The 72,089-nt window shown below is 39.6% G+C and overlaps 3 protein-coding genes across 3 annotated transcripts; 1 reads left to right on the top strand and 2 right to left on the bottom strand.

The window, feature by feature from the left end:
* Positions 1-22,866: 22,866 nt before the first annotated feature.
* On the bottom strand, positions 22,867-35,383 carry LOC138890141 (uncharacterized). The gene is made up of 4 exons (XM_070173503.1): positions 35,237-35,383; positions 34,850-35,116; positions 34,607-34,702; positions 22,867-23,307 (listed from the first exon to the last, which is right to left on the bottom strand). The coding sequence occupies exons 1-4, from the start codon at positions 35,381-35,383 to the stop codon at positions 22,867-22,869; spliced, it is 951 nt and encodes a 316-aa protein (XP_070029604.1).
* Positions 35,384-47,247: 11,864 nt separating this feature from the next.
* LOC138890142 (uncharacterized) lies at positions 47,248-48,090 on the top strand. The gene has a single exon (XM_070173504.1). It carries the CDS (start codon positions 47,248-47,250, stop codon positions 48,088-48,090), a length of 843 nt encoding a protein of 280 aa, XP_070029605.1.
* A 20,033-nt stretch (positions 48,091-68,123) lies between these two features.
* LOC138890143 (uncharacterized) lies at positions 68,124-68,585 on the bottom strand. Its single transcript, XM_070173505.1, has 2 exons — positions 68,520-68,585; positions 68,124-68,423 (listed from the first exon to the last, which is right to left on the bottom strand). Exons 1-2 carry the CDS (start codon positions 68,583-68,585, stop codon positions 68,124-68,126), a joined length of 366 nt encoding a protein of 121 aa, XP_070029606.1.
* Between the last annotated feature and the right edge of the window lie 3,504 nt (positions 68,586-72,089).

Raw genomic sequence — 72,089 nt, forward strand, 5'->3', positions numbered from 1 at the left:
GAGTCGTTCTTCCTTCGCCAACAGAGCTCTGGCCAGCATCATTCATCGGATAAGGGCTTGCGGCGGGACATGTTTTACAATATTGTTGCCCACGAAGGACTTGAGCAGTAATAATCCTTTTTTTCTTTTATTTATATGGATTTATTATATTTTATTGTGTCCATTTGCTGAGTTGACAAATAAAGGTATATATGGGACTATGGGCTAGTGCTGTAACGGCGAGGCATTATTGACCCCAACAATTAATGGAGGAAATATCTAGACAATTTTGCAAAGTATAAGGGCAAATTTGACCCCTTCCCTTTTTTGGTTTCAAAAAGAGGGATGCTAAATAGTAGAGATACTAAAAAAACATAAGAAAAGCACCAATGGGGATTGGGGGGGGGGGGGAGGGGGAGGAGTTAAGGGGAGAGGAGGCCAGATGTTTATTGCCATTCTGGGTGACATTGGGACAAATTGACCTGAATATTGGTAACGGTATGTGGATTTTTGCTAGTTAAGCTGTAACTTGTAAGTTCCCATGAATTGCTTTTACCTTGATGCTCAGCTGAGTTATTCTTCTCATTTCCAATATATTTCTTTTGTCATTTGAGCTTCTAACTGTGGTGATTCAATTTTCGTATTGGCAGTTGAAGTGGATAGAACCCATGAGGTCAAAAAGATAGTGTAGGAAGGCCGCAAGATGTCCCCTCCATCACCTCAAAGTGCTCAGGCTGTGCGGATATTATGGACGTACCAGTGAACTTGAACTCGTTAGGTACTTTTTGGAAAATGCTATTGCACTCGAGAAAATCATTGTTGATTTCCGCGCTCAACATGTCTCAAGTGTCCCTTTGACACTTGACGAAATTGAGGAGGAGCAAATGGCAAGAAAATCTGCTAAGCTCCAGCTTGAAGGTGAAGTACCTCAGCATCTTGAGTTGGTGATACTGTAAAACTAAGTTAATTACGGAAATAATGTGATGGTTTTCAGTTATTTTAAATTTTATGCTAGAGTAGAAATGTATGATTGTATTTCTAAGGGAGCTATAAGTTTGATCTAATTTATATATTGAAATTTCTCAACGAATCCAGTAGTATGCTGTGTTGTTGGTTGTAATATTTGTATCAAGTCAAATATACTACTACAACAGATACAACCAAATAATTATTACTCTAAAAAGGAACGGCCATTTCAAAAGATTGCCTTGTGTTTTTTTCTTGCCCGATGATTGATGCTTTCGATTTTAAGACTCTTATTATCAATAAGCCGAGTGGACCTTGTTGTAGTTAGTAAGCAGGTACTTTCTGAAGTCTATTCCTTTGGTGCTAAGCTTAGAAAGATTTTAATTTTGAAGTTCAACAGGTTCTTTTTCCATTTTAGCCTGGTAATAAGTTGGCCCTTACCAAGGGCTGTTGTCAGGTGGAATCTTCATTAAATATCTTTTTTTTTTCTTCTCCCGTTATATATTCACTTATCAAATGACTCATATTTATCCTTCCAAACTGAGACTGCACCAGGAATTAATTATGCTTATACTGGGCCTAGAAAATCCAGATATTGTGTTTTGCTTTCTGCCAAATGAGGTGAGTGCTCAAAGGCATGCTTTCTGTGTTATAACCACCCACGTGTTGTTTACGTTTCCTTGACCCCTATAACTATAATCTTGGACCTAAAACCAAGTTTTATAAGCAATTATTCGTTCCATTTATTTTGAGTTTAAAACTGGAATGGTAATCTGTTTGTTTTCATTTCAATAATGAGAAAACACACAGTCGTACCTTAAGTAGAAAAACAACAACATATTTGGTGTTCTCACAGGGTTTGGAGAAGGTAATATGTATGCAGCCCTTATCTTTACCTTGTGGAGATAGAGAAATTATTCCGGTTGACCCTCGGCTCAACAGGTTGAAAAAGAAAAACGATAGTGAAGAAGGCATGTTAAAATAATGAAGAGAAGAAAAATAACTACATCAAAATAACATAGCAATAATAAAATCGACACAGGGAAAACAACAGGTAGTAATAAAAATTGCAGGCTAAGATAATATATAGGAGAATGATAATAATAATAATACACATGATATGGAAAACATGGAACACATACGGTATCTCAAACTCGGTTGCTTATTAACCTTCTACCCTAATCCTTGACCTCCATATCATACTATCTAGGGTTATGTCCTCAGTAAACTGGAGATGTGCCATATACTGTCTAATCTCTTCTCCCCAATACCTCTTCGTATTTCTACCTCTCCTTAGACCCACAATAGTTAATGTCTCACACCTCCTCACTGGGGCATCTGTGCAGCTCCTCTTCACATGTCCGAACTATCTCAGTCTCGCTTCTTTCGTCTTGTCAACCACGGAAGTCACTCTCACCTTGTTCCGAATATCTTTGTTCCTAATCTTTATCTCTCCTAGTATGTCCACACATCCATCTCACCATTCTCACTTTCACTACTTTTATTTTCTGGGCATGAGAGTTCTTGATAGGCCGACACTTCACCCTATACAACATTGCTGGTCTAATAACCACTCTAAAGAACTTACCTTTAAGTTTTGGTGCAACCTTCTTATCACACAAAATACGAGATGTGAGTTTCCATTTCACCCACCCTGCTCTAATATGATGTGGTACATCATTGCCAATCTCCGTTTACTTGGATTATTGACCCCAGATATTTGAAACTTCCTTTTTTGGGATGACTTGTTTACCAATCCTCCCCCCCCCCATGAGGTATGTCACTGAACTAGCACTCTAAGTACTCCGTCTTGCTCATGCTCAACCTGAAACCATTAGACTCTATAGTCTGTCTCCAAACCTCTAGCATAGCGTCTAACTCCGCCGCGTGCTTCGTCGGTCAATACACTTTAATTAGAAAAAATATCGTCAAATTCAACTATGATCTAATTTATATATCGAAATTTGCTTATTTTGACCTAATTTTCTTAATGGATCCACCCCTTCTCTATTTGGTTGTAAAATATTCGTATCAAATCAAATATACAAATCAGATACGACCAGATAATTAATTAGTAGTATCTATATCTAAAAGGAATAGTTATTTGCGCCTTTTGGTCTTCGATGATAATGTTCAAACTAGTAAAACGTCGTTAAATTTAGAAATAATCTTTTCCTAACTCTTGAATATTAAAAAAAAAACTAAAAATACCTATAATTTTTCTTTCAAAGGCTAATATATTTATATAAAAGTTCATAACTTCAATCCAAAGGTACTTTGCAAAACTTGATCTTCAAAAACTAGTAAAAGTCAAATCAAAACATCAATTCATGTCTTTTAACTAAGGTATATAAATGGATGTCAAAGTATCTCAGAAATAAAACAGAACTTTAGGGGAAGCAAATTCATTTACTAGGAATTTGGGTGATCACGTCCTTCATGTGGTATTTATTAGGATTAGGACTGAATATTTTTATTTCAGGCAGCCCGAATCATCGCTTTTATCATCAACAAAGAGAATCGCTCGATAAAGGAAGTCAGCTTTGAGAATAAATCATCCCTTTGTTGGGCGCTAGTTGAAACCAAAAATTACAAAAAATCTAAGATTCACGACGAGAAGAGGAAACAACAATAACAATATACCCAGTATTATCCCACACTGTAGTGTCTGAGGAGGGTAGTGTATACACAGACCCTATCCCTACTTTGTGAGGATAGAGAGGTTGTTTTCAATAGACCCTCGGCTCAGGAAAGCATAGGCACCACATTAATGAAAATATAGACAAGAGGGGACAACACCAAAAGCCATATAAAAGCAGAATAAAGACAACAAGATAGTACGGTGATCAATAATTAAAAAAAAGTAACGATTAGTCATAAAAACTACTACCAACAGGAAGCGAGACTGTGTGCATTACTTGTAGGCATATAAAATTTGTATGAATTAAATTCATAAATTAATTTGGACTACATTTTAAAATTCAAGATATATATTAGTCCAAATAAATTTATTGGGCTAATATAATTGGATTAATTATATAAGTCCAATATTATAGGGCTAGCCCATTTAATTGGGCTACAAAATGATGAGCCACTTTATTAGACCCAATATATCATCTTTTTAGAGGCCCAATTTGGCGCCACGTGTCAAATGACGTGGCACGCCACGTCAAATGGAATAGCCAATAGGACCATGCCATGTGTCAAAATGACAAGGCATGCCAGCCACATTAAAATGCTAATGAAATCGCGCCACGTGTGCAAGTGACATGTTCTGGCCAATCAAATGCGGTCATGTCACACTTCAATTTGATTGGTCGGAAAGAGTTTGTTCTTATCACAACTCTCCCTTCCACAACTATAAATAGGGGTATTCATAACTCAGAAAAGACACTGGAAGTTATAACAAGAAGCAAGAAAGAGCTCGTGGATCAAACGCTACAAATTCCTCCACAAGATTCAACCTTCAAGCAATCAAGTTCAAGTTCAAGAAATCAAGTTCAAGCTCAAGAACGAAGAACAAATCAAGTTCAAGCTCAAGAACGAAGAACAAATCAAGGTTCAAGGAGTACGAGTTCGAATCAAAGTTCGTGCTAGTTGAATTCAAGATCATCGTTTCTGGCAACAAATATAGATTCAAGATCAAGCTCGAAAGCCCTTGAATTTGTTTACTATTGGAAAGAAGAATCAGAGGATTCATAGAAATTGTAACACTCAAATATTTGAAATAAAATACTACGATTGTTGCGATATTTTTCGGTCTTGATTTTATTTTCTCGACGCAATTTATTGTCTACACTACTGTTATGATCACTCTAGACTACCTAATCTACTACCCTAATCCTCGACCTCCATACATTCCTAGCAAGGGTCATGTCCCCGGTCAGCTGAATCTGCGTCATGTCTTGCCTAATCACCTTTCCACACCTCTTATTTGGCCTACCTTTACCTCTCCGTAGGCCCTCCAATGTCAACCTCTCACACTTTCTCATCGAGGCGTCTGTTTTCCTCCTTCTCACATGACCAAACCACCTAAGCCGCGCTTCCCGCATCTTGTCCTCAATAAGGTCCACACCCACGTTGTCGCGGATAACCTCATTTCTAATCCTATCTAACTTGGTGCACCCGCACATCCATCCCAACATCCTCATCTTAACATGCAACTTGCTTCTTGTTTGACATATAAAAATTGAAAATTTGGAACCACAATTTCAAGAAGAGGTCTTAACATGCAACTTGCTTCTTGTTTTCACCACCTAGAGCCACCCGATCATTTCTCGAAGAGCATTGGGCCCAGGGTGAAGCTATATTTACTTAAAGGCAGTCAATTGACCACCATTCGTCGAAAAATTACACTATATATATATTGTTAAAATATTAAGTTTTAGAGATAAATAATATATATTGAACACACTTCGCCGTAGAAGAGAGTGGCAAGAAGTCAGGGGGAAGCTGCTGAGGGGCTAGTTCATCTAAGCACACAAAGAGATGAACCTGGTTCATCTACTGAAGAAACCCTAGCAGACCTGCTAAAAAAGGTTGGGGCAAGCTATGATCCAAAGAAACGAAGAACTCCCAAACCAAAAGCCCCCAGTGTTCCTAAACCCTCCAAGAAAAGAAAGGCCTCATCCCCAACAACTACTGAAATTTTATTGCCAAAGAGAAGAGCTACAAGAAGCAGGGTGAAGTAGAGTGAGAGTGATCTTCAAAAGGCTCTAGCTGAGAGTAAAAATAAAAAGCTGGCTAAAGGAAAATGGAAGGTTGCAGAACCCTCAGAGACTGTGGAGGTTGAGGATATGGAACAGGTCCATCAGGAGGAAGTTCAAACAGTGGAGGTTCAGACCCCCAAGCCCAAAAAGCCCAAGACTTCTTCCAAGAAGTCTTCCTCTGTGTCTGAGGCTGCTGAACCTTCATTAGCCAAGAGGACAAAGTCTGTTGTGAAAGGAAAAAAAATGAAAATTTCTGAAGATGAGGAGTGGAGTGGAGAAGAAGTTGAAAATGATTTTGAAAAGGACAAGCTTGTCATGTTTGGCAAAAGAAAGATTTTGAAGGGTAGACTGTTGAATGACCTGGTGGAGCCAAGAATGATGAGACTGGTGGATGCCTTAGCTGCTCAGGGGTGGAAGGACATGGTCCTTCAGATGGATGATAGGCTAGCCGGGAATGAGATAATTGAGTTCATGGAAAATGCAGAGGTTCAGGATGGCAAGGTTAGCAGCCTGGTGAAAGGGGTTCAAGTGTCCTTTGATGCAGAAAAACTTGGAGAAGTCCTTAATATACCCTCTGAAGGGTTTGATGATTACACAAGGCAAATGTGGCCTTGTCTGGACTCCCTTCCTATTGCCCTTGAGATTACCATGAGGTTTTGTGATGCAGAGAATGTGAATGAAGCCAGGGATGTTCAGAAAAGTGAAATGAGGCCTCAGCACAAGGTCTTGTTTGAATTTGTCAACAAGTGCTTATTGCCCAGACAGGAAAAAAGGCACATTGCCAATTACATGGACCTATTTCTTATGGAGTGCCTGGAAAGTGGAAGGCAAATCAATTAGCCTGCCTTCATTATCAAGATGCTAGACAGGGTCATCAATGGCTGAAAGGCTCATGCTACCCCCTATGGCTTTATTCTGACCACAATTCTGGATAGGTTCAATGTGCCTCGGAAGAAATGGGAAATGACCTCAAGCAAGGAACATTTCGGCATTAACACTCTGATTGCTTGTGACTATTTAGTTAGTGCCATCCCAAATGAACCCGGTTCATCTAAGAAAACTCCTATCAACAACAAAGTCAGGGCTCTGGTCTAGGAATGTGAAGCCAAGGATACTGAGTATCTAGGCTCAAAGCTCGTGTGGCAGAGGTGGAATATGAGAGGGATGCTCTCAAAACTGAGCTTACCAAAGAAAAGGAGAAGAATGATAGAGTTCTTCATAATATGTTGAATCTTCTCCAAGCCAAAAACCAACCCTCTAGCTCCTCCAAGCCTTAGGAATCCTAGCTTGTCTCTTCTGAACCTGTCTAGTACCTTCAGTGACCCAGATTAGGGATTTTTCTATCTTTTTGCTCATGTTTTAAATGTTTTTGCTTTCTGGTTGTGGATTGTGGTAGCAACATATCTCTACCAATGATATCTACTATTTTTTGCTCTTGTTTATTGTTAATCTTTCCTTGATAGTTTAAATATGTTGGCTTGATTACTGATGATTAAACCATGATTGCACTTGCAGTTGCCCCAGTGGCCATGCGTACTAATTAAAATCTGGGACTCACACTTTGTATACAACTTTTCGATGATGCCAAAAGGGGGAAGAGATATTGTGCTTTACACATTTTGAAAAAGTAATATTTATAACCTAATTAACCTGGTCTTTGATGATAAGTGAATTTTCTAAACTTTGTATTGATTGTTAAGCTGAGTTCTTACAGGATCCATATAAGTAAAAAGCACAGAGTTTGTCATCATCAAAAAGGGGAAATTTTTTGGCCCAAGAACAGGTGAAGTTTTGAAGATTGACAAAAGAACTCATACATGGACCAGGTCCATCTTGTGAAGCACAGTCATGATCAACCTGTACATGTGAGATGCATGTGAAGGAGATAAGTCTAACTGATCAAGCAACAATATCTCCTGATCTGATCGAAAAGGTTGCATATTGGATAAGGAGAAAAAGATTCCTTACATGAAGAGAGCACAATTTAGGATTAAGATAGTGTTAGAGTTTGAGATCATCATGAACTCTTCTACAATAGAAGAGTAGCAATTGAATCCCACTCAAACTCTGATTACTAACCTATTAAATGTTAATGTTGTTCTCTTTTACAGGTAATGCACATAAGCAGAAGTTAAACTTAAATTGAGAGCAAAAGAGCAAGGCGATTAAGCTAGCAATTTACGTGTGATTTGAGTGTGCAATCTTGAAGATACTTAAACGAGATAGAAGAACCAGTTCCATGTGTCTATCTTTTATTCTAGTTCAATTATAGTAGGTGATTTTACATTGTACCTTTCAGCTTTCATAGAAGCAATTGTATTAGGTACCTAGAGTGTTCAAGTTAGAGTTAACTTGAAGTTGTCGCAACAGTTGAGGCTGTGTGCCACAACGGGATTAGAGTTAATCCTTAGGTTTACAAAGAGTTTTTGTAAATGCTATTTTGGCTCAGTGATTTTAGTGGAAGTTTGGGAAAATCCTACTGAGTAGTAGGTCGTGGTTTTTTCACCTTTTGAGCCAGGTGTTTTCCACGTAAAAATCTCTGTGTTCTTTATTTTCTTTACTTATTATTCCACAAACAGTAGTAGTTGGAACGCATAGAAGAACCAGGTCCTTATATAGTTCAGTTAAGCGAAAATTGTGTACCACACAAATCACCCCCTCTTGTGTGGTATTGACTTTTAAAACATCAAGGTTAAACATGCTAAATATTTTATTTTATATGAGTTTCTTTAATTCTTTTTAGTTTTCTTGAACTTTTAATGCATCTTTTATATATTATTGTGTTATAATGCTATATTATTAATTCATAAATTTAAACAATTAAGGATCTGTGGGGCTTACGTCCCATGTCTCGAGGCTTTCGTCTCGCTCTGTATTAAATAAAATGGCCCGCCTCACGCCCTCGTCTTTTAAAATACTGATCACAAATACGGAAGTAAAAAAGTAAAGATAGAGATTTAGAAGAGAGAACACTTAAAAACAAACATCCACTCAGTTAGCTATTAGATGAACCAAATCTATTGTAATCAACAATGGATTCTATTCACACACTTGCAAAGGAGTTCATCAATGTCTTTATCAAAACAATCTAAAAGGAGATATTTATATTAGGGCTAAAGGATAACTAATATTATCCTAAAATTATACAATTAGGCTAGAAAAGGAAAAATAGCTCCACAAATGGGAAACGTGGAGACGCTTCCTGGAGCCGTTTTAAAAACATGCCCATGGTTACAAATTGTGGAGCCGTTGCTCCTGCAGCTGTCTCTCCTTTTGTGTGCTTCCTTGGATAAGTTTGACTTGGGATTTGGTTTCCGTGACCTCTTGAAGCACTTCAAACTTTGCATGTCCATCAGAAATCCTTAATGATTAAATGTGATTATCCTTACTCCTTTGAAAAGAATTCGACCTCGAATTCAAGCCTTGAAACATGAGCAAAGGATCATGAATTAGTACATTATCATATCATGAGCATAACCTAGCCTTTACAAATTCCAAGCGAACCGCATTAATTTGCCCATCTCTACCAGCAAAACTAACTCTCAGATTGCTAACTAAACGCAGACCAGTGTCAATCTCCTGGCCTCCCTGGAAACATTTTAATTAGGAATTCAGCAATAGAAAACTATTACAGCATATAAAGGGCTTGTTTACTTTAATAAGCAGTCAATTACTCTCTCAACTGAACAATGGTTCCATCTCCCGGCCGATTTGGGCTCAATGACTTTATACAACTTTCAAAATGTATGATAAATCGGCTTCCAAGGAAGGTAATAACCACAAAATTTTTATTTACTTCCACTTTTTTAATCCTTCATCCTTCCACTTCAGTTTAAAATATTGTTAAAGTATTCAGCCAATTTCATAGAAGGGATAAGGCACTTTGTTGCTCCCAAACTCACACGCAAATATACGTGGTCGACAAGTAATATAGGATTGTAAGTCCAGATATCGTACCCACAGGGACTTGTAATTAACTATCACCTAAATTAAACCAAACAATTAATCTATTCAAGCGAATCCTAACGCCTATATTCCTATGGAATTAGAATTAACAAGAACGCATTAATAATTCCTGTATAGTAACTAAGCAAGGCGATTACGTATTTCCTATTCTAACCGCAAATCCTCTCCCCCGCAGAGTTAAGATCTTGCTCTACTCAATTTTATATGCAATCTAGAATTCCTTCTCCCGAGTTCAGCCCTAGATTCGTAGATAGTATTCAATTGGTGATCAAACAATCAAATAATTAAGTGCAAGATTGAATAAATAAACCAATATGATAAAATAATAAGAACAATTCAAGCTTCAAACTACAACGTTCATGTAGCACCCAAGACTGTAGAACTAATAAACTATGAAATTAAAGGAAAATAAGAGAAGAAAAACTAGTTAGAAGCCTCCTCCACGCGTGGTGTGTGTTGCCCCACGTGAATTCTCTTTCAAAGTATGTTAGATCCCTCTAAAGTGGCGTCCTCCCCTTCAAAAATAGGTTTAGTCTTGCTTTTATACATTTTTGGGTAGGTCTAGAGCCGAAATAACCTTGTCCCGTGTAAAATAGGACGAAATCCGCGTCAGCGGCGCCCAGCTCGACGCTAGGTGCCCACCAAGGCGCTCCATTATTTTACATTCTGTTTCGGGCGCCACAGGTAGGACTGTGGCGCCCAAATTCGCAAGTTTCCCGGTTTCGTTCGTTTTGGCTCAAATCTTGCGCGTTTCGCCCCCAATTGCTCCCGAATCATTCTTACACATAAAAACACTTCAAATTAACATAAATCAACACATTTAACATCCCAAATTCACGACATAAAAGTAAAATATGAGGCGATATACATAGAAATATATATGCTTTAAGCTAAACATCAACACCCCACATTTAGACTCTTGCTCGTCCCCGAGCAATTGGACTATCTAATAAACCCCCCAACTACGTACACGTATCAATTATAGAGGAGCACTTTAACTTTTAACCACACACTATACCCTTGACTATTATCAATACCGACACACAAGTATGAACACATACAATTTCACATTCTTTCCGTTTAAGCATACCCAAGTATAATATTTCAATTCAATAAATTCCAACAACCTATTTGTCACCACCTAACCTCAAGAGCCGACTTGCAACCACTAAGCACCCTCAACTCATGCACTTACCCAACAAGAAAGTTTACAACATCACCAATCATTCATGAGATCATGTGCCCTTACCAACAAACAAAAGAGTGAATATAGGTAGTCCACACATTCAAATATACTTTTGAATATAGATTAAGGACATCACACAATTGAGCAAAATTCGCTCACTCTCACAAATAATTCATATGCATCCCGTGGTCATACCATAAGCTTGCCCGTAGTGTATGTCTCTTCTAATTTAAGCTAGCCAAATCTAGGATCAATTAGGACTTTTAAGGTTGCAATGTAAGCCAAGGGACGGGTATGATATATTTAGAAATAGTGACTAACCCTCCTAAGCACTTTAATACACTACATTCACAATTTAAGAATATATTCTTCTCAACCAATTTACTTGTCCCAAACCATATGCAACATAGCCCTCTTTTCAATCAAGCAATTCTATAATTCCACTAGCACAAATCAATAAGAATTGGAGGTGCGTGTTTTTCTACATTATTTGAACTATCATAAATTTTTTTCTTTTCTTGCAATTTTTCTTTTCTTTTCTCTTTTTTTTTCTTTTCTTCACACACTCCATACATTAAAGTTCATCGGCTAGTGACTTTTGATTTCAACTTTAGTGCACCAACGGGCCCTTCCATGGTTCCACTCAAAAGCTACTCCCCAATCTCTAATCCTTACTTCTTTTAGCGACTAAGTGCCTTAGGAGGTAAAGGTTCAATCAATATCAAAGTAAGAACAAAATAGGGGTATGGCTTGTAATGTGGTTGCCAAAGAAAAGGTCTATAGGCTCAAAGAGGCTAGCAACGGATTTTTTTTTATTTTCTTATGTGACAAGCACATCTATGATCAAGCAAGAAAATGCCTACGTCATCTCCTAGATTAGCACAACTTACAATTTCGCTTCAATTAACACACGGGGCAAGTTCTAGACTACACAGGATAGCACAGAAAATCACAAATCCTCACACACACGTTGCACATGACTCAATCAAGACGGTTCTGTTCAACTCTCAAGTTAAGCAAGCACAATTAAATGAGAAATTTAAGCAACATTGCACTATGTGGTATACAAGCCAAGCAACTGAGAAAAGGCTTCACAAAATATACTATTTACTTTACTTAGGCTTCACAATTCAAACCAAATACACGGAAAAATAGAATGTATGTCATAGCCTAATGTGCCAGCATCAACCATGTCAATGAGTATCTTAGAGCGACTCAGTTTCTTCCTAAACTACTCCTAAAAATAAATAAAGTACCCGGTTCAAGCTACACCCTTGGAAAAGAACCGGCGCCCAAAGAAAAACCAAGTAATACTACCTAACTATCTTTAAAAAAAAAATCTTTTTGGTGTCCAAAAAGATCCATCGTCAGGAAAAGTCTGAACTTTTTCTAATTTTTTTTTTTCAATTTTCGTTACTTTTTTTACCTAGACTATGTCTATAACGAGTTCTAAAAGAAAAACTAAATAAAAAAATAGTTTTATACAATTACACTTCTGAAAATAGTTTTCCCACACCATACTTATTTTATACATAGTCCTCGATGCATGATCATAGAGAAAAATATTAAAACAAGGGTGAGAAATACTCCCTGAGACCCTCTCGGGCCTAGCTCGGACATGTTCCTCAATTTGAAGGGTCGGGACGACCCCACACTTAAGCTCAAATATGCTCCTCAACTGCAACTTCGGGTACTCAGACTTCCCCTACTCTGCAAAACAAAAACAACACGAAACTTGACACTATATAAAAAAATAAAAAATAAAATATTAAAATACAGACTGGGTTGCCTCCCAACAAACGTTTGATTTAACGTCGTGGCACGATGCCATCACTTTCACCACTTTTTCTTCCACTTTGAAGATACGAATTGCGCTTCCAATTTTGCATCAATTTTTCTGTCACGCTCTTGGGGTGGTGGTGCGAATACAAAAGAACCAAATAAATAATATCGCATCTTGCACTTCTTGGCTTTTAAGTGAGGGATGTCGTTTTGTCTCCTTGGCATTGCAAATTTCAGAATATAAACACTTTGTTCCTCATCTATTGGCTACTCCATATGCTCGAATGGATCAATTCCCATGTCACCAACCAAACACAATGCTGAAAAGTGTTTAGAATGAGGTCTAATACGCTCCAACTCCAAAATTGCATTATGTTTGACATCCTCAATTTTGCACTCTTCGTCAACCTTGGCATCATTCATAATAATTTGGTCGAATTGTTGAAATTCCTCTTTCCGCTCCACAAGCTAGCCAATATCCACGACAATTGGTTATAAGGCATCAGACGCCTCAACCTTCTTATTCAATTGAGCCTGCATGTCATGGATATCTTAGCCAAATTGGTCTATCTCTTGCCTGAGCTTAGTTTTTCCTTCTATCAGTTGTTCTGTCATATTTGAAAGACCATCACAAAGAAACTCCTGAGATTTTATCAGTTGAGCTTGTTCCTCTAGCCAAGATTGGCTCACTATATCTGCTTCTTCAAAATAATCTTCTTGTGGGAACTCGCTCTCTTCATCGAATTGAGGTTCTTCTTGGAAATTGGCCATTAATTCGTCCATTCTAGCCTGGAGTCTTTTGATCGTTAAGGCATCAAGACTTTGTTGCTCGACTATTTGCCTCATCATGTTTTGTTGCTCGGCTATTTGTCTTATCATGTCCATAATACGAGCCACGCTTTCCATATCCTCCACTTCATTGCTCCTATCAAACTCATAAAATTATTAGAAACATTATAATAAGAACTCTGAGAAGCATAGTAAGAATTAGGACAACCATCCCAATGGCTACCTTGACAACCACACACATTACAAAAATTCCACACATCAGATTGAGATGCACAATTTTGCCCTAAGTGTAGTCCTCCACAAGATGGACAAGGATCACCATAATAAGAATAACCAATATTCGACCAATTATCATTCCAAGATGCCATGACAACAAAGATAATAAAATATAACTAAGTTAAAAAAAAAAAAAAAAAAAACTTGAATAGGCAAAAAGTAAAATTCCAATCTAGTAGAATAGTTAATTTCTAAGTCCCCGGCAACGGCGCCAAAAACTTATTGCTCCCAAACGCACACGCAAGTATACGTGGTTGACAAGTAATATAGGACTGTAAGTCCAGATATCGTACCCACAGGGACTTGTAATTAACTATCAACTAAATTAAACCAAACAATTAATCTATTCAAGCGAATCCTAACGCCTATATTCCTATAGAATTAGAATTAACAAGAATGAATTAATAATTCCTATATAGTAACCAAGCAAGGCGATTAGGTATATTCCTATCCTAACCGCAAATCCGCTCCCCCTTAGAGTTAAGATCTTGCTCTACTCAATCTTATATGCAATCTAGAATTCCCTCTCCCGAGTTCAACCCTAGATTCGTAGATAGTATTCAATTGATGATCAAGCAATCAAATAATTAAGTGCAAGATTGAATAAATAAACCAATATGATAAAATAATAAGAACAATTCAAGCTTCAAACTACAACGTTCATGTAGCACCCAAGACTCTAGAACTAATAAACTATGAAATTAAAGGAAGAGAAGAGAAGAAAAGCTAGTTAGAAGCCTCCTCCACGCGTGGTGTGTGTTGCCCCACGTGAATTCTCTTTCAAAGTATGTTAGATCCCTCTAAAGTGGCGTCTTCCCCTTCAAAAATAGGTTTAGTCTTGCTTTTATACGTTTTTGGGTAGGTCTAGGGCCGAAATAACCTTGTCCCAGGCAAAATAAGACGAAATCCGCATCAACGGTGCCCAGCTCGGCGCCAGGCGCCCACCAGGGCGCTCCATTATTTTACATTCTGTTTCTGGCACCACAGGTAGTGCTGGTGGCGCCCAAATTCGCAAGTTTCCCGATTTTATTCGTTTTGGCTCAAATCTTGCGCGTTTCGCCCCCAATTGCTCTCGAATTATTCCTACACATAAAAACACTTCAAATTAACATAAATCAACACATTTAGCATCCCAAATTCACGAAACAAAAGTAAAATATGAGGCGATATACATAGAAATATATATGCTTTAAGCTAAACATCACACTTTAAGCTAAACAGAGCAAAATCAGTATCAATAAGTGCTCACTAGAAACTAAAAATGAAAAATTAAAGCCTGAATGCACATCTCACATCTCAAAAATGAAATATTTGAATTTGGACGTACTAGAGAAGCTTATCACACAAAAAGTAAAAGGGAGAGGCCACCTGATACTAAAAGTCAGAGGTAAATGTCCTGTAACAACAGTTTATTGAGAAAAGGGTATTAAACGAGGCCAGCATCATTTCACAAAGAATATTTTAAGAAAAATGTATAAAATAAGTCGTTAGATAGATGATATGTTTGTGGACCATTGTTGCAGATATTGTAATAACATAGACCATAATCGCATCAATCAAAAAGGATATGGACCATAATCTCCATAAAAACCTAAATTTACCTCCATTCATGTCAAATCAAGAAGAATATCGAGCAAATCAAGTATAACCAGTGTTTGGAGCTGTTGTAGTTTCACCAGTTGGCTTAAAAGATTTGGCAACAACCTGTTCAATCCCAAAAATGGAAATGACTCTCCGGCCAAGACCTGCAATACGTGGTGGGATCCTTTGCCAAGGAACACATAGCAAGTACACACTGAGAATATATTGCATTGTTTAGAGGCCTCGGTCTTGTATGATTTATAAAACCATTCGTAACAGCATCACTCAAGATTCAGGAATCAGAATGTTGAGTGGAATCATTAGATAAGGTAGATCCATGCATGATGCCAGGTGTTGCAAGGGGGCTACTTGTCGAGGCTCTCCCATTGCGAGATATGCACTGACTGTTAGCCCCACTCCAAAAAAAGGGACAACAGAGACGGAACTCCACTTCCATGTGGAATACAATGACTCGGGATTGTATACACACTACCTGAAATCTTGACTGTGAAAGAAGGCAAGCAATTAGCCTGAGGCTTCCAATATGCAGCAGCAACCGACTTCAGGTGATTGTTACACCCAAAGCAAAACGTGCCAAAGCTGCTAAAGGTGGCAAGAACATGAAACCAAGGATCCTACTGATGTGATTACACTAAAGAGCCACAATATTATTGGATGTACAGTCACAAGATCGAGAAAGACTAATGAGGAGAAATCAGAGAACTGGACATGACTGTAAGGCAGCAGATACTTGCATCCAAGAATCAGAACTCACACAAGCATGGATTTTGCAACTTTCATGCTGAACCACTAAGAATACAATAGAGCACCAACAGAAAAATTTCGCCATTCCAGCATGTATATCACTGTTTTTCTTATCCTTTCTCCTATTTTGAAGCAAATCATAGATTTTGAACAAAGAAGTGACATGACAGTAAAGAATGATATCTTTGGCGTAGTGAGAGAAAAGTAGACATGATTATTATGTAACTTGGAAAGCTTTAATGTAGTTACGACATACGGTGCACGGCTGAGTAGGTGGTAGCATTCAATATGAAATTGGTGAACAATTATTAAAGGGCATGATTCTTTCAGCAAGTAAAAAGTTTCTGAACAATCTCTGAAACATATTTAGCAGATTTGAAACTTATACTTCAGAAAGAGATTAATTTACATAAATCGTGAGAAGTGCAACAATCTAAGCTCTAAATCGTGGCATAAAATAACATTAACATGCATTTTGGTAGGTACTAGCATACAGAAAGGCAATGAAAATGGAAATTCATCAATTTGCAAAAATGGTGAGATCAATCTAACTGTTACTATGTGGTACAGAAAAAACAAATTGTGAATCAGTTACTTAGAGACTGAAAACTAACTTTTTCGAATCATTGCCTAGTTTTCCTACTTTCCTATATAAAGAGGAACAGAATTCAAAAAACAAACGAAAAAGACTATTATTTCTTGGTAACTTTGATTCCATATGCTTCCAAAGCCTCCTTCATCTCCTTCTTAGTCTTGGAATCCTTGCAAAAAACCCTTACGTTGCCTTTAAATCCCCCAATATTTCGGGAGATTTGGCAAAAAGTACGAGCATGAATAGGGTTCTTAATTATCACCTTCCTCATTATTTTGAAGCAAGCTTCAACCTTCTCTAGATGCATGGACGGAGTAAGTTGATCGGAAGCTCGGTGGACTGCTTTTTCATACGGACCGAGGTGTTCATCATCGAGAGTGACCTCTTCAGAGGATGACTTGGGAGTGGCTGACTTGGGACTACCTTCGGAAGGGGACTTGGGACTGACTTCTTCCTTTGGGGCTTCACTGGTTTCTCCTTCGGCCATTTTACCCAAAATTGGGGCTTCACTGGTTTCTCCTTCCACTTTCTCCAAATTTTCAATATACCTTTCAAATAGCACAAACTCAGTTTCACCAATACCCCTAACCTTAGGCTTGTTAGGATGACGATTTCTCCTATCCATTTTCATTTTGTGATTGATTGAACTGATGAGTGGGAAATTCAAATGATATATATATATACTAGTTTCTAAATAATGACATGCAGATGTTTAAGTCAATTTTATATACACGAGAAAAAATTATTTTAAAGCAACTGACATGGAAAAATGCAACAATCATTTAGATGCGAAAAATTAATATTATTACATTATCACAGTACTAGAAAAAAATAATTGGACGCCCTCTCTGAACCTGAAAAACATCATCTGAAACTGGAAAAAAAAAATCATTAATTTAGTTAAGTTAGTTCGATATATAATATGTGTACCTGTAGTTTTTAGAAATTTGTAATGTGAATGTATCTTACCTACGACTTTAACATGTTTCTATTTGACCTGCATAATATACATAGTATATTAGCAAACCTTGATAATTGCCCAGTTGCCTCATCAATTTTTCTGTAAGACGCAAGCACAACTTTTATCATAATGATTTATCTTTATATATATGTGAACATAACTCTCGTGCAAAGTTGATTTTGAAATCAAAAATAGATAAAGTGCTAATTAATGTTTGCATATTTTGACCGTAGATCGAAATTAGATAGCTAAAGTCCCATCATTTAGCATAAATACCCCTAGAATGAAATACCATTATAATATTATGCACATACCGCTACATACCATAAAGTACCTTAAACATTTCTCAGCACCCTTAAAGTCATCTCTAAAAGTAATAGTATTAGTAACGTTTAAATTTGTTGCGTCTTTGGAGCTTCAATAATAGGTAAGATATAACAACACCAACATCGACAACAGATTTCCAAAAATATAAACCCAAAACCAAAACCAAAACCAATAGAGTTGGATTGAAATCATGATTTTCCCGAATATATATATATAATATATATATATATATATATATATATATATATATATATATATATATATATATATATATATGTATTTTGGTCTAAAGTCTCACTTATCCTTTTGCTTGGTTCGTGCGGTGCTTAAAATAAATCTTGACCAAGAATATGTAAGATGTGCCTTAATTATGGTAGAAGCAACTTTTCCATCATCACCAATATTGATTACTGCGATCTTCATTAAAACAAAAATTAGATTAGATTGTCAAGTCGCGGCATAATAGCCAAGATCTCTTCTCTAATATATTATAAATATACACGTCCAAAGGAAACTTGACGAAAAGAGTCTGCAAGCACCATAGAAACAAATATATCATTAAACTGATATCATAGTTGTTCTTTGATGAGATGGTCAATAATATCTATTTTAAAAGGCTAACTATAATCAATATTACAGACTTACACACAAATTCTGTCCATCGTGAACAGCTATAGATCCTAAATACATCCTTCGTGAATTGTCCTAGTTGCTTTTGAAAGATGCCGAAGAGGTAGAATGTAGCCAAGAAGATCCATTGGCCTCGAGATAATAACTTGAATATTCTGCTGAAACCAAAAAAGAAAAAAATCGATGAATAGATTGAACTGTAGTGTTCTTAAGTTTAAGGTAAGAATCAAACTCGCACTAAATATAACATGAAGAAATTAGAACACCATTATACTATAACAATAATTCTAGATGATATTTTTGTGACTTGCACCACATTAACTAAATTCTCATCGATCCATCAACAATGTCGTTAGTTTTGAAATTAATCTCGTTGCCTTGTAAATATATTGATGGCAAATTCTTATACCTTATCAAAAAGCAATTCTTATTCCATTCATAACTATACTTCTTCCACGCCTTCTTTTATTACAACTCTTCTTCCTAACATATAATATTTCCAGTTGTGTCCTTCCCTTGTGAGATCTTGTCAAAATAAATATAAATAGTTAAGAGTATAAAAGTCGATTAATATTTCGGGGATATTTTTATCGTTAAACATTTAGTAATTTAACATTCAGGCTTTTATAATAACTAGTCTTAGAGTATGCGCGTTGCACGTGTATTTGATATCACTGAATATAAATTTAGTAAACTTACATAGAGGTTATTTACAAAATTGTCTAACTTATTAAATAAAAACTAAAAAAAAACTGAAAAAATGATGAATGTAATCATATTTACCTACCTCAATAAAAGAAGGTCTCTGCTCTACAAATACTTTATTATTATGAAAGAGATTATATATACTAATAAATGTTATTATTTCCTTTAGCTCAATATTGATGAGTAATATCAGTTAGTCACATATTCCTAATAGATTTATCAACACTATAAGAAACTATAAAATACCATGGCAACAATTTTGGAATATGTTTTTTGACATTGTCTTAAATAAGAATAGCTTGAAATAGCCACTGGGCATAGTCTCTTGTACAATTCTGGTATATGCACGTGTCCAATCTAGGATGAAAAAATAGCTAACATTACAACTTAAATCTTTAAAGTTTTGGATGATCTGAAAATAATTATGAGCTCCTGAGTACAATTTTTGTATAATTTGCTTTAAGTCTTCTTCTATTGGTATTTTGAAGGGGAAGACTTCTAATGTTACCTGGATTATTGTTGTTCCATATGAAATAACAATTCTTAAAATTATAAATTCTTGTGAAATTAACTTACTCGACTTAAAGTTTTATTGGGTTATATTCCTAAATATTAGGAGTTTTTATTTAGTTCAAATAAGAAAAGATTTAATAGTCAAAATTTTAATTAATTTTGACGTCTTAAGTAATAATAAAAATACTAAGTAAACGGTAATCTGACCCAATATGAATTTATTTTAAATGATAAGAATATCAATCAATTTTGCGTTGAAGTTTCGTGCTTTTATAATAGTCTAGATAGATTGACTGAAGAGGACAAAATTAATAGAAAAGTAAAACATTATTTTTCTATATATTTAGTAGTTTTTAATTTTACTCTCACATTATTTACCATATAATAAGAACAAGTTAATATAATTTATTAAAAATTTAAGTGAAGTAAAAATTGTTTTTCAAAAAAAAAAATAATAATAATTATCCATTGATGTTAAATAATTATTTTATTCATCATGAATAAAATCGGAGTACCATTGTTATGTCACTTTCCATAAAGAAACTACTTGTACTAATATTGTTCTACTGTAATATCATCAAATAGTCAAAAGAGCGTCTCCAAAATATTTATGTAAGGTACAAAATCTAATTGAATTTAAAGTCTTATAATTTAGGTATCTATCTTAAATAGGGAAAGATTTAATACTCAAATTTTGACAAAATTTTAGGTCCTAAATATTAGGAAAATAACAAAATGACTATTTTATCTAGTGTGAATTCTATTTTTAAAGGATAAAAAAGACGAACGATATTTTGCTAAGAGCCTTCGTGCTTTTTACCCCATCTCGATGAGTAATTTTGTAAAAATAAAATCACATAATATTATATATGTTAAAAACATGTTTGTATTTGAGTTATAGAGTAAAATTTTAAGCTTACCATATTTATTAATATTGATTCTATATATAGCTAACTCAATAAAACAATAAACTTTGTCACATAAAAGTCCTCATTCATCTTTCAAATATATTTAACTTAAATTTAGTTATTTCCTATGAGCAAAATATAATATTGTTCTATTTCTCTAATCAATACGTAGCATTATATGAATTGTTTCTACTCTTGTTTTCGTCTTGAAGAGCTTTCTTTCTCTATCCATGCACACGCACATACATGTATTATATGCCTAGTATATAGATATCAAGTGCAACAAGTTCTGTATAATAATAACGACATGAAAAATCTCATTTATTAGGTATCTTAACTAAGAGTATACTTCATTATTTTTTTTATAGTACCTATTGTCAATCTAACTCCCTTATGATATCAGTAGGACACAATATATAGTATAAAGACAATTAAACTACATGAAGTTTAACTTCTATCAATTTCACATGATCGATGATTATTTGACTTTATCACAATCCTCATACATAAATTATATTATACCATTAATTATTTGAATTCACGAAATTGAGTTAGCTATTTTCCTATGGTATTCAACTTATTCAAACAGATTTATTTCTCATGTAAATATCTCTTATATTACCTTTCATTCACGAAAGTTCATAAGAAGTGCCTACTTATTTTTATTAAACTATTTAACATTGAAAACTCATGATGAATCCTTGTTTTTGATACTTGGATACGATATTATAGAAGAAAAGGGTAAACCTACTATTAATATAAATTCTTTATGCTCTAAGACAGAGAATCTAAATACCAAAAAAAATAAAGTTGGAAAGCAAATTTAAGTTACGAATGCAATGACCCAAACAACCTAAGCAAAATTTGTAAATAAGTCAAGTTTAGAGCTGGTAAATGGTAATCGTATATAAAACATTGTAACGTACCTTTCAATTTTCAATTATATATCAACAATATATCCTAGTGCATGTGCAGCATTAATTTAACATGCGGCAGTATGGGCAATAAAAGAATCCTAATTACAAGGAAAGAATGAAGAAACAAAGAAAAATCTAAAGAAGCCTAAACCTAAAAGAAACCCACACACGGCAGTAAAGAAACTGAATCCTAGTCAAAGAAAAGCCTAAAGAATCCTAAAGAATTCATAAGGTATTTTCCTAATATTTAGGTTTTAAGTCAACTAAAATTTTGATAATTAAATTTTTTTTCTTATTTGAATTTTAATATTTTCTAATATTTAAGATTGTAAAGTCAACTAAATTTTACTTAATAATTCCTTCCTTACTTGAAATCACACACAAATCCTAGAACGTCCAACAAACTACTTGTTGATACTTTAGGATTCATAAGGTATCAGAAGTGATTTAACTACTTCCTTATTTGTCCGTATTGACAATAATAACTGAATTTCTATAAACAGTTATAATAATGCAAAGATAACTCCTATCAACTCATCGAAGTCATTAAGTAGAGTTCCTCTTCTTTTTTCTATATATTTTTTTTTAGGAATATTAGTTCTAACTTTTTAATAGCCGCCAATGAAGGTTCACCTTTAGCTACTGCTGATATTTGAAAGTCAGGTATAATTTGCAATTGTTAAGAGAGCTCTAGCTATAGCGGTATACATAGGAGTTAGGAAAAAGATAGAGGTGGAGCAGAAGAACATTACTTCATTTCTGAATATTGAAAATGTACGGTCTACCTATTTACAAAACACTACTACTATTAGTACGATTTAACCGCTAACTACTTGTATTAGTCCACTAATTAGTTATAACTAATCACTAACTAACTCTACACTTAAATATGTGGAACTCACATTCCTCAACACTCCCCCTCAAGCTGATGGATGTTATACATTCTTCATTCCCAGCTTGCTCCGTAAGTACTCACGTTATTTCTTTGCACAATGCCTTAGTTAGTAAATCTGCAATTTGTTCTGTTGTCCCAACATGCTACGTTTGAATTAGTCCTTGCACCAATTTCTCCCTTACAAAATGACAATCAATATCTATATGCTTAGTCCTCTCGTGAAAGATAGGATGTGCAGCAATTTGAATAACTGCTTTGCTATCACAGTGCAAAGACACAGGTAATTTGATATCCTCGCTTAGTTCTCTGAATAGTCCAACTAGCCATACAATCTCAGCAACTGTGGTTGCCATACTTTGAAATTCTGCTTTCGCTGAGCTTCTAGACACTATTCCTTGTTTTTTTTAATTTTCAGGAAATTAGTGCACCACCAACTTTACCACATATCCAGAAACTGATCTTCTAGACTCCACACGTGCTCCCCAATCAGAATCATAATATGCTACAAGTTGATTGCAGCTACCAGTAGGCATAAAAAGTCCAAGTCCTGGTGTAGACTTAACGTACCTTACCACTCTCTTTGCAGCTTCCATATGAGAGAGTTTGGGTGCATGCATATATTGACTGAGTAAATGTACTACAAAGGCTATGTCTGGCCTTGCCATAGTTAGGTACAGTAATCTACCTATCAATCTCTGATAGATGCCTTTATCTTCAAGTAATATATCTTCAGATGCATTCTTACTTACTTCCTGATCAAACTCAACAGAACTGAGTTTATGATTGAACTCAAGGGGTGTACAGACTGGTTTTCCACCTGCTAGACCAAGTTCATAAACCAGTTCCAAGGCATACTTTCTCTAACACATCAAGATACCCTTTTGAGACCTTGAGAATTCAATTCCAAGAAAATATTTCAATTCTCCCAAATCCTTCATCTTGAATATTCCCTGTAACTCTTTTCTGACTTGTCTAATAAAGTGTAGACTGTTGCCTGTGATCAACAAGTCATCCACATATACTAGTACTATCACCAGTTCTGTTCCTGTCTTTTTAGTAAAGAGAGAGTAATCATAACGGCTTTGCACAAACTTTATATCTAGGAGTGCTTCAGTCAGTTTGAGATTTCATTGTGTGAGTGCTTGCTTCAGCCCATACAAGGACTTATGTAATTTATACATTTTCTGATAAGTAAGTCATCCACATATACTAGTACAATCACCAATTTGTTCCTGGATTTTTAGTAAAGAGAGAGTAATCGTAATGGGTTTGCACAAACTTCATATCTAGGAGTGCTTCGGTCAGTTTAAGATTCCATTGTTTGGGTGCTTGCTTCAGCCCTGTGACGACCCGGCCAGCCGTCTCATGAGTTACCACTCCATTTTCTCCATTTCTATTTTTTTATGCTTTGTTATCCGTGTTATGAGGTATCGGGTTGGTCGGATCAAATCCGGAATGATTTTGGCGAGGTTTGAGACACTTAGTCTCTTTTAAAGAAGTTTAAGTTGGAAAAGTCAACTGGATATTGACTTATGTGTTAGAGGGCTCGGATGTGAGTTCCGATGGTTCGGTTAGCTTCAGGAGGTGATTTGGGACTTAGTAGTGCGATCGAAATGGGTTTTGGAGGTCCGGAGTAGATTTAGGCTTGAATTAGCGAAGTTGCTATTTTGGCGATTTCTGGTTGGTAGGCGAGATTTTGATATAGGGGTCAGAATGGAATTCCAAGAGTTGTAGTAGTTCCGTTGTGTCATTTGGGATGCGTGTGCAAAATATTAGGTTATTCGGACATGGTTTGGTTGGGTTTTTAATCAAAAGCAGAATTCGAAAGATTTTGGAAAGTTTGGCTTGAATCCGATGTGTTTTGGTTGATTTGATGGTGTTTGAGGTATTTTGATGACTGGAACAAGTTTGAATAATGTATTAGGATATGTTTGTGGTTTTGGTTGAGGTCCCGGGGGCCTCGGGGTGATTTCGGAAGGTTAACGGGAAGTTTGGATTGTTGTTACAGCTGTTGAATTTGCTGCTTCTGGTATTTTCGCACCTGCGGATTGGGGACCGCAAGTGCGGCACCGCATATGCAAGAGAGGAGCTGCAGAAGAGGGTTATGGAAGAATGTCAGGAACCGCAGAAGCGGTTAGGATGGACGCATCCGCGGAGTCGCGATACGGACGGTTTATCGCAGATGCGATTTTGGGCTGGTAAGTAATTTCCGGAGAAGCGGAGGAATGACCGCAAATGCGGTACCGCAGAAGCGGGTATGGGATCACATATGTGAAAAGGTATGGGCAGAAGGTATAAATTACCTTCTTCGCGAAATTTTGATAAGTTTATCATTTTTGAAGCCGGGAAAGAGGCTAAGGCATAGGATTTCAAGAGGAATCAAAAGATATCAGTTGGGTAAGTTCCCTAAGCTTAATTACTTGAGTTTAAAATTGTTTTTCCATTGCTTAATCATGGTTTTTGTGGAGATTAAGGTAGAAAAAATTGGGGATTAGGGCTTGAGTTTAAGAGGCCTTTAATTAGGGATTTGAAGGACCATTTGGGGTCGGATTTGAGAACTTTTGATATGTACGAACTCGTGGGGAGATAAGAAATCTATTGATGTAAAAATTATCTAATTCTGAGATGTGGGACCAGAGGTCGGGTTTTGGTAATTTCGGGATTGTACCCTTTATTGATTGTTTTCGCTTGGGCTTCGTTCCCTTAGCATATTTTGACGTCCTCGTTCTGTTTTTGGATAGATTCGACGTGAGTGGAGGCCGATTCGAGGGGAAAGGCGTCGCGAGCTAGAGACTTAGTCGGTTCGAGGCGAGTAATGATTGTAAATGATGTTCTGAGGGTTTGAACCCCGGATTGCACATCGTAGTGCTATATTGAGGTGAGACACACGCTTGATGACGAGCGTGGGGTCGTGCACTATTGGGGATTGTGACTTGGTCCGTCCCGATTGATGATTTTACCGCATATTTGACTGAAATATATTTTTTATCATCATTATTTGGGTTGAATGCCATATTTGGGGCCTTGTGCCAACTATTTGAACCTTTCGGAGATTTTTACTGGTATTTCCTCACTGTTTTGACTTTATACTTGAACTCAGTCATGTTATATTTCACTGTTTTTCATACTCAGCCATGTTTACTCTGTTTTAACACTTACATGATCTTTTAAATGATATTTTGGGCTGAGAAACATGTTTTACTACTGCCCTAGTGGCTTGTTAGGATTTTTGACTGAATAAGGCCGAGGGCCTATGTTGTGAGGAAACATTTGATACTGATTATGAGGCTGAGTGCCTGAGATATGTACGCCACGAGGTGGCTTGATTGATATGAGGCCGAGGGCCTAGTGATGATGCCACGAGGTGGCTTGATATTGCGCTTGGGCCGTAAAGGGCCCCTCCAGGAGTCTGTACACCCCCAGTGAGCGCGGGTACCCATTATGATGTGAGATTGAGCCCGAGGGGCTGGTATTATGATCTAAGATTTGAGCCCGAGGGGTTGGTACTGTTCTGAAGTGTTTCCCGAGGGACGGATTTATTGATATTGTGCCCGATGGGCGAGCCTTTATGCGTTTGCTTTTCATAATTGACTGTCATTTACCTGCTTAATCATTTGGAAAAAAAGCTTTTCATGAAACTACATTTGAGATAAAGAATTTTACCTATCTTTCACTAATTTACTAGTTTTACTTGGTTTTACTGCTTCATTATAGAATGCTTTGTGCCTTACGTGATTTCTTGCTTTCAGTCTTTATTTACATTTGTTACTCACTGAGTTGGAGTACTCACTTTAATCCCTGCATCCTGTGTGTAGATTCAGGTGTTGCTGATCCTGCCAGTGTGAGTTGAGAGCTCCCAGCGGACATTCGGAGTTCACGAGGTAGCTGCTTGACGTCCGCAGTCCCATATTTCTCCCTCTTTGTCATTTCTATCTCTATATCAGATAGTTTGTAATAGTTTATAGACTTCTCAGACTGGTATTAGAACTTGTAGATGCTCATGACTAGTGACACCCCGGTTTCGGGTTGTGTTGGGTTGTTCTTCCGTGTATTTATGATATAATCTGCTACATTGGATTATTTATCATGTTTCGACTGTTTCTAAATGCTTAATTGTTAATAAAATTAGAAAATGGGAAGTGTCGGCTGGCCTTGTCTTCACAAGAGGCTCCATCATGACTGGGTCTGGGTTTAGGGTCATGACAAGTTGGTATCAGAGCCTAGGTTACATACGTCTCACGAATCATGAGCAGGTTTAGTAGAGTCTCGCGGATCTGTACAGAGATGTCTATATTTATCCTCGAGAGGCTGCAGAACCTTTAGGAAAAATTTCATATTCTTCAAATTCTTTTCGTGCGAACTTGTTTATCCAAGTACTAAACTTCTGTTATTCTATTCTCTCACAGATGGTGAGAACACGTGCTACCGGACAGGATGGACGACCACTAGTGCCACCAGCTGTGGCTACCATAGGCCGAGGATGCAGTCGTGGTCGTGGTAGAGGCAGGGCAGCGAGGGCAGCACCTGTAGATCCACCAGCTGCCCAGTGCAGGACCAGGTCCTAGCTATGGACGCTCCAGCAGCACCAGCTCCGGCACCAGTTGTGCCCATTGTGATTTCGGGTCTTTAGGAGGCCTTGGCTCAGATCTTATCAGTTTGTACTGGCCTAGCTCAGGCAGTTTCAGCCACTACAGCCGCAGCTACTTCGTAGGCCGGGGGAGGTAATCAGACTCCCACTGCTCGCACACCTGAGCAGGTCATGCAGGGACTCCAAACGCCGGGGGAACATCCAGAGGATGCTTTGTACTGCATCAGAGGATGCTTTGTACTGCAGGTATTTTGGAGACCAGCAGGGTCTCTTTTACTATCTATTAGTTTTCAGGAGTTGCTATCACTTGGTGGGAGGATTTTGAGAGGCGTAGGCCTGTTGGTGCAGCACCCCTTTCCTGGCAGTAGTTCTCCATTCTTTTTATGGAGAAGTATGTGCCGCAGTATCGCAGAGAGGAGCTGCATAGCGAGTTTGAGTGGTTGCGTCAGGGGGAGATGATCGTGTCACAGTATGAGTTGAGGTTCTCTATGTTGGCTCACCATGCCATCTGGTTGGTTCCGACAGATTGGGAGAGGATTAAGAGGTTTGTTGATGGTCTCACTTATCAGCTCCGTATTCTCATAACCAAGGAGAGGGTATCTGGTGCTACGTTCGAGAAGTTTGTAGATATCTCCCGTGATATTGAGTCTGTTCGTCGCCAGGAGCGAGAGGAGAGGGAGGCCAAGAGGCCTCAAGGATCTGGTAGACTATAGTGGTGCTCCTTCGAGAGGTCAGTTTCAGCATGGCAGAGCCCGTCCATTCAGGTCTGCTCATCCATCTCGCCTAGGGTATCGTGGGGCGTCTTCAGGTCATGGTTATCATAGTTCTCAGTAGGGCCAGTCATCACTTAGTGCCCTTCCAGCTCAGAGTTCATCCCGTGCTCCATCAGCTCAGGGCTCTTCTATGCTGAGTGCATCTGCTAGTCACTCCGGTGTGAGGGGTTCCCTTCAGTCCCCTTCTCTAGCAACTGGGAGTTGTTATGAGTGTGGTGAGATAGGTCATATGTGGAGGCAGTGCCCTCGTCGTCTTGCGAGCTCATCTCAGTAGAGGGTTCAGTCATCGGATTCAGCGCCAGTTACTTCACCACCACCCGCCCAGCCAGCTAGGGATGGAGGTCAGTTAGTTAGGGGTCACCCCAGAGGGGAAGGTCGATTAGGTGGCGGTCAGGCTCGTTTCTATGCACTTCCAGGCAGACCCGATGCTATTGCTTCTGATGTCGTTATTATAGGTATTGTTTCAGTCTGCCACAGATATGCCTCTGTATTATTTGATCCAGTTTCCACCTTTTCTTATGTGTCATCATACTTTACTCATTATTTGGGTACGCCCCGTGAGCTTCTTGCTTCACCTGTTCATGTATCTACCTTGGTGGGCGATACTGTTGTTGTAGACCGTGTACCGATCATGTGTGGTGACTATTGGGGGTCTGGAGACCCGTGTGGATCTTTTATTATTGTGTATGGTGGATTTCTATATCATTTTGGGCATGTATTGGCTATCTCCATGTCGTGCTATTCTGGACTGTTATGCTAAGACAATCACATTGGCTATACCGGGTATGCCACGGATTGAGTGGCGAGGTGTGACTGATTATGTCCCCAGTAGAGTGATCTCATTATTGAAAGCCCAGTGTATGGTTGGGAAGGGTTGTCTTTTGTATCTAGCTTTTTTGAGGGATGTCGGAGCTGAGACTCCTAGTATTGATTCTGTCCCAGTTGTGAGGGATTTTCTTGATGTGTTTCCTACAGACCTATCGATCATGCCACCGGACAGGGATATTGATTTTGGTATTGACCTGGTGCCGGACACTCAGCCCATTTCTATTCCGCCGTATCGTATGGCACCAGCAGAGTTGAAGGAATTAAAAGAACAGCTTTAGGAACTCCTTGATAAAGGGTTCATTCGGCCTAGTATGTCACCTTGGGGTGCGCCTGTTCTATTTGTGAAGAAGAAGGATGGCACTATGAGAATATGCATTGATTATAGGCAATTGAACAAAGTAACAATTAAAAACAAGTATCCTTTGCCTCACATTGATGATTTATTCGACTAGCTTCAGGGAGCGAAATTGTACTCCAAGATTGATCTCCGTTCAGGTTATCACCAGTTGAAGATCGGGGACTCAGATATTCTTAAGACAGCTTTCAAGACCCGATATGGTCATTATGAGTTCTTGGTGATGTCTTTTGGGCTGACCAATGCCCCAACAACGTTCATGCATTTGATGAATAGTGTGTTCCGGCCTTATCTTGACTCATTTGTCATAGTCTTCATTGATGAAATTCTGGTATATTCGCGTAGTCAGGAGGAGCACGCGGAGCATTTGAGAGTTGTGTTACAGAGATTGAGGGAGGAGAATCTTATGCAAAATTCTCCAAGTGTGAGTTTTGGCTCAGTTCAATGGCTTTCTTGGGGAACGTGGTGTCCAGCGAGGGTATTCAGGTTGATCCGAAGAAGATAGAGGTGGTTCAGAGTTGGCCTAGACCATCCTCAGCCACAGAGATTCACAACTTTCTTGGTTTGGCGGGTTATTATCGCCATTTTATTCAGGGTTCTCATCTATCGCATCGCCCTTGACCAAGTTGACTCAGAAGGGTGTTTCATTTGTATGGCCGGACGAGTGTGAGGAGAGCTTTCAGAAGCTCAAGACAGCTTTGACCACAACTCCAGTGTTAGTTTTGCCATCAACTTCAGGTTCATATACCGTGTATTGTGATGCTTCAAGAGTTGGTATTGGTTGTGTGTTGATGCAGGAGGGTAGAGTTATTGCTTATGCTTCTCGTTAGTTGAAGCCCCATGAGATGAACTACCCCGTTCATGATTTGGAGTTGGCTGCCATAGTGCACGCGTTGAAAATTTGGAGGCATTACTTTTATGGTGTGTCTTGTGAGGTGTTTACTGATCATCATAGCCTCCAGCACATGTTCAAGTAGAAGGATCTCAATTTGAGGCAGCGAAGGTGGTTGGAGTTGTTTAAGGATTATGATATCACTATATTGTACCATCCGGGAAAGGCCAATGTGGTGGCCGATGCTTTGAGCCGAAAGGCAATGAGTATGGGGAGTTTTGCATATGTCCCAGTTAGGGAGAAACCTCTTGCAGTTGACATTCAGGCTTTGGCCAATCGGTTCGTGAGGTTAGATATTTCGGAGCCTAGTCGGGTATTGGCTTGTGTGGTTTCTTGGTCTTCCTTATATGATCGCATCAGGGAGCGCCAATATGATGATCCGCATTTGCTTGTCCTTAGGGATAGAGTTTAGCATGATGATGCTAGAGATGTGATCATTGGTGATGATGGGATGTTGAGGATGCATGGCCGGATTTGTGTGCCCAATGTGGATGGGCTTCGGGAGTTGATTCTGGAGGAGGCCCATAACTTGCGGTATTCTATTTATCCAGGTGCCGTGAAGATGTATCAAGATTTGAGGCAGCATTATTGGTGGCAGAGAATGAAGAAAGACATTATGGGATTTGTAGCTCCGTGTCTCAATTGTCAGCAGGTGAAATATGAGCATCAAAGACCGGGTGGCTTGCTTCAGCAGATGGATATTCCCTAGTGGAAGTGGGAGAGGATCACTATGGACTTTGTTGTTGGACTTCCACGGGCTTTGAGGAAGTTCGATGCTATTTGGGTGATTGTGGATCGGCTGACCAAGTCCGCGCACTTCATCCCTATGTGTACTACCTATTCTTCAGAGCGGTTGGCAAAGATATATATCTGGGAGATTGTTCGTTTGCATGGTGTCCCAGTTTCCATCATTTCAGATAGGGGCACTTAGTTTACTTCGCAATTTTGGAGGTCTGTACAGTGAGAGTTAGGTACTCAGGTTGAGTTGAGCACAACTTTTCACCCTCAGACGGACGGGCAGTCCGAGCGCACTATTCAGATATTGGAGGACATGTTGCGTGCTTGCGTCATTGAGTTCGAAGGGTCATGGGATTAGTTTCTACCACTCGCAGAGTTTGCTTATAACAACAACTACCAATCGAGTATTTAGATGGCTCGATATGAGGCTTTGTATGGGAGGCGGTATAGATCTCCAGTTGGTTGGTTCGAGCCCAGTGAGGCTAGGCTATTGGGGACAGACTTGGTGCAGGATGCCTTAGAAAAGGTGAAGGTGATTCAGTAGAGGCTTCGTATAGCGCAACCGAGACAAAAGAGTTATGTTGACAGGAAGGTTCGAGATGTGTCTTACATGGTTGGTAAGAAGGTTCTGTTGTAGGTTTCACTTATGAAGGGTGTTATGAGATTTGGGAAGCAAGGGAAATTGAGTCCGCGGTTCATTGGGCCTTTTGAGGTGCTTCGGAGGATTGGGGAGGTGGCTTATGAGCTTGCTTTGCCACCCAGCTTGTCGAATGTGCATCCAATATTTCATGTTTCTATGCTCCGGAAGTACATTGGGGATCCTTCTCATGTTCTGGATTTCAGCACGGTTCGGTTGGATGATGATTTGACATATAATGTGGAGCCAGTAGCTATTTTGGGTCGCCAGGTTCGAAAGTTGAGGTCAAAGGATATATCTTTAGTGAAAGTGCAGTGGAGAGGTCGGCCCATGGAGGAGGCTACCTGGGAGACCGAGCGGGAGATGTAGAGCAGATATCCTCACCTATTTGAGTCTTTAGGTATGTTTCTTGATTCGTTCACGAACAAACGTTTGTTTGAGTTGGGGAGGATGTGACGACCCGGACAGTCGTCTCATTAGTCACCGCTCCATTTTACCCATTTCTATTTCTTTATGCTTTGTTATCCGTGTTATGTGGTATCGTGTTGGTCGGATCGAATCCGGAATGATTTTGGCAAGGTTTGAGACACTTAGTCTCTTTTAAGGAAGTTTAAGTTGGAAAAGACAACCGGATATTGATTTATGTGTTAGAGGGCTCGGATGTGTGTTCTGATGGTTCGGTTAGCTTTGGGAGGTGATTTGGGAGTTAGGAATGCTATCGGAATGGGTTTTGGAGGTCCAGAGTAGATTTTGGCTTGAATTGACGAAGTTGCTATTTTGGCGATTTCTAGTTGGTAGGCGAGATTTTGATATAGGGGTCGGAATGGAATTCTGAGAGTTTCTATAGTTCCGTTGTGTCATTTGGGATGTGTGCGCAAAATTTCAGGTCATTCGGACGTGGTTTGGTTGGGTTTTTGATCAAAAGAGGAATTCTGAAGATTTTGGAAAGTTTGGCTTAAATACGATGTGTTTTGGGTGATTTGATGTTGTTTGAGGTGTTTTGATAATTGGAACAAGTTTAAATAAGGTATTAGGATATGTTTGTGCTTTTGGTTGAGGTCCCGGGGGGCCTCGAGGTGATTTCGGAAGGTTAACGAGAAGTTTGGATTGTTGTTGCAGCTGTTGAATTTGCTGCTTATTTTCCCACCTGCGGATTGGGGACCGCAAGTGCGGCGCCGCATATGCGAGAGAGGAGCCGCATAAGTGGGTTATGGAAGAATGTCAGGAATGGAAGAAACGGTTGGGATGGATGCATCTGCGGAGTCGCAAATAAGGATGGCTTATCGCATATGCGATTTTGGGCTGGTAAGTAATTTCCGCAGAAGCGGAGGAATGACCGCAAATGCGGTACCGCAGAAGCGAGTATGGGACCGCAGATGCGAAAAGGTCTGGGCAGAAGGTATAAATTGTCTTCTTCGCGAAAGTTTGCTAAGTTTATCATTTTTGAAGACAGGAAAGAGGCTAAGGCATAGGATTTCAAGAGGAATCATAGGATATCAGTTGCGTAAGTTCCTTAAGCTTAATTACTTGGGTTTAAGATCGTTTTTCCATTGTTTAATCAAGGTTTTAGTGGAGATTAGGGAAGAAAAATTTGGGGATTAGGGCTTGAGTTTAAGAGGCCTTTAATTGGGGATTTGAAGGACCATTTGGGGTCGGATTTGAGAACTTTTGATATGTATGAACTGGTGGGGAGATAAGGAATCTATTGATATAAAAATTATCAAATTCCAAGACGTGGGCCCGGGGCTCGGGTTTTGGTAATTTCGGGATTTGTACCCTTTATTGATTGTTTTCGCTTGGGCTTCGTTCCCTTAGCATATTTTGACGTCCTCGTTCTGTTTTTGGATAGATTCGACGCGAGTGGAGGCTGATTCGAGGGGCAAAGGTGTCGCGAGCTAGAGACTTAGCTGGTTTGAGGTGAGTAATGATTGTAAATGATGTTCTAAGGGTTTGAAACCCCAGATTGCACATCGTAGTGCTATATTGAGGTGAGGCACACGCTTGATGACGAGCATGGGGTCGTGCACTGTTGGGGATTGTGACTTGGTCCGTCCCGATTGATGATTTTACTGCGTATTTGACTGAAATCTATTTTTTATCATCATTATTTGGGTTGAATGCTATATTTGGGGTCTTTTGCCAACTATTTGAACCCTTCGGGGATTTTTACTGGTATTTCCTCACGGTTTTGACTTTATACTTGAACTCAATCATGTTATATTTCACTGTTTTTCATACTCAGCCATGTTTACTCTGTTTTAACACTTAAATGATCTTTTAAATGATATTTTGGGCTGAGAAACATGTTTTACTACTGCCCGAGTGGCCTGTTAGGATTTTTGACTGAGTAAGGCTGAAGGCCTATGTTGTGAGGAAATATTTGATACTGAGTATGAGACCGAGGGCCTGAGATATGTACGTCACGAGGTGGATTGATTGATACGAGGCCGAGGGCCTAGTGATGATGCCACGAGGTGGCTTGCTATTGCGCTTGGGCCGTAAGGGGCCCCTCTAGGAGTCTGTACACCCCCAGTGAGTGCGGATACCCATTGTGATGTGAGATTGAGCCTGAGGGGCTGGTATTATGATCTAAGATTTGAGCCCGAGGGGCTGGTACTGTTCTGAAGTGTTTCCCGAGGGACGGATTTATTGATATTGTGCCCGATGGGCGAGCCTTTATGTGTTTGCTTTTCATAATTGACTGTCATTTACCTACTTAATCATTTGGAAAAAAAGCTTTTCATGAAACTACATTTGAGATAAAGAATTTTACCTATCTTTCACTAATTTACTAGTTTTACTTGGTTTTACTGCTTCATTATAGAATGCTTTGTGCCTTACGTGATTTCTTGCTTTCAGTCTTTATTTACATTTGTTACTCACTGAGTTGGAGTACTCACTTTACTCTCTGCACCCTGTGTGCAGATTCAGGCATTGCTGATCCTGCCAGTGTGAGTTGAGAGCTCCCGACGGACATTCGGAGTTCACGAGGTAGCTGCTTGACGTCTGCGGTCTTGTGTTTCTCCCTCTTTGTCATTTCTATCTCTATATCATACAGTTTGTAATAGTTTATAGACTTCTCAGACTGGTATTAGAACTTATAGATGCTCATGACTAGTGACACCCCGATTTCGGACTGTGTTGGGTTGTTCTTCCACATATTTATGATATTATCTGCTATTTTGGATTATGTTATCATGTTTTGACTGTTTCTAAATGCTTAATTGTTAATAAAATTGGAAAATGGGAAGTGTCGGCTGGCCTTGTCTTCACGAGAGACGCCATCACAACCGGGTCCGGGTTTAGGGTCGTGACAAGCCCATACAAGAACTTGTGTAATTTGCACACTTTCTGATACTCCCCTGGCTTGAAAAGCCATATGGAATGTGGCATGTAAACTTCCTCTACCATTTCACCCTGCAAGAATGCATTATGCACATCTATCTGTAATACATACCAACTAGCAGTAGATAAGGCAACTACAGCTCTCACAATAACCATTTTGGCTACTAGTGAGAATGTTTCTGTGTAGTCTAGGTCTTATTGTTGGCTGTAGCCTTTGGCTACTAATCTGGCCTTGTATCTTTACACCTTACCATTGGATTTATACTTGACTTTGAAAATCCCTTTACACCCAATAAGAACTTTGTCTGGTAGCAAGTCTATTATAGACCATATGTTGATTTCTTCCAAAGCTGAGATCTCAGCTTGCGTAGCTTCCACCCACTTAGGATCAGCACTAGCTTTGCTGAAGGAATTAGGTTCAATAATGGCATAATAAGTAGCTAAAGAGGCTAGATAAGCAGGAGAGAATTGATCGTAAGCCACATATTGTGAGATTGGATTTGAACACGTTGCCTTCTAAGGTTGAACCACATAATTAGTTAGCCACACATGAGGTTTAGAAGGTCTTGAGGATCTCCTAAGAGTTTCAAGAGGAGTTGAATGATCAGTGGGAATCTCTGCAGGCTCAGATACTGAGGGATCATCACTAACAGGTGTAAGAGGAGGTGACTGAGTGATATGAGAAATGGTATTAGAAGATAATTGTTGAGAACTATTATAGGTGGGAGAGGAGTCTGTGAACTCAAGAACAGGAAATAGATAAGGAACACCAGACCTCATATTTTTAAAAGGAAAGATATCTTCCTTGAACACAATATCTCTGCTCACAAATAAACTTTTGGAGTGAAGGTCATATAACACATAGCCCTTTGAAAACTTCTGGGACTGCTCTAGGACTAAACTTGTCTACCTTCTATACTTTAGTGACATAACATAAGCTCCCAAATACTCTAAGGTGTTTAATAGATGGAACCTTATGATATAATGCCTCAAAGTGTGTCTTTCCTTGAAGAAGAGCAGTAGGTAGCCTGCTCATTAGGTATACTTCAGTGGACATACATTCTCCCAAAAAATGCAAAGGTATATAGGCTTGAAATCTCAGTGCTCTAGCCATATCCAGAATTAATCTGTGCCTTATCTTAATAGCTCCATTCTGTTGAGAAGTGTACACACATGAACTTTGATGAAGAATTCCAAGATTTGGCAATAAGGAGGTCACTTGCTCATTCATAAACTCAGTTCAATTTGCTGTTCTAAGACATTTAACAGAGGTCCTGAACTGATTTGTAACCATTGCAAGGAAATTTTTCAATGCCACAATAGTATCAGCTTTAGTGGTTAGAAGAAAGATCCAAATGTACTTTGAGTAATCATCAACAAGGGTCAAGAAATATCTTTTGTTGTCATGGGTAGGGATCCTATAAGGACCCCAAACATCTGCATGCACAAGATCAAAGACAGAAGTAGAGGATGAAGAGCTAAGATGAAAAGGAAGTCTGGAATGCTTTGCAATTGGACATACAGTACAATGATCACTAGTAAGATGCACATCACTTAAGCTATGTATTTTCTGTACTACCTTTAGAGGAGCATGTCCTAATCTTTTATCCCACAGATCAAACTTATTGTAAGATTGTGTGCTGCTTTCAATAGTCTTACTGACACACTTATTTGTACTACTAACAGTGGTATTTACAGTTGGTAGTAAATGTTGCTCAGAAAATTGCTTGTCTTCAGCCTTGAGATTGTAGAGGCCAAGTTCTTCTTTATCAATCCCCAGGACCTTCCCACTGAAGAGTTCCTAAAAGACACAGAAACCATGGAAGAATTCCACCATACACTTTAGTTCTTTTGTGATCTTAGAGACTAAGAGTAGATTATACTTGAATTCTGGAATATGCAATATGTTCTGAACCTTCTTATCTTTAAAAAGGGAACAAATCCCAGTGTGTGTAATAACAACCTTCTCACCAGTAGGGAGATATACTTTGTTTTTATCTATTTCTGATAATTCTTTATAGGAATCCAATAGATTTAAACTTTTCACCATGTGGTTAGAAGCTCTTGTATCTTTTCAATATGGCCAAGCTCTTGTTATTCCTGTAGTTGCTGAATTAGCTACAGGTTCAATATCTTTGCCTTTGTTCAACATCTGCTGGTACTTTTCTGGAGTAAAGAACTGAGCTGGAGAACTGAGAGTAGAGCTTCCCAAGGCATTGTTTTGAGCTTTTAAAGGTTGATTGCCTTAATTGCTTACATTGTTGGACTAAGCAATGAAGTTACCTCCTCTATTCTTGGTTTTGAAGTCAGTTGGATATCCATGTAGTTTTGTCAAGACCCAAACCGAGGGGCCGCAACGGGTACCCGGCACCTTACTCAAGCAAGTACCTGTCGTGCCCCCTTTTCCCTCCGCAAAAATCGGGTTTATGACATTTTGGTATGGGACAACTCTTTCCTTCTAGGAAAGGGATTTTCAATTTTGAAGAGTCGCCACTTAATGATTTTAAGGTGCGTTAGGGCACCTACAAGGTTCATTTCTAACTATGTTTGATTACCAGAGATATGGTAAAGGCTTGAAATTATCCCAAGGGGAAGGTTTTAGGCACCCCTCAGGATCCACTAGTGTGGTTTCTGGCCAGATAATTTTTTGTGCATTTGTATAATTAGCAAATAAACAAGTATGGCTCAAATAATAGGGTATTTAAGTTTAAATACACAAACGTAAGAAAACAATTAGTGAAAAGCGAAATTTTGAAAAGAGTTACAATCTAAAGCATACTTATGAATGTAAAGGGGTGTCCTAGGTTTGTTTGTAATATGGATTACATCAATGAAATACCCGGTATGACACTCCTCAAAAAAGGGGATACACGTGGTATTAGCGCACCGGTCATCATATCCATATCTACCCTTTCCCGCCCGTGAAGCTAATTAAAACGAGGGTTGTTCTCGACCCATATTGCATGCTGTTACCCGTCCCTTCCTATTAGTCCTAGAGGAATTTAGGACTCCTATCCTATAAGAAGGAGGTTCTAGGCAGACCCTCAGGATTAAAGGGACAAAATAATAAGGCGACATACAAAACAAGTAGGACTGCATTTAAAGGGAAAAACACAAAAACAGGTAGAAGGCTCAGATATACCTCCACAAATAATGCACATAGACAGCATGACCCATATACAATTAAGGTCAATATTTGAATTCTAAAGCATGGTATCTAAGTGATAACAACAGAACCAGATTTATTACATGACTCAGAAAATAAGTCTGAATCAGGCTTGCCTACTGATTTTAACAGTTGATAATTAAATAAAGGCGGTTCTAATTTTATTTAATTTATTACCTAAGGTTTGCCTAGGCGTAAAGAAATATGCAGTAGTTATTCAGAATTATTGAGAGACGGTTTGGAAATTATTTTACGCTAAGAGCATGCTATTCTAGTCAAATGCAGAGATTATTACCAGTTATTTTAAACGGGATAATCAAGTGTGAAGCTGTTTTTACCTCTTTTATAATCAGCAATTCACACTAATGTGAATGCAAGTGCAAATAAGATCCTAAAACATGGTACCTAAGGTGCATGTATAAAACTCATGACGCAGAATTCCTAGAGCAGGATTTCTAAATGCATATGGCAGGATTGCAGAATTTCCTAAGAGCAGGATTTCTAAGTGCATATGGCAGGATTGTAGATAATAGTTAAGTGCTAATTATTAGCAGATTTTAACACATGATTTTGAAAGGGTGCACATGCTGAAACAATAATATGATACCTAAAGGCATGATTTCTAATGCATGCATGAGCCCTAAGCATAGTTTCTATTACGCGATTAGGAACATAAACCTAATAACATGTTTTCTGTCCTTAACAACTATAGCATGCATATTTACCCCATTCCTTTTCACTAGCCAACCCTAATGCTTGTTTGCAATAAGTTATTACAGACCAACATTGAAATGAATTATATAATAAAAATAAGAAGTTACACTATAGGAAGCCTAATTAGGACTTCCTCTCTGAGTTATGTAATAAACCACCTCAAGTGCCAATGTCATTCCATAGCCCTTCTCATATCTAGGTATGTCAGAGTTCCCTAAGGACCTCAAGGGATCCCGAGTAGTGCTCACACCCAGATTTCATAACCAAAACAGAGTGAGTGTAATGTGGAAGGGTCAGCTTTTATGTGTCCAGGTTCAGAGGGAGCTTAAGGGTCCAAAAGCAAGACTCACACAAAAGGGGCAAAACCTAGTGGTCTAAGAGTGTATGTGAGAGTGCTTGACATAGATTTAAAGGAGTTGAGTTGGAAAACAGTTTTGAAAATAGTCATGTTTGAAGTGAGTTTGCAAAAGACAACAAAATAGTTTTTGAAAAGGAGGAGGGAATAGGAGCAATAATAACTTGGAATAAGATAACACACAGAACAAATCTAAAGAACAATATCATTCCAGTATTCACAGGCAAGGATGTAAGGGGTTGGGGACATAGAGAAACCTAATAAAAAAATACAAACATGGTTGAGAAGAGATGCATATAGACCAACAAGTGCAAGGAACAAATATGGACTAATTGGCCTTTAGAACACAAGCAATTACTTCAAAGAGTTAACAAGAGAATCATGCTTGAAATTAGAATTGTAGTAAGACATGGAGACAGGGTATGGGAGTTGTGAGCACGTGATTTTTTGCTTCACGAAAACTACTCCAAAAGAAATCAAAAATAAAACAAATTTCATCTGTGTACAATTTTGAGAATTTGCGTGACATTTTGGTAATTATTTTGTCCGTAAATGTTAACCCTTGTTATAGTTAATTGAAAAAACACAAAAAATACATGTTGCATGCATATTTAGGATTTAATTATGCATTTAGGAATTAATTAAACCATCATTTGGCTCTAAAAGGAAAATCACAAAAAATATACCTTTTATTTTATTCGTTGTCATCGTGTGATTTTATTTTAAGGTTTTAATTTGTGTGCTAATTGTTGTAAGTGTTAATTAATATTTGTGTAGTTTTATTTTTTGATTTTACAATTTAATTAGATTGTGTCTAAATTAGAAAATTAAAAGAAGAAAAGAGAAGTAGAAAAATGAAAATTCTGATTGGGCCAAAAATTCAAATAGAAGTCAGGCCCAAATTGATACATAGACCCAGTCCAAACGCCCTTGTGCCCGGTCCATTCCCACGGTCACTGAAACGACGTCGTTTCAGCGGCAATCAATCACAGCCATTGACCCTACGTGATCCAACGGCTTAAAATCCGTCTCCCTTACCCATTCCCTGGCCCGACCCGTTACCCGGTTCGAACTAACCCCCAACTAAACCAAACGACACCGTTCCCCTTAAGTGTATTGATCCGGGCCATTGATCTCATCATATCGAACGGCCCAGGATCAATTCCCTCCCCCATATAAAACCTCAACCTCTCACCCCACGCCCCACCCCAAACCAAACCCCCCCTCTCACTCCTTCGTCTATCTCAAACTCAGAGACCGGTTCCCATGAAAAAAACCTAGACGCCACCCCACCCCTTCGCCTGAAAGCCGGCGGCAACGACACCGCTGGCCATGAAACTAACACCCCTGAACCACCATGACCCACTCTCTCCAAATCCACACTCAGCTTACCTCGAATCTTCCGTGAACGTCTCGAATCTTCATTTTAAGGTTCGAGCAAAAACCTGATCTACACCAACCGAGCCCAAATTCACACCAGTCACTCCCCTGGCCTCACTCGTAACCAAATCGAGCTTGGTTTGGTTCGAATCTAGGTAGAGACCTTCTAGCCCCAAATCGGACCATGTGAACCCTAGAACTCCAAACCATGGGGGTCTGTCCAGTTTAAGAGGAAGAATTAGGGTCTAATAGACCTTAATTGAGGTGTTCTTAGTTGAGGACACTTCAATTAAAGTCCGTTCGACCTCAAAGAGGTCGAGTCCAGTTTGAGCATGGGTCATTTTGTTCTTAAGCTTCTGAGGTAATTTTTTCTTTCCTATTTGTTCCGTTGGTATTTGTTTATATCTGTTTTTTTTGTTTGCTTATTTAAGGTGGTGTTATTAATTTTTTCAATTTTGTCAATTGATCCCTGTGTCTATCAATATGAAATCACCTCTGTACTTGTTCGAGTTTAATTATTTGCTATCGATTGTATGTGTTGTAATTCGCGTAGTCGATTTGATATATGTCGTCTATTAGTTTTAAAGTCATGAATGGTAATAATTTGATCCATCCTGTTTAATTCTGATTAAGCCATTTGTCTGAATTCAGTTGCGAACTGGTTATAGGATGTAGTTTGTTGGATAGTTAGGGTCCAATTGTTAGTTAGCTAAGTTTGAATTGGTTAGAGCTGAAGGGATTAATACAGATTGAAATGGGGGGGGGGTAAGGCAGCAATTCAGGGAATTTTAAGAGTGTATTTTTGGATTTAAAAGAGTCTGAAAATGGCTTAATCTGAATGGCTGTCAATAGGGTATTAAAATACCATTAAACTGATACATTGTTTAAGAATAGTGGGGAACAAGATTTAATGGCATGGGGAGTTTGATTAAAATAAGTTAAAATACCCATAATTTTGATTAAAAAAGGAGAAAAGCATGCGGTATTGGGGCTGTCAGGAATATCATGGGCATTTTCTGATTAGTTTTAGCATGTTTAAGGGGTATGGGCAGAGTTAAGGTATCAAGGAAGCCTGGTGCTTGCCTACTTTGCCTATAAATAGGCTCATTTAGAACAAAAATAGAGGCTGGTTTTTCTGATCCTGAGAAGCCAGAGAAAAACAAGAGTGTTGAAGCTGGAAATTTAACCTAAAACTCTAGAGAAATAGAGGGCATATAGGCTAAGCTTTACATCAAAGAGCTTCAGCTTGTCTTTTCCTTTGAGTGTTTAACAAATCAGAAACTACTGTTTCTTGCATCTGTCTGTGTTCTTTTGGTACTGCTGGATTTTAGCTTGGTATTTCCTAGTTTTCTATTGGTTGAGCACTATTCCATTGGGTTACTGCTTGGTTTGCTGCTTGGTTTTCCTTAAATCTACCATGGGGTGTCTATTACTGGTTATTATTGGCTTCACTGGTTGCTGTTGTGTTGCTGAATCTGCTGTTTTGCTACTACTACTACTGCTGACTTCTTTTCTACTCTGTTTCTGTTCCTCTACCAGGTACACGACTTTAACATGGCTGTTGTAAGTTGAAAATGTGAAGCGTGAATTCATGTGAAAAGTTGAAGTTGAAATGAAAACCAGAAAAGCAATCTGTTTGTTCGAAACTTGTTGTTACTATTTTATTAAGATCCTTAAAGCATTATTGATTCTGTAATTTGTAAAAAATAGTCCCGTCATTTTAGTTGTTTTTAATGGGCTGCAGAAAACTGCTATGCGTTAGATCATATTATTGGAATAATGTAGTTTATCTCGTATTCAATCAGAACTTGACCATGTAATGGATGTTGGATATAACTTCCGATAATTTGTAAAGTAGCACTTGTGGTTTGATCCCCGAAATATCTAGTAGGTTGTTAACTAATCTTGGATTATAGCATGATTGTTTGAGTTCTTGGTCAACTAGATCTGAGCATTAATCTTACCATCAATTGTTACTTTAAAAAAAGGGTACTGCAACATTTTAAGGAAAAAGAAGCATAGTTGTAAGTCTAAGGTTGTTAGTTAAAGTAACAAGTAAGGATAGACAGGCGTGATTTGGTGAGTTAGCGATTTCTTGTGGCTTGAATCATGCCAGGATTCCTGTATGTTTTTACTTTGTAACGATATTTCGGAACTAATCAAATATGCAAAAAATTATTAAAAGGCCCGAACTTTTCAAGCATGTAAACTAATTAGGACTTTGTCTTCTTTCATGTTTAGAGACAAATTTAATAGAAAACCATAGTCACTTTTAGGATTGCCTTTTTAATAATAAGAACGAGATGAGCCTCGCCGAGTAAAACGCAAAGATTGCAGGGCCCTCGCAAATGTATATATATTAATTACTTAGATTCCGGGACGGGCCGTTTAGCAAATTTCACGGCCCTACCAAAAAAATAATGATACGCTAGTCGCTTTAGGCGCGTATTTAATAATGTTATCTTCTTAAACTCGGGTGCACATTTATGTGACCCAAATCCAAATCTTAACGGAGTCGAAATGTATCGCTAATCACGGGTGCATTGATTGTGACGTGGTTCGAGATGCATGTCCATGACGTTGCAAATTCCTTTAAAAAATAATGAATGAAATGAGACTCGACAAACAAGAATACACAAATTGTGGGGCCCTCAACAGATAATTATTCCGAATGCTTAGATTTCGAGACAGGCCGCATGGCGAACTTTACGTTTTTTTCTCAAAATAACAACACGTTAGTCTTTAGGCGCATATTTAATAATGTTATTTTCCTAAATTCGGGTGCACATTTATGTGACCCAAATCCAAATCTCAACGAAGTTGGAACGTATCAAAAATTGCGGGTACATTTATGTGGCGCAATTCGAGATGCATTCTCACGACGTTGCAATTCTTTGAATAAATAATAACAAAGCGGTAAACAGTTAAAATTGGCACGTAGGTTCATAATTGTATAAAATCATATAATCAAGCCAAATATGATAGTTGAGCGACCGTGCTAGAACCACAGAACTCGGGAATGCCTAACACCTTCTCCCGGGTTAACAAAATTCCTTATCTGGGTTTTTGGTGCGCGGACTGTTAAACAGAGTCATTCTTTTCCTCGATTCGGGATTCAACCGGTGACTTGGGACACCATAAATCTCCCAAGTGGCGACTTTGAAACAAATAAACAAATCCCATTTCGATTGTCCTTTAATTGGAAAAACTCCCTTCTAATCCCCTTTGCGGGGTGTAGGTGAAAAAGGAGGTGTGATAGCTCTGGTGACTCTGCTGGGGAGGTGAACCCAGAATCTCTGGTTCAGGGTTCAGAATTCGAGCTTAGATTAATTGTTATATTTGGCTTTATTTATTATTTGATCTTATTACATGTTTTGGCCTAAATGATGCTTTTTACCGCTTTGATAATATTTGAACTGTACATATAAACTGCGCCGAAACCTTCTCTTCTTACCTCCGGGGATGTGCTTACTGGTTGAGACTCCCTATTCTGTTAGTGTCAATACCCTGAAATAAAAGAGGCTCGGAAAGTTTACTGGCTGGCCTTTTGGTTCCCGGAAAGGAGCTCCTTCATCAACTCGAGTTGTCCGCTCGGGTACACTGTCTAGAACATATACCCAGGTTGAACCTAGAATAACTTGACTTCATGCCGGATCCCTAGTAGGAACGTTTATTTGCATCATGTTGCATTTGACTTAGGGGACTCAACACAAGGGGTTGGGTCCGTCTACGACAAGCAACCTGAAATGAAAAAGACCATCCTGCTGCATCCTGTTTGTTTTGCACATTTACTTGCTTCAGATCTGCATGCTGACCGGCTTCTGAAATAAGGAATTTTGAAAAAAAAGGAGAAAACATACAGCAGTGTAGGGAGCTAACTACTTAATTTTTTAGAAAACTAAAACCAATGTCCAAGTAGTGTCAGAACCCTGTCGAAATTTTGGAAAAAATGAAAAATTTGTCTTTTTTTAGTTTGATTTATTTGAAAAAGAAAAGAAAAGAAAAGAAAGGAGTCTTGTTTACAAGTTTAGTTAGGTTGGGCGAACTACGTCGGTTTGATTCTCACAGGGCGTGAGATACGTAGGCAACCCTCGTCGGGTCCAACCTCCCATTTTACAAAAAATAGCCCAAAAATTGTCAAAATTTTAATTTTTCGTCATAGAGTCGGGTGATACCGCTTTTATCAAAAATAGCCGAATGTTCCCAAAGGGGACGCCAGAAGGCTGACTTTGTATAAGCGACCACTTTTGTTATTTTTTCATTTTTATTATTGATTGGTTAACCCGCACAACCTTAAAATCTTCGTCCCTGAAGTGCTGAAAGGTCTTGTTCGGAAAATCTGGTTTTTTAAGAAAAAATAATCAAATCGTTTTTAAATTTCTTTTGTTTAATCATATTAACAAATGTGCAGAATGAGCACGACTCAAAACGAACCTTTTTCAATCATGAATAAAATCCCCTTCCAGTTGCGGCTATGGTGGAATGATTTAGGCAAAGAAGGGCGTAACGAAGTCAAGAAACATCTGAAAGGTCTCACAAGTTTGTTGGATATCAGGCCTCGAGGGGATATTATAAGGGCACTGGTCCCTTACTGGGACCCTGGGCACAATGTCTTCCACTTCTCGGACTTTGAACTCACCTCGACTTTAAAGGAAATAGCAGGGTACATCGGCAGTGCTGAGGTTCCGTTGAGGCATAAATACCTGGTTGCTCCAAGACCGTAGCAGTGCACCAATTTTTGGACTCGTTAAAGATAGTCAGAACAATCCATAACCCTGACTTGGCAAAAGGTTTTTGCACTCTGAGCTTCATATACCAAAGATACGACCACATAGGAGGATTCGACAAGCTAGAAAACAAGTTGTGCAGCAAAAGTAACCGTCGAAAGTGGGATGAACATAGAAGGGTTGCTTTCATGATAACCTTCTTGGCTTTTAGTGTTCCCAAGAAAAGACAGGAATATTGACATAAAGATAGCTGGGGTCGTCAGTATTTTGCTCACTCAAAATGATAGCATGCTTGCGCCCATGATTGTATCTGATATGTTCCGAGCTCTCACGACCTGCAAAGCCGGAGGGAGCTTTTTCGAAGGGTGTAACTTGTTATTGCAAATGTGGATGACCGAATACCTATGTCACGAGCCCAGTTCCTGAGCCATGGATCTTCTGAGAAAACCCGCATAGAGGAGTTCTACACCAGAATTAATGAGGTCCGCTTACCTGAAGGAGTCTCGGCATGGACCTCATATTTCCTGACCCTCAATGCTAGTCAAATACAGTGGACACTGGGATGGTTACCGATCGACGAAGTCATATACATGCCAGCAGCTAAGCCCCATTTTCTCTTGATGGGACTTAAAAGCATTCAACCTTATGCACCGTATCGGGTTTTGAGGCAACTGGGGAGGTGTCAGATAGTGCCGAAAGATGAGGATCTAAGCACCCAAGTGGTTGAGATCAGTTTCGATGGCCAGTTTCCTGAGGCAAGAGTCCGCCAGATTTGAAGCCAATGTCAATACTTAGAGGCAAATACTTGTGTGCTGAATCAGGCAAGAGGGGAAGTTTCACCCGGATATCAGGATTGGTACAAAGGGGAAGCGTCATCTGGAAGGCCGGCTAAAAGACCTCACCTTCAAGAATTTGCCAAGTCCTCACAAGAGCATTGGGACTAGTTGGCAAAGGAAAAAAGAATACAGGGCCACAATAGGCAAGCTGAAATAGCAGGTCATAGATCTTCAGTTTGAAAAAGAAGTTCAGACCACAACCAATGAAGGGGACAGAAAGAAATCAGCCCAAGAGAATGACTCCCTTAGAGCTCAAAACCGACAAGTCATAATGGATGCCGACAACCAACGGAGGAGCCAGTCCGATAAAAGGTTGATAGCAGGGTTAAGGAATCAGGTCATTGAAAGCCGAAAAGATTGGGAAAGATCCGAGGCTAGCATAGCAAGAATGCGATCTAGATGGGCAAAAGGTGCAGCAGCGCGGAAAAAGCACCTATGGCAGGTGAGAAGGGATTTTGAAGGGAGCATTGCAATATTGAGAGAAACAAATTCCACTCTCAGAGATCGGGTCTTTAAACAAGCCCGAGATGCTAGAACGGACAGGGAGCGCTGCTATGATTCAATAGCCCGAATGGAAGAACAAATGGAGAGGTTCTAAGATCAGCTCGTTGACAACACTCAAGTATTGGGACTAAAGAATCAACGAATAGAACAGCTGTGTATGGAAAGGGATAGAATCAGGGGTAGGATCGATGAGGTTGGGCACTACATCACCACGAAGTGTTTAGCATGTGAGGAAATGCCCTGCGACACCCTTTTTTGCCTCAGTCATGGGTTATGTCCACCGGATTATGGAAGAATTAAAAAGCTTGCAAAGAGGTCTGGCCCCAAAGCCCTCGGAAAGGCCGAACGATGCCTCGCGAGCACCAAGATTCAAGGCTTTAATGTATCCCTAATTCAAGTCTGCACTTGTTGTATTTAAGAGTCAGTTGTCTACCCCTCTGTTCTCTTTTCATATCGAACAATGTTAATAGTGGAGTCTGTATTTTGATTGTCTTTTTTTCAAATGAGTAGCTTTTAATAGCATATTTTGGGTAATGAAATGAAAAAAAAAACGAAGAATTTTTTTGCGTCTTTTGTGACAGAACTACGCCCGGTCTGATTCATGCGGGGACATGATACGTAGGCAATCCACATAAGATTCAACCACCACTAAAAAAGAAAGAAAAAAAGGGGGCAGAGTGAATAAAGAAAGGACATAAGCCGGAATGACGCATACAGTCAGAGCAAAAACATGTTAGAAATGGTGAAACTGCCTAGGAACATTGCATTCCCCAATGTGAAATTACACTATGTGTTAAACTCTAACGCTAACAAGTTTGTTGTTGATATCAGAGAAAGAAGTTTCGAAATAGTTAGCTCGTTAGAACGTTCTGGCAGAGTACCACTACCACACAAGATCTAAAGGGCCCATTCTGTAAAGTATGTCTGGTTCGAACAAAAGTGTTGAGGAGGAAAAGACAGAGATGCAAGTAATGAAAGAAGAGGTAGACAGGTTGAGACAGGAGATAGCGGGGATGCACCTAGCCTGGGCTAGGGGACAAACATCACCAACCCTTCCCCCTACTCCTACCCTCTTGCCGGCTCGGACTCCGGAATACCCTCCCACTGGTCCATCAACGGGCTTCCCCATTGCCCAATACTATCAAGGGGAAACTTCTTATAATACCCAAGCTCCACCACCCAAACAAAACCCTCCTCCGCCAACTGTCCCTGTCTTCGGGGCACCTCCACCCGCCACACTGCAAAGGTCCTCCAGCGAGCCATTGTTTCAGGCTCACGATAACCAGTATTATCCCCCTGAACCAACCTTTAAAGCACCTGAGCTATATACTTACACCCCTCACCTCCAACTCCCGGCAGAAACTGAGAGGCCGGCTAAGAATCCAGAGCAGGATGAAATGCTTCGTAAAATGAAAAGCCTGGAGAAATCCTTCAGGAGTATGCATGGATTGGGCAGCCAAGTTAGTGTAGCCTACAAAGATCTGTGTCCTTTCCCCGATGTTCAATTACCGGTAGGTTTTAAAATGCCCAAATTTGATCTATACGAGGGACATGGTGATCCCATGGCACATCTACGAGGTTTCTGTAGTAAGATGAGAGGAACAGGTGGAAAGAATGAGCTCCTGATAGCTTATTTCGGTCAAAGTCTAAGCGGCTCTACACTCGAATGGTACACGAGGCAGGATCCTAGCAGGTGGTATACCTGGGACGATCTAGCACAAGCATTTGCAGGTCACTTCCAGTATAACCTTGAGATCGTCCCGGACCGTCTCACACTATTAAAACTTGAGAAAAAGCCTGGATAGAGCTTCAGGGAATTCGGATTCCATTGGAGGGAACAAGCAGCGAGAGTCGATCCGCCAGTGAGGGAAGGTGAAATGGTGGACTACTTCTTACAAACTTTGGAGCCAACTTACTTTGGTCACCTGGTGACGTCAGTTGGTAAATCTTTTAATGAAGTAGTAAAAATGGGCGGCATGGTTGAAGAGGGACTTAGGTCCAACAAGATAATGAGTTATTCGCCGATCAAGGCCACAACTCAAGCTATCCAAAGCGGCTCAGGGGTGCGCTCGGGAAAAAGAAGAGAGAGGAGGTTGCAACAGTCGAAATAGGTACTTGGTCCAGATCAAGAGGTCCTTCTCCTTGCTACCAACCCATACCCAATTACCCAAATTATCCACCCACTCCATACAACCCTCCACCACCATATTATCCACCACAAGAGCCACACTTCGCCGTCCATCACGCTCAAACTTACACCCAGCCTCCGGCTCGCCCGCAATGGCGTGCACCGGCTCCCCAGCACACATATCCACCTCCACAAAACACATATCCACCACCAAGGGCCTATAGGAATCCTTCAGGACCAAGCTTCCGCGGAAATCAGGCTTTCGGGAATGAAAGGACGTAGAGGCCGAGAACATTCACTCCGTTGGGAGAAACCTATACTACTCTGTTCCACAAGTTGAGGCAGATAGGCTTGTTAAGTCCTGTCGAACCCAAATTGCCAAATCCCCTTCCCAGAAATCTGGACCACTCAGTGAGCTACGAATATTGTTCGGGGGCTCCCGGGCATGATACCGAGAAGTGTTGGAAGTTGAAGACTGCCATACAAGATCTTATTAACACAAATAGGATCGAGGTTCAGGCACCAGAGGCACCCAACATCAATGAAAACCCGTTACCGGTGCACCATGAGGCCCACATGATCGAACTAGTGCACAAAGGAGGGAAACCCAAAAAGCCCTCACAAACGGTAATGATGATTCGGGCCAGCCCAAACGAAAAGTCGACCAGTGAAAGGGCAGTGGTACAATTGGGAAAGGTAGATGACAAGCCATTTATGGTAGTGGGGAAAGGTTCGTCTGTTGCTGCGAAGAAGCCAGAGTCAATCGGGGTAGTGCTGCCGGGCGTATCAAGCACATCAGTGTTGGTAGTGAAGGGGGCCCGCGTAGAACCAGTTGTTATCAGGCCAGTAATGCAGTTGCCGATAACAAGTGAGAAAGCAGTGCCATGGAGCTACAGTCAAATGACAGTGATGCATAAGGGGAAGGAAGTTGTGGAAGAAATATGCGAGGCCCAGGGCTTAACCCGTTTAGGAAGGTGTTTTGCTCCCGCGGAATTGAGAAGGACCAATCCTGTAACAATAAAAAAGCCAGTAATTGAGGAAGAAGCAGAAGAGTTTTTGAAGAAGATGAAGGCCCAAGACTACTCAATTATAGAGCAGTTGAGAAAAACCCCAGCCCATATTTCATTTCTATCCTTGTTGATCCATTCAAGCGATCATTGTCAGGCCTTAATGAAGATTCTGAACAAAGCCCATGTCCCGGACAAGCTCTCAGTGAACCATTTGGAGAAAATAGTGCATAAGATCTTCGAAGTAAACCGAGTAACATTCTCTGACGATGAGTTACCAGTAGAGGGTACAGAACACAACAGGGCACTCTACTTGATGGTAAAATGCGAAGACTCGGTGATCACTCGAGTACTAATTGATAATTGATCAAGTGCAAATATCTGTCCTTTGGCCACTCTGAACAAACTAAAAGTTGCTGATGGTAGGATCCACAAGAATAGCATCTGCGTCTGAGGTTTTGATGGAAGCGGTACTGACACAGTGGGTGATATCGTACTGGAATTAACCATTGGTCCAGTCGAGTTCACCGTGGAATTTTAAGTGATAGATGTGGCGGTGTCGTACAATCTTTTGTTGGGATGACCCTGGATCCACGCAGCTAATGCAGTACCTTCTACGCTTTATCAAATGGTCAAATTTGAATGGGACAGATAAGAGATTATGGTACACGGGGATGATGGTACACAGGCCGTCAGTGATGCTATTGTGCCCTTCATAGAAACCGACGAGGACAAGGGCCCATGGGTTTATCAGGTTTTTGACGCAGTCTCAGTAGACAAGATTCCTGAGGGTGGGGGCCTTCCACTTCCCAGGATCACAGCTGCAGCCTTCATGATAGCCTCAGAGATGTTGAACAACGGGTTTGTACCAGGAAAAGGTTTGGGGATAGATCTGCATGGAATGGTTCGGCCAGTTTCTTTGCCCAAGAACCTGGATACTTTTGGGTTGAGATTCAAGCCTACCGCATCAGACGTAAAGCGGGCCCGCAAGATGAAGAAAAGAGTCTGGGTCCTTCCTAAGCCAATCCATGATTGTCCAGATCATTTGTCAAAGCAGGGTGCAGAAAGTTACCAGTCCCGGAAGTTCTTGGACCTTTGATCGGGCCGGATGGAGATTTGAATGAGGGCTTTGAGAGAATGTTCGTAGATGTCAACATGATAGAGGCTGGAGAGGGATCCAGTAATGCAGAGATACAGTTTGTTGGGCCTAGGTCCAATGTCAACAATTGGACAGCTACTCCTCTTCCTACTTGGAGGGAGTCCTGGTAGTTGGCTCTGACTTTCCTTTTTGATTTCTGGATTATTCCAGGGTTGTAATCCGGATTCCCTTTTATTATTAGTATTGCTCAACAAAGTGTGAAACCTTGTTATCCCATGATTCAATAAAATGAGAAGTTTCTCTTTCATTCCTTATTTTATTTTTATTTTTAATTTTTGTTTCTTTCTTTTCTTTTTCTGAACAGTTCTTTTCATACTGGTCTTAACGACATGGCATGCACAACGGATCTTCAACCTAGTCTAAAAGATCAATCTGATTCTGAATTAACCATACAAGAGGTCGATTATGATAATGAATCGGAATACGATGAGGATGAAGCCTTCGAGGAGATAAACACGGAGTTAAGCCAGTTTGAAGAAAATTCCAGGCCCAACTTAAATGACACAGAAGACATCAATTTAGGGGATGCTAGCGATATCAGAGAAACTAAAATAAGCATCCACATTGCACCAAATATCAGGGAGGAATTGATCAAAATACTTATTGAATTCAAAGATGTATTTGCCTGGTCATATGACGACATGCCGGGGTTAAGCACGGATTTAGTGGTCCATAAATTGCCCACTGACCCGGTATGCCCTCCCGTCATGCAAAAATTGAGAAAGTTCAAGACGGATATGAGTGTGAAGATTAAAGAAGAAGTAACCAAGCAGCTGCAAGCAAAGGTTATTCGTGTCACTCGATATCCTGATTGGTTGGCTAATGCGGTGCCGGTGCCGAAGAAAGATGGGAAAATCAGGGTGTGTGTCGATTACCGCAATCTGAACATGGAAAGCCCAAAGGACAACTTTCCTTTACCCAACATCCATATCTTGATCGACAATTGTGCCGGGCGTGAGCTCGGATCTTTTATGCTGGGTATCATCAGATTATGATGGATGAAGAAGATGCGGAAAAGACGGCCTTCATTACGCCGTGAGGAACTTATTGCTACCGGGTGATGCCATTTGGTTTGAAGAATGTTGGGGCAACGTACATGAGAGCAATGTCTACTGTGTTTCATGACATGATCCACAAAGAAATCGAGGTGTATGTGGACGATGTCATCATAAAGTCTAAGCATCAGGAAGACCATGTAGCAGACCTAAGGAAGTTTTTCCAAAGACTTCGAAGGTATGATATTAAGCTCAACCCGGCTAAATGTGACTTTGGTGTTCCATCTAGAAAGCTGTTGTGATTCATCGTCAGTCGGCGAGGTATTGAACTGGACCCGTCAAAGATCAAATCTATCCAAAATTTGCCACCGCCGAAGAACAAGACAATGAGTCTGTTGGGAAGGTTGAACTACATCAGCAGATTTATTGCTCAACTCACAGCAACTTGTGAACCCATCTTTCGACTATTAAAGAAAGATGTTGCGATAGAATGGACGGTGGAATGTCAGGAGGTATTTGACCAGATCAAAGGATATTTATCAAACCCACCTGTGTTGGTTCCACCTGAGCCGGGGAAACCGTTAATTCTTTATCTAACGGTCCTGGAGAATTCGTTTGGCTGCGTGTTGGGGCAACACGACATTACAGGAAGGAAGGAGCAAGCCAACTATTATCTCAGCAAGAAGTTTACGGTGTATGAGGTTAAGTACACTCAACTCGAGAAGACATGTTGCGCCCTAACTTGGGTGGCCCAGAAATTGAAGCATTATATGTCCTCATATACTACTTATCTAATTTCACGCCTGGATCCATTAAGGTATATTTTCCAAAAGCCTATGCCCACAGGGAGGTTAGCAAAATGGCAAATATTACTCACAGAGTTTGACATTGTCTATGTGACGATAAAGGCCATGAAAGCCCAAGCGCTGGCCGATCACTTGGCTGAGAATCCTGTTGATGAAGAGTACGAGCCGTTGAGGACGTATTTTCCTGACGAGGAAGTAATGCATATAGATGAGTTGTAATTACCTGAGGAACCAGGTTGGAAGCTTTTCTTTGATGGATCCGCAAATGCGAAGGGAGTTGGAATAGGAGTGGTACTTATTTCTGAAACAGGACGTCATTATCCTATTACAGCTCAGCTGCGTTTCTATTGTACCAACAACATGGTTGAGTATGAGGCATGCATTTTGGGTCTGTGACTAGCTGCAGACATGGATGTCCAGGACGTTTTGGTCTTGGGAGACTCGGACCTCCTGGTGCATCAGATTCAGGGCGAGTGGGAAATACGAGATTTGAAACTCATACCATATCGACAATGTTTGCACGATCTAAGCAAGCGATTTCGTTTAGTGGAGTTCAGACACATTCTGAGAGTTCACAATGAGGTTGCCGATGCATTGGCCACTTTAGCATCGATGTTGCACCACCCAGACAAAATTCATGTTGACCCGTTGTACATTTCGTGATCAACATGCTTATTGCAACATGATAGAGGAAGAAGTGGATGGCGAGCCATGGTTTTACGACGTCAAGGAGTACCTCGGGATGGGGATATACCCGGAGCAGGCCACCGGAGATCAAAAAAGAGCCATTCAGCGATTGTCAAGTGGATTCTTCCTCAGTGGAGGAGTGTTGTACAAAAGAATCCCAGATTTGGGATTGCTGAGATGTATAGATGCCAGTCAAGCCACGACAGTTATGACAGAGGTACATGCCAGAGTTTGTGGGCCACATATGAGCGGATATGTATTGGCGAAGAAGATTCTTCGAGCAGGGTATTATTGGCTCACTATGGAGCGTGATTTTATCAATTTCGTGCGAAAATGCCATCAATGTCAGATACACGGAGATTTGATTCATTCTCCGCCGACAGAATTGCATACAATGTTAGCGCCCTAGCCATTTGTTGCATGGGGCATGTATGTTATTGGACCTATTGAGCCCGCAGCTACCAACGGTCATAGGTTCATTCTGGTGACCATCGACTATTTTACTAAGTGGGTTAAAGATAAAACTTTTAAGTCGGTAACCAAGAAGGCAGTAGTGGATTTTGTTCACTCCCATATCATCTGTAGATTTGGGGTCCCAAAAGTGATCATCACAGATAATGGTGCTAATCTTAACAGCAATTTGATGAAAGAGGTATGTCAACAGTTTAAGATTACACACCGTAATTTCACACCATATCGTCCCAAGGCGAATGGAGCAGTTGAAGCAGCCAACAAGAACATCAAGAAGATACTGAGGGAGATGGTAGAAGGATCCAGACAATGGCATGAGAAATTACCATTTGCGTTGTTGGGTTATCGCAGTACTGTTCGGACTTCAGTAGGGGCCACTCCCTATTTGTTGGTGTATGGAACCGAAGCAGTAATACCGGCGGAAATCGAAATTCCATCCATTCGGATTGTCGCTGAAGCTGAGATTGATGATGACGAGTGGGTCAAAACTCGTTTGGAGTAGTTGACCTTGATTGAAGAAAAGAGACTGGTAGTTGTGTGTCATGGCCAGTTATATCAAAAGAGAATGGCAAGAGCATACAACAAAAAGGTACGTCCCCGGAAGTTTGAAGTGGGCCAGCAAGTGTTGAAACGCATCCTCCCACATCAGGCTGAGGCAAAGGGCAAGTTCGCCCCGAATTGGCAAGGGCCATTCATTGTAACCAGAGTATTGTCCAATGGCACTTTATGTTTAACATATATCGACGGGAAATGCGTCGACATGGCTATCAATTCTGACACAGTTAAGAAATATTATATATGATTTCTTTTGATTGTAATTGTTGTTTGTGGTTGGCATTTATCAGAGAATGAAATGACGGAGGCAATTCTTTCTTCTATCCAAACACTTTATCATTTGCTTCCCCTTTTTAGCCTTATTTATTCTTTCATATCCCTCTTTTGGAATCAGTAATTAAAATGAAAGAAAAAGAAAAAAAGAGAAAACAATGATAATAAAGACAAAAGAAAAATCACAAGAAAAACAAAGGAATTGGGAACTACGTTTGACCTGATTCCTCAAAGAAGGATACGTAGGCGCCTCACGGCTCGGTCATAGTGTAACAAAAAATAAAAATCCCCCAAGCAAGAAAAAAGTGGGGCAGAAGTTTGTGTGTATAATTTTGGGAAAGAAAGTTGATTCCAAGAGTTGTAATGTTTTACCCATCAAAATTATTTTGAACCTCTTGTTACCCCTTTTCTTTTAACCATACACAAAAACCCATATTGATGTCCTAAAAAGATCTCCCGATCAATATCCGAGAAGTGCTAAATCAATGCAAATGGAAGTCGAGAATAACACTTTGATCCCAAAAAAAAAAGAAAAAAAAAAGAAGAAGATCATAAGCTGGAAATGAATTGATAGCCGAAAGAATCCCCAACAGAGAGAGTCATATCAGTAGCACTCCAATCCCCAGCTGAAAAATAAAATAAAATGAGAGAGTCTTATCGGTGAAAACCTTCACAGGCACCCTAAGGCGACGGGAGTTGAGAGAAATGAGAGAGTCTTATTAGTGAAAACCCCTCGAAGGGCACTATGAGGCGACAAGACAAGATTGGCGGAAAGGATCCGCATTTGGCAAAGAGTTGAGTGCCTATTTATCCCCAGCAACATGAGGTCGTCCGAAAGGTTGATTGATACAAAGACTGGGTTGATTAATCCGGAATGCGCGACATGATCGTTGGGATTAGCTATATCATTCAGATAAGTTCTTTTCTTTCCTTTTCCCCAGCATTTGTTCAGAAAGACTTTTTCTTTTTCTATTTTTTGAGATCATCACTTTTTCATTTCTTGGTTTAAAGACTTTACTTCCCCGGCAGTTGTTTTTGAAAAGGATTTTCAGAGCTTACTACCAGTCGCCAAAATAATTCAAAACAAAATGCAAATAGGACAGGCCCAAAAAATAAGGCGACAAAGCGAAAAGAGGTTGGTCTCAAGAACAAATGATGAATGGGTCTAGACCCCAAGAGGACCAAATTTCCAGGGGAAGTTGGAGAAAACGGAAAAGCAACAGTTAAAAGGTTCTGAGGATCCCCAGACTTGCAAGACACGGGGACAACTCCGACAGATTCTCGACCAAGCTCCACAATGGTCGGACAACACAGAGCGGGGAAGGAAGAGAAGAGAAGAACCATCCCCAGCAGGAAAATCAGCCCCAACAAGTTTTATAGCAAAGCAAGGAAGAGAAAAGAAGAACCATACCCAGCAGAAAGGGCACGACAACTCGCCCCGTTTTAAACTAACAAATTTTCTTTGATTTGAAGCAGGGAAAGGGAATATTACTGACAGCAGAAAGACAGGGTCACAAAGAAGATTATCAAACTGGGGCAGAAAATTTTCGTTCATTTCGAAATTTTTCGAGAAGTCTAACACAGGTTTGGGAAAAGCGATATCCCCAGCAGTTTTTCGGGAGAAGGCAAAACAAGCTTTAAAGAAAGCAATGTCAGGAGGAAGGTAACACAATTTTTAAGGGAGATAGTCTTCGAAGGAAGAATATAAACAGAGAAACGGTTTGCAGAGGAATGAAACATCAGTCTTAAGGGAAGTAGTCTTTGGAGGAGTAAGATAACACATTTTTGAGAAAATGTTATCCCCAGCAGTTCGCATAGAAGACAGTACAAGTTTTGAGGGAAGTAGTTTTGAAGAAAGATAATTCAGGACAGAAGGAAAAGGGTTGATAGCATCCCCAGCAGGAGTAGCGCAACCAACCACCATGTTTAAACTCACAAGTTTCCTTTGTTTGAAACAGGGATGGAAGCTAGGTTCATATCAAAGCTAGGAAGGGTGAATTTTTCAGGTGTAGTGCCCCAATTCTGCTTACGCAAAAGGCTATTTGAGACGATCACACGTCACCACTAGGAAAAGCATTTCCTAGGCTAGGTCTTTCAAGTTCATTTTACCCCTAGGAGACGCATTTCCTTCTAAGTTATTTTACCCATAGGAGATGCATTTCCTCCTAAGTTTATTTTCCCCATAGGAGACGCATTTCCTTCTAAGTTATTTTTACCCATAGTAGCGACATTTCATCCTAAGTTTATTCTTACACATAGGAGACGCATTTCCTCCTAAGTTATTTTATCCATAGGAGATGCATTTCCTCCTAAGTTTATTTTCCCCATAGGAGACGCATTTCTTCCTAAGTTTATTCTTACCCCTAGGAGAGGCATTTCCTACTAAGTTTGTTTTACTCATAGGAGAGGCATTTCCTCCTAAGTTTATTCTTACCCCTAGGAGAGGCATTTCCTCCTAAGTTTATTTTTACCCATAGGAGACGCATTTCCTCCTAAGTTTTGTTTTACCCGTAGGAGACACATTTCCTCCTAAGTTTGTTTTACCCATTGGAGACGCATTTCCTCCTAAGTTTGTTTTACCCATAGAGATGCATTTCCTCCTAAGTTTATTTTCCCCATAGGAAACACATTTCCTCCTAAGTTATTTTACCCATAGGAGATGCATTTCCTCCTAAGTTTTGTTTTACCCATAGGAGACGCATTTCCTCCTAAGTTATTTTACCCATAGGAGAACGCATTTCCTCCTAAGTTTTGTTTTACCCATAGGAGACCCATTTTCTCCTAAGTTTATTCTTACCCCTAGGAGAGGCATTTCCTCCTAAGTTTTGTTTTACCCATAGGAGACGCATTTCCTCCTAAGTTTATTCTTACCCCTAGGAGAGGCATTTTCTCCTAAGTTTGTTTTACCCATAGGAGAGGCATTTCCTCCTAAGTTTATTCTTACCCCTAGGAAAGGCATTTCCTCCTAAGTTTATTTTTACCCATAGGAGACGCATTTCCTCCTAAGTTTTGTTTTACCCATAGGAGACGCATTTCCTCCTAAGTTTGTTTTACCCATAGGAGACGCATTTCCTCCTAAGTTTATTTTTACCCATAGGAGATGCATTTCCTCCTAAGTTTGTCTTACCCATAGGAGAGGCATTTCCTCCTAAGTTTGTTTTACCCATAGGAGACGCACTTCCTCCTAAGTTTTTGGTTTTACTCGTAGGAGATGCACATCCTAGTCTGGTCTTTAGTTTACTCTCATCATTGCAGTAGAAGTGGTTTACAATTTGGCTAACAACTCACAAATATTCCTAGTGCAAACTGGGGCAAAAATTTCGTTTGTTTTTGTTTACTTTGGTTGCAGGAGCCCGCCTGGAGAACAGAGGAATTCATTTCAGTCTTTATATTTTAAGTGTTGAAGTTGGGAGCCCACCCATATAATAGAGGAGTACATTCAAGTTGGAATTCAGGAGCCCGCCTGTATAACAGAGGAATGCATTTCAAAGATCAAGTCAGAAGCCAGTAATGCGGAGGGTTACAACAAAAATACCCCCAACATGAATCCCAGCAGAAATCAGAAGGAAGACCACAAGTCGAGCCGAAGTAGAGAAACAGCGAAGGAAACACAAATCAACGAGACAAAAAGGCAACAAGGCAACGAGAGACACAAGAGAAAGACTGAAGATCTAGATAAGATTTTGTAATTCATAGACTATGGTTTAGTCTAGCTTCTTGTTTTCTTTCAGCATGGTGTAATAAGGAGGTTAGTAAGTAGCCGTAACAGCATGCAACAGTAGTAATAGTAAATCCACAGCTCCATGGCAGTCTCAGCTACCAAAACTTCCCGAACTACATTAACCTGATTCCCTTCTAGCCAGAGATATGTAGGAAACCTTTGAAGCAAAGGTTCGGTTAAATCTTTCAAAATTAGCTTCACACGGAGTACTCGAAGGGGCAAAAATCGCTCGTATCTTCTCACTTTATCTTTGCACGAAAACTCTTTGTGTTTTCGGACAAAGAGGGGCAGCTGTGAGCACGTGATTTTTTGTTTCACGAAAACTACTCCAAAAGAAATCAAAAATAAAACAAATTTCATCTGTGTACAATTTTAAGAATTTGCGTGACATTTTGGTAATTATTTTGTCCGTAAATGTTTACCTTTGTTATAGTTAATTGAAAAAATACAAAAAATACATATTGCATGTATATTTAGGATTTAATTATGCATTTAGGAATTAATTAAACCATCATTTGGCTCTAAAAGGAAAATCACAAAAATATACCTTTTATTTTATTCGTTGTCATCGTGTGATTTTATTTTAAGGTTTTAATTTGTGTGTTAATTGTTGTAAGTGTTAATTAATATTTGTGTAGTTTTATTTTTTGATTTTACAATTTAATTAGGAATTGTGTTTAAATTAGAAAATTAAAAGAAGAAAAAGAGAAGTAGAAAAATGAAAACTCGGATTGGGCCAAAAATTCAAATAGAAGTCAGGCCCAAATCGATACATAGACCCAGTCCAAACACCCTTAAGCCCGGTCCATTCCCACGGTCACTGAAACGACGTCGTTTCAGCGGCAATCAATCACAGCCATTGACCCTACATGATCCAAAGGCTCAAAATCCATCTCCCTTACCCATTCCCTGGCCCGACCCGTTACCCGGTTCGAACCAACCCCCAACTAAACCCAAACGACACCATTCCCCTTAAGTGTATTGATCCGGGCCATTGATCTCATCAGATCGAACGGCCCAGGATCAATTCCCTCCCCCATATAAAACCTCAACCTCTCACCCCACGCCCCCCCAAACCAAACCCCCCCTCTCACTCCTTCGTCTCTCTCAAACTCAGAGACCGGTTCCCATGAAAAAAACCTAGCCGCCACCCCATCCCTTCACCTGAAAGCCGGTGGCAACGACGCCGTTGGCCATGAAACTAACACCCCTGAACCACCATGACCCCCTCTCTCCAAATCTACACTCAGCTTACCTCGAATCTTCCCCGAACGTCTCGAATCTTCATTTGAAGGTTCGAGCAAAAACCTAATCTACACCAACCGACCCCAAATTCACACCAGTCACTCCCCTGGCCTCACTCGTAACCAAACCGAGCTTGGTTTGGTTCGAATCTAGGTAGAGACCTTCGAGCCCCAAATCGGACCGTGTGAACCCTAGAACTCCAAACCATAGGGGTCTGTCCAGTTTAAGAGGAAGAATTGGGGTCTAATAGACCTTAATTGAGGTGTTCTCAGTTGAGGACACTTCAATTAAAGTTCGTTCGACCTCAAAGAGGTCGAGTCCAGTTTGAGCATGGGTCATTTTGTTCTTAAGCTTCTGAGGTAATTTTTCCTTTCCTATTTATTCCGTTGGTATTTGTTTATATCTGTTTTTTTTTGTTTGTTTATTTAAGGTGGTGTTATTAATTTTTTCAATTTTGTCAATTGATCCATGTTTCTATCAATATGAAATCACCTCTGTACTTGTTCGAGTTTAATTATTTGCTATCGATTGTATGTGTTGTAATTCGCGTAGTCGATTCGATATATGTCATCGATTAGTTTTACATTCTTGAATGGTAATAATTTGATCCATCCTGTTTAATTCTGATTAAGCCATTTGTCTGAATTCAGTTGCGAACTGGTTATAGGATGTAGTTTGTTGGATAGTTAGGGTCCAATTGTTAGTTAGCTAAGTTTGAATTGGTTATAGCTGAAGGGATTAATACATATTGAAACAGGGGGGGGGGGTAAGGCAACAATTTCAGGGACTTTTAAGAGGGTATTTTTGGATTTGAAAGAGTCTGAAAATGACTTAATCTAAATGGCTGTCAATAGGGTATTAAAATACCATTAAACTGATACATTGTTTAAGAATAGTGGGGAACAAGATTTAATGGCATGGGGAGTTTGATTAAAATAAGTTAAAATACCCATAACTTTGATTAAAAAAGGAGAAAAACATGCGGTATGGGGGCTGTCAGGAATATCATGGGCATTTTCTAATTAGTTTTAGCATGTTTAAGGGGTATGGGCAGAGTTAAGGTATCAAGGCAGCCTGGTGCTTTCCTACTTTGCCCATAAATAGGCTCATTTAGAACAAAAATAGAGTCTGGTTTTTCTGATCCTGAGAAGCCAGATAAAAACAAGAGTGTTGAAGCTGGAAATTTAACCTAAAACTCTAGAGAAATAGAGGGCATATAGGCTAAGTTTTACATCAAAGAGCTTCAGCTTGTCTTTTCCTTTGAGTGTTTAACAAATCAGAAACTACTGTTTCTTGCATCTGTCTGTGTTCTTTTGGTACTGCTGGATTTTAGCTTGGTATTTCCTAGTTTTCTATTGGTTGAGCACTGTTCCATTGGGTTACTACTTGGTTTGCTGCTTGGTTTTCCTTAAATCTGTCACGGGGTGTCTATTACTGGTTATTATTGGCTTCACTGGTTGCTGTTGTGTTGCTGAATCTGCTGTTGTGCTACTGCTACTACTGCTGACTTCTTTTCTACTCTGTTTCTGTTCCTCTACCAGGTACACGACTTTAACATGGTTGTTGTAAGCTGAAAATGTGAAGCATGAATTCATGTGAAAAGTTGAAGTTGAAATGAAAACCAGAAAAGCAATCTGTTTGTTTGAAACTTGTTGTTACTGTTTTATTAAGATCCTTAAAGCATTATTGATTCTGTAATTTGTAAAAAATAGTCCCGTCATTTTAGTTGTTTGTAATGGGCTGCAGAAAACTGCTATGCGTTAGATCATGTTATTGGAATAATGTAGTTTAGCTCGTATTCAATCAGAACTTGACCATGTAATGGATGTTGGATATAACTTCCGATAATTTGTAAAGTAGCACTTGTGGTTTGATCCCCGAAATATCTAGTAGGTTGTTAACTAATCTTGGATTATAGCATGATTGTTTGAGTTCTTGGTCAACTAGATCTGAGCGTTAATCTTACCATCAATTGTTACTTAAAAAAAGGGTACTGCAACATTTTAAGGAAAAAGAAGCATAGTTGTAAGTCTAAGGTTGTTAGTTAAAGTAACAAGTAAGGATAGGCAGGCGTGATTTGGTGAGTTAGTAATTTCTTGTGGCTCGAATCATGCCAAGATTCCTGTATGTTTTTACTTTGTAACGATATTTCGGAACTAATCAAATATGCAAAAAATTATTAAAAGGCCCGGACTTTTAAAGCATGTAAACTAATTAGGACTTTGTCTTCTTTCATGTTTAGAGACAAATTTAATAGAAAACCATAGTCACTTTTAGGATTTCCCTTTTAATAATAAGAACGAGATGAGCCTCGCCGAGTAAAATGCAAAGATTGCAGGGCCCTTGCAAATGTATATATATTAACTACTTAGATTCCGGGACGGGCCGTTTAGCAAATTTCACGGCCCTACCCAAAAAATAATGATACGCTAGTCGCTTTAGGCGCGTATTTAATAATGTTATCTTCTTAAACTCGGGTGAACATTTATGTGACCCAAATCGAAATCTCAACGGAGTCGAAATGTGTCGCTAATCACGGGTGCATTGATTGTGACGTGGTTCGAGATGGATGTCCATGACGTTGCAAATTCCTTTAAAAAATAATGAATGAGACGAGCCTCGACAAACAAGAATACACAAATTGCAGGGCCCTCAACGGATAATTATTTCGAATGCTTAGATTTCGAGACAGGCCGCATGGCGAACTTTACGGTTTTTTCTCAAAATAACAACGCGTTAGTCTTTAGGCACGTATTTAATAATGTTATTTTCCTAAACTCGGGTGCACATTTATGTGACCCAAATCCAAATCTCAACGAAGTTGGAACGTATCAAAAATTGCGGGTACATTTATGTGGCGCAATTCGAGATGCATTCTCACGACGTTGCAATTCTTTGAATAAATAATAACAAAGCGGTAAACAGTTAAAATTTGCACGTAGGTTCATAATTGTATAAAATCAGATAATCAAGCCGAATATGACAGTTGAGCGACCGTGCTAGAACCACGGAACTCGGGAATGCCTAACACCTTCTCCCGGGTTAACAGAATTCCTTATCCGCATTTCTGGTGCGCGGACTGTTAAACAGAGTCATTCTTTTCCTCGATTCAGGATTCAACCGGTGACTTTGGACACTATAAATCTCCCAAGTGGCGACTCTGAAACAAATAAATAAATCCCATTTCGATTGTCCTTTAATTGGAAAAACTCCCTTCTATGCCCCTTTGCGGGGTGTAGGTGAAAAAGGAGGTGTGACGGGAGTAATCATGCAGGGGTCTATTACATATAATAGTCAGGACTTAGCATTAATCAAGTACATTAGGAGACATACTAATTGAGGGACATAACCAAATTCAAGTAGACATGCTGGTTACATTTGAACAAGAGAGGGCAGAACTTAAACATACTGAGTGAAGCAGTGAACAAGAAGTGCAATTAAACAACATGAGCCATTAAGTTAATGCAGAAAGAGATAGGGACTGACAAACAATGGGGGGCACATAGAGTTGAGTTTCAAAATTGAACTAGGAACATACCAGTTAAGGAAGCAAAGTGCAGAAAAAGTAAAACAATTAGAGTCTCACAGTCTAGCCTTGGCTTTCAACCGGCTAGACAAAGCATTAGCACAAGTAGTAAAGAAAGAAGAGAGAGTTTGAGTGTGTATGTGTGTGTTCTGAAGTATTGTCCGTGTGTTTAAAGAAGAGAGGGTAGAGTATTTATAGTTTTTTAGAACATGCAGGAAAATAAGGTAATAAGTACTGACTTAGCATAATTATAGAAATAATACAAATCAGAATCAATTAAAGACCCGAACTCCCTTCAATTAGGGAGTCATAATTCAAACGGGTACAAGTTGTATCAAATAAGAAAAATAATTGCTTGTAAGACTGATTTTACCATAATAGGAATAGTCAAAACATGTAGCATGTAATAAGGTCTAAGTACAGAATAGTTTCAACATAAGGAAAGTGCACGTTAATTAACAGCATATTTGGGCACATAAACAAGGTAGAGTACAATTTGATTCTAAAAATTAGCTCAAAGAATCACGGATGAGATTGAAAATCACAGGGAATTAGTAGAATGTATCACAAAAGTAAGGAAGAAATTTCGAAAAATTAGTATAGAATTACAAGGAAAAGACACAAAATCAAAGATGTAGTTTAAGGAGATTACACAGAATCAACATAAATTATGTGAACGATCAATAAAACAAATAGTCGGACTTATTAAATGATAAATAACATGGGTTTGGACAAAATCAAAGAAACCTTAAGAACCAATTAGAACAGGAAGCACAAGAGCATATATAACACACATAAAGCCTAGAACGTTCATGATAGTCATGCAACACATCGCAAACAGATTCAAACTTCGAATCGAACCCAGAAGTATTAGGGTTTCTTGACAAGAATGAGTCGAGAAAAAAGGAAAGACTCAGGTGATGTTTAAACATGATAAAAATCAAAGTAATTGCTAATATCAGAAAAAATCGTTTTTTGCAAAAAGGGTTTTGAAACCCTAGTCTGGAAAATGAAGAAATCGTTTTGAAATCGGAGAAATATTTTGAGGAAAACAGGTGAAAACCTTAAAAACCCATAGATCCATCACAGATCGGAAGATTTATAGCTAGGCTTTTCAGAAAATAGCAGAGACGAAGAAAAAATCAGTTAAAAAGTCATGGATACACTTAGATCTAAGACATATCTAAAGAAAACGTGAAAAATCTCAAGAGTTAGGGTTTCAGAAAACCCAAAGAAGGTGAGAAAAAATTAGATCGTTACCGGTTTCAGCCGGAAAAGCCATGGACCTTACGCAAACAGCCATGGATGTCCGAAAAGTAGCATAAAAGACCATGGATAGAAGTTGAACAAGATCTAGACTAGATCTCTTCGAGATCTTTCCACGGAATCACAAAAACAGGCAACCAGGAGACGTAGGAGACAAGTATACATCTCAAACAACCATGGGAGTCCATAGATTGACTGAGGATCGAAGGGATTAGGGTTAGTTTTAGGTGGCAGAGGCTAGGGTTTGAGTTAGGTTTTAGAGAGAATTGGAGAAAAAAAGGATTCAAGGGCGGCGGATTGGTAAGAATGAGAGGGTTTGGGGGGTCGTTTGGGATTAATTATTGTAAGAGTGAACGGTAGCCGTTGATCTCAGTGATCAACGGCCAGTATTGAAAGGTTTGGGGGTCGGGTTATAAAATCGGGTTTGGGCTTAGGTCCGGTGGGTTTAATTGGGCTGGGAATTGGGGTCTTGATTTGGCTATAATTAAAAGCCAAATTTGACTATAATTTAAATAGACATTGTTTCCCTATTTAAATTATAAAAAAATAGTAAATAGTTTCTGAAAATTAATTTAAAGGGCTAAAATGATTTATAACACATAATTAAAAATTTAAAAATAAAAGATCCAATTTTATGCGTATAACCCATAATTGAAACTTAAAAGGGCTAATATTGCAATTATGTGCAATTTAGCTTTAAAGATACTAAATAAAATTGTAAAAATATATAAAAATCTTCTTAGCCATATTTTTGGCATAAATATAGAAATACAATAGATGAATTATCAAAACCATAATTTTAGAAATAATTATTGGGGATTTTATGGATAAAAAGGGAGACAATAAATCAATTTAAAACCTTTAAAATTATGGAAAAATAATAAAACCCTTGGACATGCTTATATATGCATACATATGCTAATTTGAAGGTATTTTGCATATTGAAAATATATAGGGAAAAATTGGGTATCAACAGCTGCCCCTCTTTGCCCGAGAAGAATGAAAAAGTTTCTGGGTAAAGAAATGATGGCCAATTTTGACCAAGCGAAACGGTTTGAAGAGGTTAGGCCGCACCCTAGCTTCTGAGCTTCCTACATATCCATGGTTTTACAAGAATCAGGTCGTATGTAGTTTAGGATTCACCTGCGGAGTATGCCGATTAGGATATTTCAAGAACGGACGCAATATCTAGGGCCGGGTGAGTGAGCGATTTACGGGTTAGGTTTGATATGGCTGAGGGAACTAGAGCGGAATCACTCATGCTGGGGTAGCTATTGCTCGCCGGTTTACCTGCAATTAGGAACAATACAAGCGTATAATGTGCATAAATTTAAACATGATGCAAATTCCCGTTGGACCATGAATATTGTCTTCGGACGGCGGGAATGATGTCCTTAGACCATGATGTCCTGGGCCATGAAGCATATGATAAGGGATTCGCAGGCCATGAAATGATGCTCTCGGACTATGAGGATGGTGCCTCCAAACCATGACGCCTTTGAATAATGATATGCAAAAGATTGAAAGAGATCTTTAGGCCATGACATGGTGTTCTTGGGATATGAAGATGGTGCCTCCGAACGATGACGCCTTTGGATGAGTTGGTGATATTTCAGCTCATGAAAGATGCAATAGTATAATGCGGACAAGACAAAGCTTAGTCTTGTAAATTGAAGGGTAGACCTTAGCCCGTAAGACAAGCAATATAAATAGTGTTTGGGATAATGCTTAGTTTCGAAGAAAATGGGAGGCAGAGCTTAGCCACGGAAGGAAGAATGATAGCCTTATGCAAAGAGGCGAATGCGGATGGAGGTAGAGCTTAACCTTGGAAGGCAATATTGTAGCCTTATGCAATGCTAATATGGATGGAGACGGTGTTTAGTCTCGGAAGGCAGAATGGTAGCCTTATGCAAATTGGAAGGCAGAATAGTAACCTTATGCAATGTAGTTGCAGACGAAGAAAACATTTAGTCTCGAAAGTCAAAATGGTAGCCTTATGCAAATTGGAAGGCAGAATAGTAGCTTTATGCAATGAAGATGCAGATGGAGACATCGTTTAGTCTTGGAAGGCAGAATGGTAGCCTTATGCAAATTGGAAGGCAGAATAGTAGTCTTATGCAAGAATGCAGATGGTGGTAGAGCTTAACCTTGGAAGGTATAATGGTAGCCTATAAAATAACAAATGATGGTAGAGTTTTGTTAGCTAATAGCAGATTGCGGCGTTGTGATTACTGGGAGCACTATGACATACGAAACATCACTAGTGTGTGCTGATAGCAAATGTTGGAAAATGCAACGGTTTGGAGAGTCGTATTCTTGAGCAATGTTTGTTCCCTGCGCGTACAGTATGTTTAACGGTTTCGCAATCCTAGTGCCTGCATCCAAACAAAAATCGTGAGTTTTGTAAGGGGGAGGTTAGTTCGTATCCCCGCTGGCCTTGTTTGACTCATTCGACTTTGATCTGGTGATACCGTCTGTATCATTGGTGAAGCGTTGCTAGACAGAGCAGTTTAAATAATAAACATGTATGATTTTGTAAAAGTATGGCATAAATGTATAATTAAAAATAGCTTTCAGATAAACCGACGACTGTAACGTAGTTCGAGATATTGCAACCTCTCCTGCTATGGAATTTTGAGGGTCCTGCTCAAAATTCTGCCCCAGTTTGATGTGTTGACATTTCTGACTGTTGCTCGTGCGACAATCAGCTGAAATTACTTCAGAATTTTGAGGGTCCTCCTCAAAATTCTGCCCCAATTTCTAATTGCTGGGGAAATGAAATTTTTATTGAATTGTGACTAAACCCATATGGCTACCTACGTATCCCCTTTTAAACGGGAATCAGTTCAGGCGTAGTTCAATTTACATCCTATAAGTAAATCATAAAGATTACACATAGTAATGTTTGACTGTATCTGAATTGATCGACTTTGGCCAGACTTCTCCGTCCATTTCTACAAGTATTAGGGCTCCTCTTGTCAAAACCTGGTGAACCATATATGGAACCTGCCAATTGGGAGAGAACTTCCGTTTGGCTTCATCTTGATGCGAAAAAAATTTCTTCAACACCAGTTGTCCCGGTGTGAACTATCTTGGCTTTACGCTTTTGTTTAAGGCTCTAGATATTCTATTCTGATAGAGTTGACCATGGAAGACTGCATTCATCCTCTTTCTGTTTGTAAGGGCTAGTTTCTCATAGCGACTTTTCACCCACTTTGCGTCGTCGAGCTCAACTTCTTCTATTATCCTTAGGGAAGGAATTTCTCTCTAAGCGGGAATGACAGCCTCTGTACCGTAAACCAGCATGTAAAGGGTTGCCCCGGTTGATGTGCGGACTGTGGTGCGATACCCCAGTAGAACAAATGATAACTTCTCGTGCAACTGTTTATGTTTCTCTATCATTTTCCTCAATATCTTCTTGATGTTCTTGTTGGCGGCTTCTACAGCTCTATTCATCTAAGGCCTGCAAGCTGTGTAATTCTTGTGTCTGTCAGATGTTGAAAGTTTCACACATAGGTTTCATCAAGTCATTGTTGAGGTTGGAGCCATTATCAATAATGATTGACTCTAGAATTCCGAATCGACAAACAATGCGGTCATGGACAAAGTCTGCCACGACTTTCTTAGTCACTGCTTTGTAAGATGCTGCTTCAACCCATTTGGTGAAATAGTCGATGGTTACTAGGATAAACCTGTGTCCGTTGGAAGCAGCAGACTCGATTGGTCCAATAACGTCCATTCCCCAGGCGGCGAACGACCACGGTGAGCTTGTTGTGTGAAGCTCGCTTGGAGGTACCTTTATCATGTCTGCATGTATCTGACAGCGGTGGCATTTCTGGACATACTAGATGCAGTCCGTTTCCATAGTCATCCAGAAGTAACCTGCCCAGAGTATCTTCTTTGCTAAGATGAAACTGTTCATATGTGGACCGCAAGTCCCAGCATGAATTTCCTCTAGCAGCCTGGATGCTTCCTTTGCGTCGACACATATTAATAATCCTAAATCAATATTCCTCCTATACGGATTCCTCTGCTATGAAAGAAGTTGTTGGACAATCTCCGGAGTGTGCATTTCTGAGTAGGATTTGCAAGCTCCGGGTACTCTTCTTTTGCCAAATATTTCTTGATATCATGAAACCAAGGCTTTCTGTCTGCTTCTTCTTCAACATGGGAACAGTAAGCTTGCTGATCATGGATTTTCACTGGAATGGGATCAATGAAATTCTTGTCTAGATGTTGTATCATAGATGATAGGGTAGCCAATGCATCGGTGAACTCATTCTGGATTCTGGGAACATGCTAGAATTCCGTTTTCGTGAATCTCTTTCTCAGTTCATATACATGATGCAGATACAGGAGTATCTTGGAATTCTTGGTCGCCCATTCTTTTCGTACCTGATATATAAGTAAGTCTGAATCTCTAATCACAAGCAGCTCTTGAATGTTCATGTCAATGGCCATTTTGAGTCCTAAGATGCAGGTTTCATACTCAGCCATATTGTTGGTGCATGGGAACCTGAGTTTGGCAGACACCGGATAATGCTGACCGGTTTCTGATATTAGGACTGCTCCTATGCCAACTCCTTTGAAGTTTGATGCTCCATCGAAGAACATTCTCTAACTGTCATAGGATTCCGCAATGTCTTCTCCTATGAATGATACCTCTTCATCAGGAAAATATGTTTTCAGGGGTTCGTATCCTCTATCCATGGGGTTTTCAGCAAGGTGGTCTGCCACTGCCTGTCCCTTGACCTCTTTCTAAGTTATGTAAATAATGTCGAACTCACTCAACAGGATTTTCTATTTGGCTAGCTTGCTGGTGGGCATGGGCTTCTGAAAAATGTACTTCAAAGTATCCATTCTCGATATGAGATATGTAGTATAGGCACAGAAGTAATGTCTCAACTTCTGAGCTACCCAAGTCAAAGCACAACATGTGCATTCCAATAGAGAATACCGGGCCTCGTACGTGGTGAACTTCTTGCTGAGATAATAAATGACTTGTTCCTTCTTCCCCGTTTCATCATGCTGCCCCAGAACACAGCCGAAAGCTCCATCTAACACTGTAAGGTAGAGTAATAAGGGTCTACCTGGATCAGGCGGGACTAAGACTGGTGGTGTTGACAGGTACTCCTTGATTCTGTCGAAGGCCTTTTGGCAGTCATGGGTCCATTTGGTAGTGATATCCTTCTTTAACATCTTAAAGATTGGCTCATAGATAACTGTAGACTGTGCTATGAATCGGCTGATGTAGTTAAACCTTCCCAAGAAACTCATCATATTCTTCTTGTTCTTTGGCAGTGGTAGTTCTTGAATGGCTTTGGCTTTTGATGGATCCAGTTCTATTTCTCGGCGGCTCACAACAAACCCCAGCAATTTCCCAACAGGAACCCCAAATGCGCACTTTGTAGGGTTTAGTTTCAAGTTGTATCTCCGCAGTCTATTGAAGAACTTCCTTATATCTTCTATATGGTTAGTGGCCTTCTTGGATTTGATAATAACATCATCCACATATACCTTTATCTCCTTGTGTATCATATCTTGGAAGATGGTGGTCATGGCCCTCATGTAGGTTGCCCCTGCATTCTTCAGGCCGAATGGAATCATCTTGTAACAGTAAACTCCCCACGGCATAATGAAAGCCATTTTCTTAGCATCTTGCTCATCCATCCAGATCTGATAATAACTAGCGAAGAATTCTACGAATGATTGTAGCTCATCCTTGGCGCAATTGTCAATCAGGATGTGTATATTTGACAAAGGGAAGTCATCTTTTGGACTGTCCCGGTTGAGATCCCGGTAGTCGACACAGACTCTGACCTTCCCATCCTTCTTTGGTACTGGCACAATGTTGGCTAACCATGTCGGGTATTCTACTACCCTGAGAACCTTAGCTTTGATCTACTTGTTGACTTTTTCCTTGATTTTCAAACTCATATTATGCTTGATCTTTCTGAGGTTTTGTTTTACTGGTGGACACATTGGATCAGTTGGCAGTTTGTGAGCCACAATGGACGTACTTAGACCAGTCATCTTATCATACGACCAGGCGAATATGTCCTCATATGCCTTTAGAAATTCTGTTTATTCTTTCTTCTCCAATGGCGATAGGTGAATGCTGATTCGTGTTTCCTTGACGTTTTTTGCATCGCCTAGGTTGACAATTTCGGTCTCGTACAGGTTGGACTTAGGTCTGTTCTCAAGGTTCTCAACTTCTTTGACAATCTCGTCGGGTATGTCATCTTCCTCTGAATCCGTGTCTATTTGTTGCGTTGCCTCATTGCATGTCACAGTCATTGGTTCATCAAGATAAGTAATAGTAATATTGTATAGGCAAAGTAAGGAGAGATAGCAATAAATATTAATTCATAAGAAAAATCAAACATGCTTTTGATAGATTGAATAACTATTTTGAACACTGAAGATCTTATTGCGGGAATTGAAAAGTGCGAAAAGAAAATCATTTAGTAAATAAAACAGTGAATAATGCTTGTTTTAGCCTTGCTACCCCGAGGCTCGTCGGGCTTTGGTTGTCCTGACGGTCTAATTCTTGAGATATGCCCCTCTTCTCACAGCCTGTATGGAAGGGCCTTCCTCCCCCTCTTCCTCGAGAATAACACAACAATCCATATCACTGTCCTCTAAATACAAGTTCTTTACTGCTGCAAGTGCTTCTTCTTCATTTGACCCATAGATAATGTCAGCCTATTGGAAAGTCTGCTCCAGATGCGGTATTGGCTGCTCTAGTGGATAGTAAGGACAGTGCCATAGTGGCGACCAGTTATTGAATTCTTCCTAGGTGTATTCATATCCCAAACTGAAGGTAGTGCCATGTTTCTTGAGTTCTATGGGTTTAGAGATTCCTTGGAGGTTCTTGCCGAGCCCCTTGCCAGGTTCGTACCCACTCTAACTTAGTATACTCTCGATTTTGCTATCCCACCATTTGTCTTTGTCGATAGCATTGACCCGTTCAATGTGGTGGTAAGTCTCTCCACCCAGCGTCCTTCTTCTTTCGATCGCCGGAATAGTTTGGAAACTGTATATAGGGTTTCTACCATCGTCGTGAATGATCACTTCCTGGTGATTCCATTCGAACTTTACTGCCTGATGCAGCGTTGATACTACGGCCCCAACATCATGAGTCCATGGTCATCCCAGTAGCAAGTTGTAAGATGTTGGTACATTTATTACATGGAAATCAACCTCGAACCAAGTTGGTCTCATTTGTAAGCATAGAATAATCTCACCAATGGTGGACCTCTGAGAACCATCGAAGGCTTTCGCATTGATTGCTCCATCCTTTATCTCATGCAGCCCTTTACCCAACTTCTTGAGGGTTACCAGTGGACAAATGTTAAGACTAGAACCTCCATCGATCAAGATTCTGGTGATGAAATAATCTTCATATTGCACAGTGATGTGCAATGCTTTGTTGTGCCCCAACCCTTTAGGTGGCAGCTCGTCCTCATGAAAGGTGATCTTGTGGCATTCTAGCACTTGTCGTACCATATTATCCACTTCCCCGCTAGTGATTTTAATTGGTACGTACGCTTTATTCAGCACTTTTAACAGATCTTTCCTGTGCGCTTCCGAATTTTGCAGCAAGGAGAGAATGGATATTTGTGCTGGCGTCTTGTTTAACTGGTCGATGACCGAATATTCCTTGGCCTGTATTTTCCTCCAAAGGTCGTCCGGACCTATCTCAATGAAGGGCGGCCGATTGGAGGCCTGCTTTCTTGATTCAGCTAGATGTTCAGGAGTATAGACTCTACCAGTTCTTGTCATACCCTGTGCTACGACAGTATCTTCAATCCTGACCTTGCCCTTCCTTCTTGCCTAGGCTGTATAGTCCTAGGGTACAATATTTGTATAGAATGGTGTCATGGTTGACATCGCCACTGAGATTGGCGCAACTATCCTCACTTCGAACGGAACATGTGCCTCGGGTGGCAAGACTACAACCTC

The sequence above is a fragment of the Nicotiana sylvestris genome, chromosome 4 (assembly GCF_000393655.2).
Source record: "Nicotiana sylvestris chromosome 4, ASM39365v2, whole genome shotgun sequence".
Classification (NCBI taxonomy): domain Eukaryota; kingdom Viridiplantae; phylum Streptophyta; class Magnoliopsida; order Solanales; family Solanaceae; genus Nicotiana; species Nicotiana sylvestris.

What these genes read in the sequence shown, in the direction of transcription:
- LOC138890141 (XM_070173503.1), bottom strand. Translation starts at nt 35,383, where the DNA reads ATGAGGTCTGGTGTTCCTTATCTATTTCCTGTTCTTGAGTTCACAGAC. An exon ending in AGTATAAATCCAATGGTAAG is followed by an intron (nt 34,703 to 34,849) that starts GTGTAAAGATAC and finishes TATGTATTACAG; the next exon opens with ATAGATGTGCATAATGCATT. An exon ending in AGCCAGGGGAGTATCAGAAA is followed by an intron (nt 23,308 to 34,606) that starts GTGTGCAAATTA and finishes TTGATGTGTTAG; the next exon opens with AGAAAGTATGCCTTGGAACT.
- LOC138890142 (XM_070173504.1), top strand. Translation starts at nt 47,248, where the DNA reads ATGCAAGTAATGAAAGAAGAGGTAGACAGGTTGAGACAGGAGATAGCG.
- LOC138890143 (XM_070173505.1), bottom strand. Translation starts at nt 68,585, where the DNA reads ATGGCCATTGACATGAACATTCAAGAGCTGCTTGTGATTAGAGATTCA. An exon ending in CAGACTTACTTATATATCAG is followed by an intron (nt 68,424 to 68,519) that starts GTACGAAAAGAA and finishes ACGGAATTCTAG; the next exon opens with CATGTTCCCAGAATCCAGAA.